Genomic DNA, 72,089 nt, shown 5'->3' with positions numbered 1-72,089 from the left:
GGGAAAGAGAACTGAATGGAAGATGCAGAGAATAAGGTAACAGTTTAATAATAAGGAAAAGTTTCTAACAATTAGACCTGACCAAAAATAGAATAAACAGCCTCCAGAACCTGAGGGACCCCTAGCTCTGCATCTCTGAGGTTGGATGACCACTTGTTAGGGATGTTGTAGAGGGCATTTCTATTGAGCTCCAACTTAAATCAGAAAGTCTTTGAGAGACTTCCCAAATCAAAGATTCTTTCTATGGCGGAGCAACTGCTTTGTCTTAAGGCATCAGGGTAGTGCCTTCCAATGGATTTAGACCTAGACCAGTTCAAATCCTGACTCTGCTACTTAGTACATGGATGACCTTGAACAAATTTAATTTTACTAGGCTTTTCTGTTTCATCATTTGCAAAATATGAGGGTTGGACTAGCTTGTCTCAAACATTTCTTCCAGTTCTAAATTTGTTTCTTTGATATTCTGAATCTTTTCTCAGTAAGACATATAGTAAAATTTCTGATAGATTTGTGGTCTTTGTGTCAGATTTAAGCAGTCAGTTAGGTTATCTTTTCCTCACATGTTCCTTTTAATTTGGAGCCCAGTCTCCTACCTTGTTAGACATTGTTCTCTTTTTCTGGATTCATTTCCTTCCTTCCTTCCTTCCTTCCTTCCTTCCTTCCTTCCTTCCTTCCTTCCTTCCTTCCTTCCTTCCTCTCTCTCTTTTTTCTGATTATCAGAGAATAAGATTCATTTGAGCAGCTGTCAGAGGGAAAAAAATGGCCTTATTGTGTACATCAGTGAAAATGTTAAAGGATAGTACTCTGATGACTAGACATCAAATTTGAGTGTGTTAACCCTGGCATTGTTGCTGTTTTTGATTTATCCTTTATTCTGGATATTATTTTTGGTTATAGTGAATGAAACAAGAATGAAACAAGCCTGTGCTTTCTAACGTTTGGGGCATTTACAAGTAACTTTGTTCCTGTTTCTGTGCTAAGAGACAGTATTGCATAATACACAGTGATGTGGTCTTGACATTTTGAAGTTGTAGGGATCAAGAAGTATCTGGTATCAAGTCCTACCTTTAATAATACTGGCCTCAAGACCCTTCAGGATAAATCACTTAGCTTCTCTCTACCCCAGGAACCTCCATAGTAGTGGAAATTATAAATAAGTCATGAGCTGTATAGGTAGAGAAAGTTTTGAACTTGAATTTCTTTTACCGTGATGAAATCATAGACTTGGAACTTCTATTTTTAAAGTTTTCTGAGAACTACTGCACATTCAGAACATAGCATATCAAAATGCCAAGGCAATGAGATGTTTAGATTCTAATAGCTAAGAAATTTACATTTCACAATGAAATATCAGGCATGTTATTGTTTTTTCCTTGCATGTAGAAAAGGCGTATCATATGATAGCTTTACTTTGAACCAAAAGGTATTTTCATCTTCATGCTTTTTGACGAAAGTAGGAAAAGGTGATAATTTCCAAAGAGGAAAGAAAATACTTTATTTGGGAAACAGGACTGAAGCAGACATTAGGGACAACATGAAGGAAAAGCAGTCTACAATGACGGAAGGAAGGAAGAAAGGAAGGAAGGAAGGAAGGAAGGAAGGAAGGAAGGAAGGAAGGAAGGAAGGAAGAAAGGAAGGAAGGAAGGAAGAAAGGAAAGAAGGAAGGAAACAAGGAAAGAAAAGGAGGCATTTACTAAGTACCTATTTTATACCAAGTCCTTGATAAATATTATCTCATTTGAACCTCACCACAACCCTACAAGGTAGGTGCTACCATTGTACAGATATGGAAATTGAGGCAAACGGAGGTTTAGTGATTTCAAATTGAGGTCTTCCTGACCCCCGGCCCAGCTCACTATCCCGTGCACCATTTAGCTGCCAAATCAAAGAAGGACATGAATTGATCAAAGTCTGAATTTCTTGACTGGTATAAATGCGGCAAATTGGGTAACTGAGGGAAGGGATGGACAAAGAATAGTATAAGACTGATAAATCAATTAAGAAGGCACCTAGTGTGGACAGCACAAGCAAAGTTCTCCCTTACTCTTCTTTTTAGAAATATTAAGAAAATAAATTATAAATTATCCTAGTCTGAAGCCTTTGTAATACTTTGAAAGAAAAAATAAATCCAGGCATTTGAAATGCTTAGATTTCGAATAATGGCAAAAAAATAAAAATAGTTTCTGATAGATTTTCTCGTGCCTACAAAGCACACAATAGTATAATATTAACCTATTATGGTATATACAATATATATATACAAAAATAATATACTAATAATATATTAATATTATAACATACTATATATTTTATGAAATAATATAAATATCATTAGTATATTATAAAATATAAACTACTTATTAAAACTATAATACTACTCTAGAATATAAAAACATCAATACTTTAACATAGTACAATAACATATATTACTATAATATAGTTATATTTTGCAATTATATATTCATGAAAATATAAAACAATGTAATAATATAGTATACAATACAAAATATGCTGACACTATATTATAGTATATATTCTATAAAATATATTAATACAGTAACATAGTATGCATATACTATAGAAATATAAAACATATTAATATGCTAATCAAGTGTATATGCTATGAAATATAAAACACATCAACACTGTAATGTAGAATATATTCTATAAAATACATATTAATTCAATAATATAATATATATACTACCAAATTAGACATGCACATATATACTGCAACTTGGTAAGTCTACTATAAAACATAGTATATAAACACTGTACATGAAATTATAACATGCAAAATGTTTTAGTACCATAATGTAGTAAATACGCTATTAAACATATGAATAATATATATGCTATGAAATAATACATAAATTAACAGTGTAATATAGTATATATTACAAAAACATATAATAAATACTATGACATAGTATATGTACTATAAAAATATGACACATGAATGCTATAAAAATGCAAACATAATAATACTATAATAAATGATATTTCCTATAGACATATTGATAAGATAATATGTATATATTACACAATAGAAAATATATTAATATATAGTATGTTTAATATAAAATTAAATGTCAGTACTATGATATTCTATTGCCTTAAATATAAAAGCATAAAACATTATAATATAGGTTATGTACTATGAAATACAGAAATTTTATACTATGGTTCATATATATGACAAAATATAATTCCATATTAATATTATAAAGTAGTATTTGTTCTATGAAATGTAAAACCTACGCTAATACTCTGATGTAATATGTTACAAAATTTAAAATACATATAAAATACTATAATGTGCTATATGTACTATAAAATGTAAATAATATACCAACACTATACATGAAATTATATTAAATTAAATTAGACTGAATATATTAATACTATAATATAGTAAATATGCTATTAATATATGTTAATACTATAATATATAGTATAAAGAATAAAGCACAGATATTAATAGTGTAATATAGTATATTCAGTTCAGTTGTGTTCAGACTCTTTCTGACCCCATTTGTAGTTTACTAGGCAAAGACACTGGAGAAATTTGCTATTTGCTTCTCCAGCTTGTTTTACAGATGAGGGAACTAAGGCAAATTGGGTTAAGTGACACGCTCGGGGTCACATAACTAATTCATGTTTGAGATCAGATTTGAATTCTGGAAGATTAATCTTCCTGACTCCAGGTCTGACATTTTGTCCACTGTGCCACCTTGCTGTAATAGTGTGTGTGTTTGTGTGTGTGTATGTACTATAAAAAATGTACAAAGTGTATTAATACTATGTTATAGTACATATAATATAAAACATAAGCTTTCTATTATTACTTTGATATTGTGCATGTATTATAAAATATAAAACCTATATTAACTCTATGATATAGTATATACACTATAAAATGTAAAACATAAATTAATTCATAGTGTATATACTGTAAAATAAAAGATGTTTATACTATGATATTATATGCGCCTTCACATATAAAAACATAAATGTTTGGCATTATGTGTGTGTTCACACACGTACTATAAAATATATAAATGTTATAATATGGTATATATTATATTATACTATAATATGGTATATATAAAATACATGATATATAAATGTGGTATATATAAATAAATTTAATATAATATGGTATATATATAATATGAATATATATGGTGTGTAAATATGATTAACATTAATACTATGAGTTAATATATGTAGTTTTTTATATGATATAGTATTGTAAATTCTATATATCATATATTATTACATAATAGCAATAGGTATTCTTCCCTTACTACACTTCATGCCCTTTGCCTTGTTTCCTGCAATTCTCTCTTCTCTTCCTTGACTGTTTTTTTCCTAGTTCTGCTGTTGAAATCCTACAAATTTCAGCTCCAAGGCTCCTCTTCCTTGCCAGATTCTCCTAGCCAGAAGCTATTATCTTCTCCCTCAAAAATCTGATAGCTCTCCCCTTACACCTCTTATTCATTTATCAATCAACCAATCAACAAGCAATTATTAAGGGCTTATTACTCACCACATACTGAGCCAGGTCCCTGGGTTAGAAAGATAAAAGCCAAACAGTTACTGTCCTCCAGGGACTCACATTCTGTCGGGGGATACTATCATGTACGTGCATACAAAATAGAAAATATAGGTCAGATGATTTTCTTTGTTGAAGGAGAGGCACCAGCAGCTGAGGGGATCAGAACTGTACAGTTCAGAGTAATCCCGGAGAATGTGTAGAAAGCCATGGAGGAAGTGTCTTCTAGACAGTGAATAAAGAAGAGAGATACTGTTGTAACAACAAGGATCCCAGTATACACAGGAGGTCCTGCTGTACAGGTTCTGAGATCTGCTTTTCTAAAAGGAAATCAGCTTTTGAGGGGTCAACAATCTACTTTAATTAAGCACATTTATCACTCACTTATTTCAAGGGAAAAAAGTCAACACCCTGAACTTCAAAGAAAATACAGAGAAATAAAGACCAACAGACAGAGCTAACAACTGTCTGACCATAAGCAATGCATACATCACAGATCAACAGTAAGATCCAATTGTGTGGCAGGATAAGGTACCAGACACTGAAGTCCTTGCTTGAGCTGAACTGTCAAGTATTCAAACTATACTTCAGAGAGCACAACTCTGATGGGCTGGCCATGTTGTTCAAATGCAAAATGTACGCTTGCCAAAAAGACTATTTTATGGAGAACATTACTGGGAGAACATTATTTGAATCTTACTCTCATTGGAGCTGTCTCAGAGGGAATAACATACATACTCATTTTGGTATAAAAATCTATGTTAGCCTACAAGAAAGTAGAAGGGGAAGGGGATAAGAGGGAAAGAGGGCAGTAGTGGATGAACAGGGAGAATATAAGAGAGAGGGAAATACAGAGTAATCCTAACGGTGAAAAAAATTTATAGCATGTTTCTCTGATAACGGGGTTACTTCTCAAATATATAGAGATCTGAGTAAAATTTATAAAAAATAAGTCATTCCTCATTTGATAAATAAATCATCAAAGAATGTGAATAGGCAGCTTTTAGATGACCTAGTCAAAGCTACTGGTAGTCATATGAAAAAATGCTCTAAATCACTGTTGATTGGAGAAAAGTAAATTAAAACAACTCTGAGGCACCACCCCATACATATCAAATAGGCTAATGTGACAGAAAAGGAAAATGACAAATGTTGAAGGGAATGTGGGAAAATTGAGACACTGATGTATTGTCCATGGAGTTATGAAATGATTCAACAATTAGAGTGATTTGAAATTATGTCCGAAGGGTTGTAGAATCATCTGACTTAGTAATACCATTGCTATGTCTGTTTACAAAAGATGCAAAAAATTAAATTGGAAGGACCTATATGTACACAAATATTTATAGCAGCTTTTTCAGTGGTGCCAAAGAATTCTAAATAGAGTAGATGCCCATCAATTGATGAATGGCTGAACAAGTTGTGGTTCAAGATTGTAAGAGAATACTATTGTATGACAAGAAACAATTAGCAAGATTCTCTCAGAGAAAAACTTAGAAAAACTTTCATGAACTTATGCAAAGTGAAGCAAGCAGAACCAGGCGAAAATTGTACACAGTAACAGCAATATTGCGCAATTATTAACTGTGAATGATTTAGCTTTTCTCAGCAATATAATTATCCAAGACAGTTACTAGGAACTTGAGATGAAAAATATTATCCATCTTCAGAGAAAGAACTTATAGAGCTTGAATGCAGATCAAAGCATACTTATTTAAAAAAAAAAAACACTTTTCTTTTTCTTTCTTTCCTTTTTCTGTGTTTTTTTTTCACAAAATGACTAACATGGATATATGTTTTGTGTGACTGCACATCTATAATGTATATCAAATTACTTGCCTTCTCTTGGAGGGGGAAGTGGAGGAAAAGAATTTTTAAAACTAAATGTTAAAAATGGATTTTATGTGTAATTGGAGGAAAATAGCAAATAAATATATTTTTAAAAAATAGAACTGAGAGCACAGACTTTCTTGTTTTTCTGCTTGTATCTCCAGTGCTCACCTTGGTGCTTTGCACATAGCAAATGATTAATATGTGCTTTTATGTTCATTTGCAGTTTGGGTGCTTTTAAATCATTCTGAGTTTTCATGCCTGATGAAATACCACATTTTTCACATATTCTTGCACACAGGCAAGGGATCAAGCAAAAGCAGCAGAAGCAAAGGGTTTTAAAACAGAGTTCCAGTACTATTTCTCTAAGTTTATGTTGATTTCCTTTTACCTATTTTGGAGCACTTAAATTATGAATGAGTGCTCTTTTTGAACAAAGATGGAAAACAAATTGGTAGGGAAACTCTTTTTATTGTTTATTTATTTATTTTTAGTTTTCAACATTCATTTCCACAAAATTTTGGGTTCCAAATTTTCTCCCCATCTCTTCCCATCCCCACCCCAAAACACCATGCATTCTGATTACCCCTTTCCCCAATCTGCCCTTCCTTCTATCACACCCCTCCCTTCCCTTATCCCCATCTTCCCTCTTTTCTTGTAGGGCAAGATAGATTTCTACACCCCATTATCTATATTTCATATTTCCCAGTTGCATGCAAAAACAATTCTCAACATTCGTTCCTAAAACTTTTAGTCCCAACTTCTCTTCCTTCCTTCCTCACCACCCATCCCCACTGAGAAGGCAAGTAATTCAATATAAGCTATATATGTGTAGCTTTGAAAAAGACTTCCATAATAGTCATGTTGTGTAAGACTAACTATATTTCCCTCCATCCTGTCCTGCCCCCCATTTATTCTGTTCTCTCTTTTGACCTTGTCCCTCCCCTAAAGGGTTTGCTTCTAATTACTCCCTCTTCCCATTTGCCCTCCCTTCTATCATCCCTTCTACTCCACTTATCCCCTTCTCCCCTACTTTCCTGTAGTGTAAGACAGATTTTCTTACCAAATTGAGTGTGCATGTTATTGCCTCCTTAAGCCAAATGTGATGAGAGTAAGCTTCACTTTTTCCCTCTCACCTACCCCCTTTTCCCCTCCATTGAAAAAGCTTTTTCTTGCCTCCTTTATGAGAGATAGTTTGCCCCATTCCATTTCTCCCTTTCTCCTCCCAAGATATTCCTCTCTCACAGCTTAATTTTATTTTTTTAGATATCATTCCTTCCTAGTCAACTCACCCTGTGCCTTCTGTCTATGTGTGTGTGTGTGTGTGTGTGTGTGTGTGTGTGTATAATCCCTCCAACTCCCCAAATACTGAGAAAAGTTTCAAGAGTTACAAATACGATCTTTCCATGTAGGAATGTAAACAGTTCGACTTTAGTAAGTCCATTAGGATTTCTCTTTCCTGTTTACCTTTTCATGCTTCTCTTGAATCATGTTTGAAAGTTAAATTTTCTATCCAACTCTGGTCTTTTCATCAAGAATGCTTGAAAGTCCTCTAATTCATTGAATGACAATTTTTTTTCCCCTGAAGTATTCCTCAGTTTTGTTGGGTAGGTGATTCTTGGTTGTAATCCTAATTCCTTTGACTTCCGGAATATCATATTCCAATTCCTTGATCCCTTAATGTAGAAGCTGTTAGATCTTGTGTTATCCTGATTGTATTTCCGCAATACTCAAATTGATTCTTTCTGGTTGCTTGCAATATTTTGTCCTTGACCTGGGAACTTGAGAATTTGGCTGCAATATGTCTAGGAGTTTTTCTTTTTGGAAACTTGTAAGGAGGTGATTGGTGAATTTTTTCAATACTTATTTTACCCTCTACTTCTAGAATATGAGGGCAATTTTCCTTGATAATTTCATGTAAGGTCATGTCTAGACTCTTGTTTTGATCATGGCTTTCAGGTAGTCGCCTAATTTTTAAAATTTCTCTCCTGGATCTATTTTCTAGGCCAGTTGTTTTTCCAATGAGATATTTCACATTATCTTCTATTTTTTCATTCTTTTGGTTTTGTTTTGTAATTTTTTGGTGTCTCATAAAGTAATTAGCTTCCATCTGCTCCATTCTAATTTTTAAAGAACTATTTTCTTCAGCGAGCTTTTGAACCTCATTTTCCATTTGACTAATTCTGCTTTTTAAAGTATTCTTCTCCTCATTGGCTTTTTGGACCCCTTTTGCCATTTGAGTTAGTCTATTTTTAAGGGTGTTATTTTCTTCAGCATTTTTTTGGGTCTCCTTTATCAAACTGTTCACATCTCTTTTCATGATTGTCTTGCATCACTCTCATTTATCTTCCCAATTTTTCCTCCACCTCTCTTACTTGTTTTATAAAATCCTTTTTGAGCTCTTCCATGGCCTGAGACCACTATGTATTTATTTGGAAGTTTTGAATGCAGAAGCCTTGACTTTTATGTTTTCCTTTAATGGTATGCATTTTTCTTCCTCATCTGAAATGATAGGAGAAAATACCTTTCGCCAAGAAAGTAATCTTCTATAGTCTTATTTTTTTCCCCTTTTTTGGTCATTTTCCCAGCTAGTTACTTGACTTTTGAATTCTTTGTCAAGAAGAGGGTATACTCTAGGGACCTGTAAGTTGTCAGTTCCTCCAAGGGAGCAAAATCAGGGAGAGGAGTTGCTCCTCTCCTGGTCTATGTACTGGTCTGGGAGCAACCAAAAACTTTTCTGCCCAGGATCTGACAGTAGGGTCTTTTCTCTACAACCATCTTCAGCTCCACCACACCAGCACTCTTCCTCACCCCAGGGCCACCAGTCAGGAATGAGATTCAGATGAGTGACTCAATTCCCCCAGGGTGTTTATGTGAACATCTCCAAAAATGAATGCTGCCACTGTAGTGGCTGCTTCTGGCAGGACCAGACCATATTCCCCTCTCACCCAGGTGAAAGAGCTTTCTCACTGACTTTTGAAGTTGTTTTTGTGGATTGAAGAATCTGGGGACTGCAGCTCCTACCTGGGATTCCACCCACTGAAGCCTGCTCTAGTCCTGTCCCTGTTGCACTGCACGACCAAGGCTGAATTGTGCTCTGTTCCAAGCCCGATGTGATAGACCTTTCCTGTTGCCCTTCCAGGCTGTCTTGGGCTGTTTTTCACTCTGTTGTTTTGTGGTTTCTGCTGCTCTAGAATTTGTTTAGAGTTATTTTTTACAGATTTTTTTGGGTTATGAGAAAACTTTTAAAAACAATATGTCATTCCTTTTGTATATGTGTGATTGCTTGACTGCTCAGATAAAGTGACATTTAATAAACTATTAGCCAATGAGGTAAATAAATGCACAAAATGATTTGGGTTCCATGCTTATTCCATGTTAAAAAATTCTGTAACCAGATTGCATGATTCCCATCTTCATGTTTTGCCACCAAGCTAGAGATGTATACTTCCTTTTTAATATTTTATTTCCAGCAGATGAATTGATTAGAATTGTTTTTCATTATTGTTTTTGTTTCTTTTTTTATACAGTTGATATTTCTTCGAAAGGGAAAAATATTTCACAAAACCTTTAAAATACTGATTTCTTAATTGTTTTTGTTGTCTTTTTTTCTGAAAGAATTTTCTCCTGCTTCCCCTTTTCCCAGTCTTTCTCTATCTCAACATGCATACTGAGAAGGAATAAACATTGACTGTAAAATCAGATGCCTCAGTAATAAAAACACAAGTTATGACTGGCAGTTCAAAGGCTTGCATATTGTCAAAGGGTAGATCATACAACTTTCTTCAAGCTGGAAGTATAAATTTTTTTTTCTTTTAATAGAACTCTGGGGGATTGAGGGAGCAACTTAGTTAAGGTCAGGAGTTTAAAAAAAAACAAAACTCTTCCCCAGTGGGCTAGATTTAGAGAGCAATTGGAAGTGCTCGAAATTCTTTCAGAAACATAGAACAAGAGAACTTAGCACCTACTTGGAAAGAATCACTAGTTGGAATAGGAAGCTGACATATAGTGGGATGAGTTGTGGTCCTTCCTTGACCTGGTCTGCATCCTCTCTCAAAGACATTCAGTGTCTCTGTTTCCTTCCTGTGGGAAGGCACCTTCCCTCCACTCAGCTGAGGTCATGTTTCATCCTATTTGGATAAAAGCAATTTCTAATTATCATTTTGGCAAGTAATGTTGTTTTAAAATATCTGTTTATATCAGATATAATTTTATACACTTAAGCCATTCGATCTCCTCCATATTAGGGCTCTTAACCTAGGATTCATGAAACTTTTAAATATATATATTTGACAAATTTATTCTGATACAATTAGTTTGTTTGCTATACTATTTTTTAGTTTTATGCATTTAAAAACAGGATTCTAAAAAGAGGTCCATGTGTTTCATCAGGATCCATGATACAAAAAAGTTAAGAACCTCTACTAAAGAGGAAAAAAAAAATTAAAAATTCCATGTATAACAAAGAAATCCTAGCTTGTTTATTTAAGGTGATTTTCATAGTACAAAACTCTCTCACAGTGAAATAACGTTTGGTTTAATATCAATGGCTCCTAAGGTTAGTTTTTTCATTTATTTAGATCAGTAAATGGCATGATGCTTGGCACTTATTTCTGTAATTGATACTCAGTAGTGAATAATACTGTTTAGCCTCTCTGAGTTCCACTCTGGCCAAATCCCCAAGTTTAACGTTTCCTGTGAATAGATATAAACGGCATTCCTATGAACGTATGATGGGGATATAATGAGAAGGGAATATTTGACAGATAAAACACGATGACTTAACGGTATCAAAAAGATATCAACACCATTTCAGGAAGAAAATCCTTCTAAAAACATACCTTACTAATTCTCTTAATAGCTAACATTTACATAAAGCTTTAACATTTGCATTATTTTACATATTATCATTTATTCCTCATACCTCTCCTGTGAGAGAAGTGCTATTATTATCTCATTTTACAGAGGAGGAAACCGAGGCAGAGAGAGACTAAGTGACTTCTCATGGTTCATGTAGATGGTCAATATCTAAGGTGGGAATCAAACTCAAATCTATGATACCCCAGATATAGCATTTTGTTTCCTGTGCCACCTAGTTAATCTATCTAAATTATGTATTTTCGTGCCCAGTTTTTTGAATATATTTCTTTCATTAACGTACCAGTTTCTGAGGTTGGAATAAGGAAGGACAGTGTTAATTATTTATTAATAATATCAATAATAATAATAATAATTTATTATTTCCCTTATTTCCACCATCCACAGTTATAAGAATCAGCTCCATTATTTAGAGCAACTCTCCCCTCTAATATATGTGGCTATCATTAATGCCCTCCTTGTACCTTTGTCTTTTCCTTCTCTAATCCCTTCCATGGATAAATCCCTATGTTCCTTCCTTTCTTCAAAAAATAAATAAAGCTACTTATTTTCTTAAAAAAATTAAGAAATAAAAATTTAAAGATAATTTAGAAATATTTTTCTTATCAATTGTATAAAGTACTGGGTTTTGCAGGAAGAATTCCACATTGATTGGCCTTGATCCTTTCAGTTAAAATTTTTTTAGTTGCTTCTGTAACTCTGTCTTCATGCATACTCAGACCAAACATCAAGTTCCTTTCTATGAGCACAGTAACATAGGATTTTCAGGCATACAGATTATGAATTTAATCTTTTTCTGTGACATTTTCTGTTCTCTTTCAATACCCACACATCATTTCTTTTTTAGATGCTTTTGAGTTAGTTAATTTAAACTGCAACTTTATGTTTCTGAGTCCATTTTTGTATTCACAAATTTTAGAATTCACTTTCCGGTGCTGAGATTTTTTACATCTATCAGAGAATGCATCAATATTCACAATCATTGTGGTTACCAAGTTTCTAGGAAATTTTCATTCCCAACTTAGACCTTGTGTGAAGGTAACATTGTGCTTTTCGTCATGTCTTACTACATTCTGATGTGAAACTCCTGAAATACTTCCTATTGAAGGGAGCATGATGTTAAAGGATGCTTTCCTGCTAGGTTTCCTAAGACAAGAAGATGTAATACTTCTTCATAGGGTGTGAATTATGTCACAGTTGCACTTACTCATTGTGGAACTGCTTTTCTGGGATCACACTGATGTATGTGTCAGTATGATGCAGCAAGAGGTACAATAGACTTTAAGTCAGAATATTTGGGTTTTATCTTGATACTATGTGTCTCTGCCCTTTAGAATTCCCATTCCATTATGAACACATTTCCCTAAATTCTGAGTCTCTTTTTCTTATACTCTTTTTATCTATAGGCTCTCACAGAAATCTGACTCCCTTTTGACAACATTGCATCCCCTCCTATCTTTTCCAGCACTAGTATCTTTTCTTATCCTCCTCCCGCCCCTCCCCAACCCTCACTCATATTGCTCCTGGAGAAGGATTAAGAATACTCCCTGCTCCCAACTGTTACTTCCTTTCCTCTTTTGAAATCTACTCAATTAAAATATTTCACCTAATCAAAATTATGTTGACTATAGTAGACTGAATCCTCAGGCCACCCCCTTTCCTTTCATGGGAAATTCAGCATCTCTTCTTTTCCTCCCTAACTCCAGCCCTATACCTACGGGACTTTAATATTGATTTAAATGCTTCTTTAAATTCTCTAACCTTCCATTTCCTCAGCCTTCTTATGCACTCCACTACCACAACCACCACACACAGTGAAGGTAATACAATATATCTTGCCATTACTCACACATATTCCACATACTTAATTCAAATTGTTGAAATTTTCCTAACTATATCCTCCCATCATTCACTCTCTCCATATTTTTCACTCCTCCTATACCTGCTCTTTTCCATCATTTAGAATTCCAATTTCCCCACCCCTCAGTACTTCTTCATATTCTGACATTACTTTCTTGCCTGTTCAACCCCAAAACAATAGTTACCTATATCAATTCTACGTTGTCCTCTACTCTCATACTCTCATTATCTCATTGTCCTATTACCACGCTGCTCTTCTCTTGTTAAACCACAGCACAATGTTACAATCAATATACATCTTCACCATTTCTACTCCTAAACTATTTAACAAAACCCTATTAATTGGGAAAATTACAAATTCATATTATCCAACCTCAAAAAAGTCTTCAATACAACAAGAATTTTCCATTTATTCTGTTCCAAACTTTTCCTTCCATCCTAAAGTAACCATCCCTTCCCCATTTCCATTTTCTCCCCTCTCCCAGATGAGGACATTGTCCTAATTTTACTGGAAAATGTGAGGCCATTTGACATGAGTTCACTCTTCAGGCATTATGTCTCACTCCTTTCTCTTTCTCTCACAAAAAGGGAACCTTTTTCCTTACCAAAATCTACTCTTCTACCCTCTCCTTAATGTCATCTCTTTCACTGCACCTCCCCTCTTTCTTGAATCTTTAAATTCTACCTACCAACTTGTACCTTCCTTGTTGCCTTCAAAATGCTCATCTCTCTTCTTAAAAAACTTTCACAAGACCCTGCCATGCCCTCAGCTATCATCTTTTATCTCTCCTCTTTTTCTCAAAATCCTTGGGGAAAAAAGTTTGTACTTGCTTTTTCTTCTCCTCTCACTCACTCTTCAATCCTTACAATTTGTCTTTAAACCTAATCACTAAATTGAAGGTGTTCTCTCCAAAGTTACTACTTCTTTTTAAATTGCTAAATCTTATGGTTTTTTCTCGGTTCTAATCTTAATTCTACCTAATTCCTACCTATATGCTACATTTGCCACTATTGATGATCCTGAAGATTCACCCCTCTCTTAGATTTTATGACATTACCTATTTCTTCTCTCACTTGCCTGACCACTCCTTGTGAGTCTTCTTTGTGGACTTATCATCTGCCTCACATTCCTTAATTGTGAGAATTCTCCAAGGTTCTGACCTGGATTCCCTTGTTTTGGTAAACTCATCAGTTCATATAGGTTTAACTATTATTTCTATACAAATGCCTTCAAGAGCTACATATTCAGTTCCATTCTCTCTTTTGAGTTTCTTTTCCATGTTACCGACTGTCTATTGACTATTTCAAACTGGATGTTCTGGGTACATCTTAAGATCTATCTGACCTAATACAGAGTGAAGTAAGCACTACAAAGAAAATATATGCAATGACCACATTCAAAAGTGAACACAGCAAATTTATAAAGATCAATCACAATGGAAAAAGTTATGGGAACATTACGAACTAACTCATTCTTTTATGGAAGAGGTCCACACGTGTTGCATATTACACATGTTTTCAGATTTTTTCAATGCATTTTTCTTCTTTTTTGTTTTTGAAAAATGCTATATTATATGGGATAACTCTGGGAATGGGAAGGGGATGCACAATGGGAAAAACTATAATTATGTAAAAACAATTGATAAAAAACTTTACTTAAAAGAAAATTCAACATCTAAAATAAAATTCATTGTTTCTACCCCAAGTCCTCATTTTTCCAAACTTTTCAATACAACATGATCCTTTTGTCTCACATTATTATCTTGGTATTATCTTCAATTTTTTTTCACCCTATATATCCAGTCTTGTTGTTTGTTCTTTAGAGACATTTCTTGCATTCTAACTCTTTTTCCACTGATATTGCTACTGATCTTAGTTCAAGATCCTATCACCTCTTACCTAGATTATTACAGAAGCCTCCCATTTGGTTTCTCTGTCTCAAAGATTCTCTCAACTTTAGTCCATTCTCTACATTGACACCAATGTAATTTTTCCTTAAGTAGTGATTTGACCTTGTAATTCTCTTTGTGATGTCCAGTTTCTTCTTATTGCCTCTAGAGTAAAATCTTAAAACTTCTTTTGAGATTTTGAAGCTCAAGACAACTTGGTTCCAACCTACATTTTTAGCCTCATTATACCTGTGCTCTTCAATCCAATCAAGCTAAAAGCAAATTCAGAACTTTTTCTACTAGTGGTAGCTCTCTCATCAACATCCTTTATGACCTTAAAAAAGCTGCTACCTTGATGCACTATCAGAGTTGTAAATTAGTTCAGTCATGCTGGCAAGAAATCTGGGACTATGCTCTGAAAGGCAGTCAATAATGTTTTGACCCAGTAATGCCCCATTCTAGGCCACATCTCAAAGAAATCAGGGTACACCTATATATACAAAGATATTTATAGCAGACCTTTTGCAGGCAAAGAATTGAAAACTAGCGGAAAACTCATGAATCTTAGGGGAGAGAACATGGTATATGAATGTAATAGAATACTATTGTACTGTAAGAAATGAATAGCAGTCTGGGAAGGATTACATGACCTGATGTCAAGTGATTAGAACAAGAAGAACAATGTACTATAATATGAACTTGGTAAGAAATAAACAATTTTGAAGACTTAAGAATTCCAATAAATGCAGTGACTGATGAGGAAGAAAACTGTCTGTCTCCTGGCAGAAAGATAATAGACTCATATGACAAATGAGTCATACAGTTTTGGATATGACCAATATGGGAATTTGTTTTGCTTGACTCTGATTATTTGTTTTAAAGATTTTGTTTTCCCTTTTTTCATTTGGGAGAGGGAGATGAAAGAGTGAAAAAGTAAAAGTTTAATCATTGAAAAAATTACAGTTGGAAAAAGAACAGTAAAAATAATCACCTTCACTATTTTGGGCTTTGGTATCCTCATTTGTAAATTAAGAAGGTTCAACTAGGAATTATTTAATTTTTCTCTCAAATCTAATTCTCTATTTCCGATCTAAAAAAAGATTGTTACTGGTCCTCTATCTTTCCATCCTTTGAAACTAAAATGGTAATTCCCTGTAACAAGAAATTAAACTTAGTTCATTTTCTGTAGATATTTTAAAATATAAATTACTTATGGAATAAAATTCATAACAGGGGAGGGAAATTGGGGGCAATAATTAGCATGAGTCATCCCATCATTATTTTTAAATTCAGAGGTGTTAGACACTTCCAAAATATGTAATGGGAAATAGGTGGTTAATGAAAATAATAGATAAGTGAAAGTATTAGTCTGACAGGAGTTCCCAAGAGCTATAACCAAGGTAGACTGGTTATTGGAATTCATTTTTTAAAGTACAGTAAGGCAATGGGCTCTGCCACTGATAGCCTAGCATAGTAATAGAGTTGAGTATGAAGTCTATCAATCCCACAGTGGGGGAAGAACCTGTGCTGTTTTTTTTTTCATTTTTTATTTAAAGTTATGTATGAATCTCCAATACAAGTCTACATATCGCTTCAGTGTTATCTTTTGAACTTTTCCATTAAATATAGATATTTGAGATTTGAGTGGAATCTTTTTGTGTGTACATGAACCAGTGCACCTTGCTACCCAAAACTTTTAAAAGAATCATCCGATGTTTCCTTGTTTGATCTCTCTTGTTTTCATGCTGGTAGTTGAGCAGCCTTAGAATCTTATGCTTAGATCATTGTTTCTCAATTTCTGATCCATAGAAGATTGTTAATGGTTCACAACACTTGTATTACTAAAATATCTTTACTACTAGAAACGTGTGCACACACACACACACAGTGACTCCTCATCTTCTTCTTTTCCCCTCATTTGACTCCTCCCATATTTGTCTGTATCTTTTTCTCCATTTTATAATCCTACCTTCCTAATCCCTCCAGAGCAATTTTACTGAAGTTCTGGAGAGAGATATGGTCTGATGTAATGAACTTATTACTGATCCAGAGAACATATTGGGCTAAGATTCATTGCTTTAGAACAACATAGAGATGGTTTATGACTTCACAGATGTAACCTCTCAAGCACTCTTGCTAATCTTTCTCAACTTTTCATCATTCCTCATTTATCTTCTTGACATGATATTCACACAATTTATGCCCAAGTCTGGAACTAGAAGCCCTTCTGAAGTGTTGACTTTCATGCATAATTTGTTTTTTTTCCAAAGAAGGATGTGATATGATATTATATGTGGGATCTGATATGTGTTTAACAATTCTGAGTTGGAAAAAAACCTGTCTAGAAAAGTGTTCATTCATCCTCTGGAAAATTCTAGTTATGAGAAACTCATTATCTCCTAAAAGTATTCCATTCTGTTTCTGAAAAGTTCTCATTCTAAGATATTTTTTTTTTAATGTGGCACTAACTCTGCAATATCGACCAGTTGTTTCTATAGTTTTACCTCCTAAGACCATACTGGAAAGTTGAATTCTTCTTCCACAGAACAATCTTTCAGATAACTGAAGAAGACTAATTTGTCTCCCATTCTAACTTTTCCTCTTCAGCCTAACCATACACATTTCTTATGGGACTCCAGCAGAATACACAAAGAGTAATCTGATCTATTCTCCTTTGGTTAATCTGTCCTGTTTCTTTAATGCTATTTTAAAATTTCTATTCTGGTTATTTGTGCATGTTTCACTCTAAATTTGATTGTATACTCCTGGAGGGTAGAGATTTTGTTCTTTAAAAGTCACTATGTTCCCAGTACCTTGTACAGTGATTTGTGCTTAGGAAGTGCTTCAAAAATAATTAATGAATTTAGGGTAGAAACTTGACAGATTTATACTTTCTATTTTGTCAGTTTTAAAAACTTTATTCTGGATGAATTATGCCTTCTTTCTCCAAATTTGGATGCTGCTAAATAAGTTAACCAAAATCCATTGTTTTGAACCAAATTCCTGTAATTTCAATTTTCTCAAGAAAATATTTATTCATAATCCTAGTTGTGATAGAATATTTAGAAAGCAATTTTTCTAGGTATTCATTTCACTTCAAAATCAGTGTGCTTTCTGAGAAAGAATATTGCCCTAGGCAATTAAGAGCTAACATTTAATTTCTTTTCCTAAAGAAAAGAAATTGTGTTAGGGTTGTATCACTTGTCCAGAGAGATGCTTTCTTCTCTTAGAAATAGGTATTCATCTGAAGCCCAAGAAGAATGTTGACATTCCACTGAAATGAAATATTTGCCTTTTTTAGGATGGTGGTCATGATATTATTATACAAATATTACTTTATCACTTTACAATGTCATTTTAAATAGAGCAGATTGCATGAAAATAAGAAATTATATTTCTCTTAATAAGTTTGTCAGATTATAAACTTAGACAATAAAATTTGCTGCCTTACCTTAGGCACTTAATAATTTATGCTGTGATTATTATATGGCTGAAATGTATCCATGTATTTTATAGATAGATAATTAGATAGATACACACACAGACACACACACACATAAATAGCTTTTTGGGTACATTCCTTGCTATCCACTCATGATAAATCCCTAGAAGAATCACTAAGGATATGAGTAAACTGAAAACATCATTATGTATCTAAAAATAAACTAGATCTTATGTGCATATAGAATATATTATTAAGGAAATGATTAGTGAACATCTATTTATTATTTTATTTTCCCCAGTTACATGTAAAAACAATTTTTGACATTTGTTTTCAAAACTTAGAGTTCCAAATTCTTTCCTTTCCTCCCTCTTCACTCAACCTCATTTAGAAGACAAGTAATTCAATATAGATCATACATGTGTAATCATGTAAAACATTCCCATAATAGTTATGTTGTAAAAGAAAACATAGACAAACAACAACAAAAACTCAAGAAAAATAAAGTAAAAAAGTATGCTTTAATCTGCATTCAGACACCATTACTTCTGTCTCTGGGGATGGATACCCATTTTCATCATATGTCCTTCTGAAATATTTTAGATTATTGTATTGCTGAGATTAGGGAAATCATTCTCAGCTAATCATCTTACTATAGTGCTGTTACTTTTGTACACACAGTACATTTCATTTTGCATCAGTCCATTCAAGTCTTTCCAGGTTTTTCTAAGGATATCCTGCTCATTATTTCTTATAGTATAGTAGCATTCCATCATAATCACATATTATCACTTGCTCAGCCATTCCCCAGTTGATGGGCATCCCCTTAATTTCTAATACTTTTCCCCCAGAAAAGAGCTGCTATGAATGTCTTTGTGTATATATAGGTCTTTTTTCTTTTTGTTTTGTTGTGTTTTTCTCTCTTTTGGGATACAGACCTAGTAGTAGTTGCTAGGTCAAAGGGTTTGCATGATTTTATCACCCTTTGGCTATAGTTCCAAATTGCTCTACAGAATGAATGATTGAATCACTTCACAACTTTACCAATGGTGCATTAATGTCTCATTTTCCCCACATCCCCTCCAACATTCGTCATTCACCTTTTCTGTGCTATTATCTAATCTAATAGGTATTAGGTAGTACCTTAGAGTTGTGTTAATTTGCATTTTTCAATCAATAGTGAGTTAGAGTATTTTTTTCATATGGCTATAGACTGCTTTGATTACTTCATTTGAAAACTGGTCATATCTTTTGATCATTTGCCAGTTGTGGAATGGCTCTTATTTTTATGAAATTGACTCCATTCTCAATATGTTTGAGAAATGAGACCTTTGTCAGAAAAACTTGCTTCAAAATGTTTTTCACAGTTTCTGTTGCTAACTCTATTTCCCTTCATCTGATCTCACACCATTTATTCTATTCTTTCTCTCTCTTCAGCCTGTCCCTCTTCAAAAGTGTTTTGCTTCTAACTGCTCCCTTTTCCAATCTTCCCTCCCTTCTATCACCACCCCTATTCTTATCCCCTTCCCCTCCTACTTTCTTATAGGCTAAGGCAGGTTATTTTATTCCCTCTTTGAGCCAATTCTGATGAGGGTAAGGTTCACTCACTCCCCTTCACCTCCTCTTTTATCCCCTCCACTGTAAAATCTTTTTCTTTCCTCTTTTATGTGAGATAATCAACCTCATTTTACCTCTCTCTTTCTCATTCTCCCAGTACATTCCTCTCTTTCCCCGCTTAATTTTAATTTTAGATGTCATTCCTTCATATTCAACTCACACCTCTGCCCTATGTCTGTATATACTTCTAACTGCCCTAATAATGAGAAAGGTCTCATGATTTACAAATATCATCTTCCCACATAGGAACATAAACAGTTTAACCTTATTAAATCCCTTAGGATTTCTCTTTCTTGTTTACCTTTTTTATGTCTCTCTTGAGTCTTATATTTTAAAGTCAAATTTTTTTATTCAGCTCTGGTCTTTTCACCCAGAATTCTTGAAAGTTCTCTCATTGAATATTAATTGTCCCTCCTCATGCATTATGCTGAGTTTTGTTGGGCACGTGAATCTTGATTGCGGTTTTAACTCCTTTGCCCTCTGGAATATCATGTTCTAAGCCCTCAGTCATTTAATGTAGAAGTTGCTAAATATCGTGTTATCCTGACTGTTGCTCCACCATACTTGAACTGTTTCTTTGCTTGTAATATTTTCTCCTTGACCTGGAAACTCTGTAATTTGGCTAAAATATCCTTGGAAATTTTCATAATGAGATCTCTTTCAGGAGGTGATCAGTGAATTATTTTGATGACTATTTTATCCTTATTTATTTAAATGGCATTAGGAACTCAGAGCAGTTTTCCTTCATAATTCCTTAAAAGATGATTCTAGGCTCTTTTCTAGTCATGGCTTTCAGGTAGTCCAGTCACCAACTACCAGAAACGAATCTGAATTTGAAGTGGAATCATCTTTCGACAAGAGCCCCATCATCTGTTGCTGACAGTTTACTTGAAGCCTTTCTAACCTGGAAGAATTCTAAGAGTGTTTTCTCTTTACTCTCATGAAATGTGAGAATGCCTTGGCTTCATCAGTTCCAGTATGGCAGGTAGATACTTTTTAGGGCTTTGCAGGATAATATGAACAAGACATATATAAAATGATAACATATAACCATAACAAGAACAACGATAGCTAATATAGTCCTTTACGTTTGAAAGTACTTTGCCAATATCATTTTGTACTCATCAACCCTGATAAATACCATTGTCATCCCCATTTTAGAGATGAAGAAACAGAGACAAACAGAGGGTAAGTGATCTGCCCAGGATCACAAAGCTATTAAGTGTCTGAGTGCAAGATTTGAGATCAGATGTTCCTAACTCCAGGTCAAGTGCTTCATTTCCTGAGCCAAATAGTTGCTGTACCCATACCAATGGCAAAATGCTTCCACCAACATTCGTGCTTCTTGGAATCTCCTTGTGATAGTGAGTAATGATAAAGTGAGGCACAACTACCAGCCCTTGATGCTATTCTTTAGCCCACACTTTGACACTGGTTTAAGAGGACATGTTGCATTACCTTTCTTCACAGACAGTTCTCATGAGAGAATTATTAGGGTATCCAGCTTTTGTTTAAAAATGAAAGCAGAAGTCTTTAACTGGGACTAGTAATTTAACCTTTACAATCTTTTTTATTATTGAAAATATTATTTCCTAGTGACATGTCTTATAATTGTCTTATGTCCTGGAACCTTTGTGTCTTAAAATCTGTAACCGTAGATAAGCTCCTTTCCAGAACAGGCAGGCAATTTATTACTGTATAAAATATTTCTATGTAGCAGGCACTTCCAGGAAGTTTCCTTCATTGCTTTTTCCCACTTCATTCACTATTAAAACAGTCCATAGCTCATCTGACTCTTTTTCCTCAATCTGTTCTTACAGTGTTTCTATTTCCCTGAAAAGACATACCTTAAAAAGTACACATATGCACACATGTCCAAATTACCATACAGATATAGAGAGGCATATACATATATATGTGTGTGTATCTCCACATAGATATGTACATATATACACATATATTCATAATCGAGTATACACACGTACAAAATCAAAGTTTAAGATGTTCTAAGTTGAGGTTGTGTCAGTTCATAGTGTCTGTCATTTTACATTTCAGCTTTTTGAATATACCTTCTTTTTGAATATAGCTTCTTTTAAAATATACCCAGACAACCATGAAATATTTAAGTGGTTAATAAAACCTCTATGACTGATAATCATTCAAATGCAATTACTGCAAAAGCTCATCATCTGTAGAAACCACTGTGTCAGTCCATAGAATTGATAAGGACTTCTCATATTTGATAGAAATTCCATGATTTTTTATTATTTTGATTATTGATACTCCCAAATCTTGATCAGGTAAAAGTCAAACTCACTAGAGAACATTACTACCATATGATTATTTACTGTATTATACAAGAATATTTCGTGGGTGTTAACAAGTCAAGGTGCTGACATTGAGGTAGTTTATTAGGAAGCAAGCTTTCTTACAGATTCCATCAGTAAAGCCAGGAAAGTCGTCTTTCTATCCTTGGAAAGGGGGAATTGGAATACTTAGTTGAATTAAGGTATAAAAAGTTACCTGCTCCTCTACCTGTCAGCCAACAATAGATGTTGCAAAATGCTTCCAAACTGATTGCAAACTTTTAATAGACAAGGCTGTTGTGTATGTCAGCTGAAAACTGTTTTACTACCCTTGTCTAGTTGTAGACTAGTTCATTTGTTGAGCTATTTCGGTGATTCTTTTCATGTTAAGTCTCGTTAAAAGGCATAGTACTTTTAGAAAGTAGTGGATTCAATTACTTTCAAGGATCGATCTCAAGTCTAGTTACACATCCAGTGGCTCTGTGATTTCCAGTAATTTGAGTTTAATAGATTTACTTCTGTGTTCATCTTTCATGGAAGGCATTTATATTTATTGATCTCTTTTTTCACTTGGTACGGAGCTTATTTTATTTCCTCTTTTTCTCCTTGGAACTGTGTTAGTACAAGGGTTTGGTTTGCTTATATGAATACCAAGGCAAATCATCAGAATCTATCTGATAAAAACTCTGTCAGGAGAATTTTGTTAAACTTTAATTGTCATGACTACTGAAATGTGTACTTGCTTCTTATTGAGGCTATCCTACCATGGCTAGATTGATAATAATAGATCAGTTTTTCAAAATCAATCCTGACTGTGTTCTAAGTTGTTTGTTTTTTAAGTACATTATGGGAATATCTTACTTGCCCAAGGGACTGTATTTAGGCAGTAAACTTGATGTCTTAGCATAGACTATTTCCTCATTACAGAAATGGTCTTTCTGATCATTTTCCAGGACCATTGCTTTCTGAAAATAGCCTTAACATCACTTTAAAGCTCCTAATGTGGCCATGCCCATGGGAATAATCAATTCAAACATTTAGATGGAATTGACCAATGGCTGTTTGGTTCTGCTGACTGGCCAGTCAAAGTGATCATGTATGTAGACAGTCCATGTGCAATCCCTAGAGCATTGCCATGTGAAGACTCCTAATCAACATTTGGTGAGGATGGTGTTCCTGTTTATTTTTACTCTTCCTTACATGCCTTTGAAATATATAGCACAATAATCCCCATCCCATGACTGAATTTAACAAATTTAATTTCACCAAAATTATTTAGAACATTATCGTAATAATTGGGTAGATACAAAGTTTACACAAGGCGCATCTCTGATTTCTGTAGTGCTTGGAGTTTTGTATATTTCAAGAATTCAAGAATATCATTTCATCACTCTATGACAGATCTCAACCTCAAATTGTCTTAAAAAAAAAAGGGAGATTCTAGACAGCCCTTGGAGAATAAATATCTTCAAACATAGCCAAGCTGACCCTTGACTGACAGATACATTATTAAAACCTTCAGAAAATGGTATGGACTTCATTGGCATGTAACCACATTTTGGTGAGCCTGGGTGCTTATTTGGGACAGGAAAAAGAAGGTAAAAAGGAAGCATAGGAAAAGTATAATTAAGTAAGTAGAGGTTTAGTGTGAGGAAGCATAGGAAAAGTATAATTAAGTAAGTAGAGGTTTAGTGTGAGATCGGGGAAAGGGAAGGATGTCTGAGCTGAAGGATGTGGTGATGGAGGATTACTTCAAGCAAAAATTTGAGGCAGAGACAGTGGATCACAAAAAGTGAAGCTAGAGATTGAGTCTTGAGTGGGAGAAAGAGGGAAAGGGAAGAAGTTAGGGACAGATTATTGCAAGAAGTACAAATGGCAGTGCTGATTTTAAAAATAAAGAACTATAAGGATATTTTTTTGTTAGAGAAAAAGAAACAGCAAGCAGTAATTGAGTGAGAGAGATGAACTTATACATAAAATAGAAAAGGGTGGCAGAATGAATCAGAAAACATAACAATAATTTGCCATGTACAGGAGATGTAAGAAATACCCTTAAAGGTAAAGATTCATACTGAGCTAAAATGGGAATTTGTGTGGTTTATTATTCTTCAACTGATAAAGCAGGAGAGGCAACCTTGAACTGATATAAAGCAACAGTAATAGATCAAGAAAAATTGATGTACTTTCTACATTTCCATTAAGGATGTAGTGTGGTATAGTGAAAACAACACCATATTTGGAATTACTTGACCAAGGTTTGTGATTAGGCCCTGAATTATGTGATAATGAGCAAATCACTTAATTTTTCTAAACCTCAGTCTTCTCATTTATAAAAATGAGATAATAATATTAACACTCTCAATATATGTGTCTATTTATACATGTATATGTATAGACAGAGTTGTGCTGATAAATGCATTCTTTACATGTGAACTATTATTATTATTATTATTATTATTATTATTATTATTACATTTCAACAATCAAAATAACAATTGATCACTTAGAACGATCAGTGCCAATAGTTACTTTGGGTGAATTACAGAGAGAACAAGTAAAGAGACTGATGGAAAGGAATCTGGATAACATTGAGAAATTTATAATCAGAGACCATTTGTCCATCTATATGTCATGGAAACAATCCAGTGGAGTCCTTTTCTGGAGTGGATAAAATATGTCAATTGTATAGCTGCATATTTATCAGAGCATGGGTTCTTATGTAAAAACTTAACAATTGTAAACAGAGTAAATCTGGAAAGGGAATTCTTGGCCATAATTCATTAATGATAATCTTTTTAGAACTGTTTTAGTTGTTCACCATCAACTAGATTCCATGTACCAATTCTTGAATATTTTTTTACATATCAATCATCCTATATAACTTATCAGCTCTAGTAATTCAAGAAGTATTCATTATATAATAGTCATGTGTGAAGCACTATAATATGTGCTGATGTCCTCAGCACATGAATAGACATGACAAAGCTACTTCTTTCAAGAACCTGACAGTCAAATGATAGGAAAGATAAATACACATGATGATAATACAACAGGGATCGATATAATAAAATTATAATGATAAACTGAATCAACTCTAATAGCCCTGTTCTTCCCCTCTGTTACCTTATTTTAACAAAGTTGTCAAGAGGGTTCATTTTTTGAGATATCCTGAACCTATTTTCTTTTATGCCTATATCTTCTTTTCATTAAATAGACCAATGCTTTTTTATCTGACTTAACAAAAAATATATATTGACCTCCTTGTAGACTATAGAGTTTGAATTGACCTTTGTCATACCTGTAATCTGAAACCATGAGCTCCTTTCTTGTGTACATAGAGAAACTGAGTCTCAGAAAGATAGCCAGTGATATAATAGCAAGTGGCAAAACTTAGACTTGAACCCAAGATGTTTTACTTTGTACTACCTATTTTGACGAAGTGAAGAAAAGGGATACCCAGAAAACTTCATAGTTCAACTCCATGCAATCAATTCAGTTCGACTATTGTCTAAATGATAGTGGTGAACATATTTGATCCTGTTTTGCACCTAACTTGATATTATTAACCAGACTCAACAAACTGAATTATCTCTGTTGTACACAGACACATACACATACACACACACACACACAACACACACACACACACATCCAGTTCTACTCAATAAGTTAATGCTGTTCTCAACACTGCAGTAGATTATTCTAATAAACTATTTTGCATAGTTAGAAAAGTAGACATGTAGTTAAGTATTTACTGAGATTTTCTTGGTGGTCATTTTAGATAGTAATAAAGACCAAAAACTTTTCCCCCACACTTTCCACTCTTTCTTATACCTTAAAAATCAGTCTCAAAATTGTGTCACTGCTAGTCTGAAATTCCATTTTATATATGTGACCCAGACCAGCTATTGTTTTCCATCTTTGTTATCTTCACTGTCATTCATACTTCCTCTAGAAATACATCCAGGGTGTCTTTGCTGTCCTTGATAGCAAAAGAAAAGTGTTATTTTTTTTTTTACATATAGATCTTTTCCATTTTTCATCTTTGTTGTCCTTCCCATTCTGTCCTTAAATGGCATTGAAATTGCATTGTTAGGTCTCTTGCCAAGACTCCTTTAAACTTTATTTTCCCTTCATTGCTTCTTTTTCTTTTTATGAAATTATAATTTCCAGTCATCTTTATCAGTTAGATTTTTACAAAACATTAGTATATAAAAAAGTCAATTTAACATTTTTAATTCCCAGAGAACCAGAAGGAAGCTCAGGTAAGCAGGAAAGTTTTCAAGTAATAAGTAGTATTCATGTAGAATCTTCTTTGTGGTCTGCTGTATATATGAAAAAGAACTTTTGATGTTTAAACTCAAAAAATTTTTTAAAAGATACATATGAGTTTATTTTGTAAGTCAGTGTTGCCTGTTGTTTTTTTAAAATCTCTACCTGTCAAGGTGTAATGGTAATTTAAATGGAAAGATCTTTCTCATTAATTAATAGGTCTATGTGACCTACTTAAATCACCTGGAAGCCCAAGTCACATGTGGTAGGAGGAGTTTGCTGAAGAGTCAGAGCAGGAAGAGCGGAGCTGAACCGGGAGGAAGTGAATGAGTGGGGTCAGATCAGAGGGGAAAGAACACAGGCCAACTGACACAAGCCAACTGACACATTGTGACAGTTGATAGTGAGAAGCCCCTGGCTGGGGGAGGGAAGGTTTGAGAATGGCTTTGCCCCTTGCTGCGATCATGTTTATTAACTTCTTGGTCACCATGATGGATTTTGCTTTCTGGTTCTGGGATTTGGCATTCTGATGTTTAAATAAATGTTTTTCTTCTGCCTTCTATATGGAGAGTCTTTTACACTTGGGGACTGAGAACTATACTGGCACATTCGTAGTCACCACCAGTGCTGTGAACATTGCCTTAACGATACACAAGAAAATGAAATTTTTTGCTGGTTAAGGTTCTTTCTAGGTTCTTTTGATATCTTGGCAATTTATTTATGACTGTTAAACTTTTTTTTAAATCACTATAATTAGTGTTGATGTCCTTTCTTCTCAACTTTTTCTATTTTTTGCCTTCAGCAACTTATTTAAATAAGTCAGGCTGGGGTTATTTTTATTTTGTTCTAATACATTTTTTTTAACCTTTGCTTTAACAGGTATAAATGCACAGCTGATTTAGAAAAGACTTTGAAAAGATTTTCATGTGAGTAACAAATTGTTTGCTGTAGAAGGTAGAATTAATCTTTTATGGTAGAATTGATCTTTTTTTGCCTGTTATTTGGTGCCTAGGATGTTCAGAGTCTCCTAATTCTTTTCTTATATAAAGTGATCATAATTGATAGAAGTGAAGTGTCTATGCATTTTATAAACCTCTGACCTCTCTCATTCCTTAACCTTAAGTGATTCACCACTTTCTTGAAGGAAGTCCAGTGCAAAATGTAAGTCCGAGAGAGATTCCCTATAGACAGGGTATTTAATTGCTTCTTTATATAGAAGACATCTTGCTAATTGTATCAACCACTGCAACATAGCAGAATCTAAATTAAATGCATAATCACTCAAAAAGAGCTTGGCCTTGTTATTCCCCTGAGGAAGCCAAATGGATATAGAATGCTTATTGAAAAGACTATGATAATCAGTGCAATAGCAGCTCGTAGAGTTGTCCATTTGTGTGTTCATCTGGGACAGATACTGTAAATGAAAATAAGCTAAGCTCAGAATTGAACAGGAAGAAGAGAGTGGATTGGATTGATTTTGAGTAATTGTGCAGCACTTTTAATGACCCCAACCTTCTTCCATAAATAAAGTTCTGTATTTTAAGACTAATATTTTATCATTGATGTTATATGGCTTAAAATCAAGGAATAACATCTTTTCTGAAGAACTGAAGTTGAAGGTCACCCAGAGGGCAATAGAGAGGCTCATGGTAGGCAGACATGAGTGGGTTGTAATGCAATACAAGGAAAGAATTATGCTGAATAAGAACTTTAAAGTATGTGATTAGAGAAATGTATGATCAAAAAATAATGACTCAGTGACATAACATATGGGAAAGAATAGAATTCTCAGTTGATATCCAAATACTATCAAGAGAATTCAAGGATGATCCCCATCACCTTGGGTAAACTCCTTGTGGCAAATTTAAAGGGACATGCAAATAACAATTACATAACACAGGCAGGCTTGGATGAGTCAGGGTTTGTATCATTGCAAAGGAGTGTTCATATCAGTAAGAGCACGGACAGATTGTAATATCTAAATAGACTACTATGTACTCAAATGTTTTCACAGATTTTCACCCCTTCGAAGCAAAGTGGTCAAATGACTCATTTGCAAACTATCCTACTTATTGAAGCCATAAATGCATTTTTGTCAATGAGGGTTTGATGCTCAATATATCAATAGAAAAATATTGACATCCTCATACTTGAATTCATGCTGCTAACTGCCCATATGGGCTTTCTGATCTTTTTGATTCTGTGATCTCTGATGACTTTGAGTTTCTTCATACAAGTCTATAAATTTGCAAACGAAGGCTTTCCTTTTACAATTCAGAAAACAAATTTGTTTCGGTCTTCTTCCCTAAGTATCCATATTAGGAAGGTGGCTATGCACATTAAGGTAAGATAGCCACCCACCATAAAATAGTATCGAGGTCTTCTTTAGCTCTAAACAGTGTTTCAGCCTCCCCAAAAGACATTAATAAAGATCCTTCTTTAGAACCATCCCATAATTATAATGGAAAGTTTTGCATCATCATTATCATTATTCATGTAAAACTGAGAAATAGTGAATCTCTGGGGATTTATTCAATTAAAAAAATTACAGGGCTTCTACTATGTGCAAGGCAATTTACTAGGCACTGTAGAGGATGCAAAGACATCTAGGAAGAAAGGAAGTATGCATTTTGTCTCATTTTGGAGAAGGAAATGACAAACCACTCCAGTATATTTACCAAGGAAACCTCAAATGGGTTCACAAAGAGTTATTGACTAAACAACAACAAATTGTCTCATTTGATTCTCATAACAACCCTGCAAAGTAGTTGATATTATTCTTCCCATTTTCCATTTGAAGAAACTGAGGCAGAGAGATGTTGTGATTTGATAAAGGTTGTATATCTATTAAGTGTCAGAAGCTGGGTTTGAATTCAAATCTTCCTGATGCCAAGGCCAGTACTCTAGCCTCTGCCTTTGCAGGTTACTTCGCTGACCACTGATGATTTATAATTTAAGAGAGAAGCCCTGTTTTAGGTTTAGTTGATAGAGAACCAAACTCAACAATGAAGAAAACCACCTGAGGTCAAATTCGGCCTCAGACACTTAGGAGCTGTGTGACCCTGGGGAAGTGAATTTGTCTTTTGGTTTACCAGGAAACTCTCTTAAGACTATAAATTGCACAGGAAATGGAAGAAGATCCTCACCCAGAGCTCTCTAGACTTCTAAGATCATAATTCTTATGCTTCTGCTCACCTCATCACCCCAGAAGGATAAAGAAAAGCACCTGCTGCTCACCTACCCCTTCTTGGCAGAGAGAGGAGGACAACGGGTATAGAATATGAGATCCTCTTGAATGTCTTTGATGCATCCCTAGTTTTGTTTTTCTTTTCTTTGCTTGTTTCTTCAGTGTCTGCTATTCCCGTCACTTCAGGGATCACCGTAAGAGATTTCTTTCTTTTTCACTTTTCTAATTTTTAAAAGTGTACTTATCACATTTCTAGCTCTTCTGAGGTGATAAGGAAACAGGGCTAACTGTAACTTCTTACCCAGACATTTTCCAAAAGTCAAGTCTATAAATTTTGCAGAGGTAACATGGGATTATAAATTATGTAAATCTCCCAGTGTATGGAAATGCTAACAGTTTGTGAGGTGATGTTGACAAAAAACATTGTTTTGATACTGGGGTTTTCGAGGACACGTTGAAATCACTTCATTTCATCTATAAACTACTATGTAAGAGGTATTATGGAATTTCAAATGGTGGGTCACCCCGAGAAACTTCCTGCAGTCATGAGAGATGATTTTTGCTTGAAATAAAATATCTTATTGTTGATAGGAAATCCTGCCAAAGTTTTATTCCTTCATGTCACTTTGCAGAATTGTTATTGTTTGCTAGGTAATAATTATAATAATAGTACTTTGCCGACTATTTTCAAAACTCCAAATATTTTTCAGGACATTTGATATACTGTATTCTATTTGTATATACTTCCCTTTAACAAACTTTTCTGAGTTCTTAATAATGGCAATTCCCCTAGAAAACAAAATTCTTACTTTACTCCTCTCATTAGAGATATTAGAGGTATTTGTTCTTGTAATTGCTATGAACTATATATGCTAATCTCTTGATTTGAAGTTTATAAGTGGCTTCTACCTATTTAAAAAAGAACTAAAACAATACAAACCCAAACCCAAAACGTACAGTATTCATTCATTTGTGGATTTCAAAGACTAGAATGCAATGGAATTTTGACCTAAGGCTCATGAACTTTAGTTGGCACAGTAAATGGAGTACCAGGCCTGGAGTCAGGAAAACTTGAGTTCATATTTGACCTCAGACACTTACAAGTTATGTGACCCTAACCAAGTCATGTAATGGTTTGCCTCAGTTTTCTCATCTGTAAAATGAACTTTAGAAGGAAATAGTAAACCACTCCATTATCTTTGCCAAGAAAACCCTAAATGGGGTCATGAAGATTTGGATATAACTGACCAACAATAGAAACGTGAGCTTTAAAAAAGAAAGAAAAAACACATAGATAATTAGATTTTAATATAATTGATTTCCTCTTTAATTCTATGTATTTAATTTTATGTATTTAAAAACCTTCTTCTAAGAAGGAATCTATAGGCTTTACCAGACTGCTGCAAGAATCTATGACACCAAAAAGGATAAGAACCACTGATATATGGAAATATTCAATACATTTCTCCTTCTAGTTAGCAATAGAAATGACACATTCTGGATATCTAGATTATATTATTGTAAAATCACATTTATGATATTAAATAATCATTTCTGGATCTAGACTATCCAACACTGTATTTCTGTGAATTATCCTTACAGAAAAAATAAGATGTTCACCACAGACCAAAGTAACATCAATAAAATTATTATTTGAATACAAAACTTTAAGTTCTTATCGCAGTGAGAAAATGACAGAAAATATTAAGTTGTATAATCTCTATCAAAGTCCTGTTCCAAACTTAATTATGAAGTGAAGAAAGTATCTGGAAGGTGTTTTTTTTAATGGCTTTTCCAGTGGAGCCAGAGCAGACGCAATAAATTCAGAAATGATTCAAATATGGACCAGATGATGGACTATTGTGTTAGCATGAAACTAGCTGAGCTTCTAGAGGCTCATCACCAAAAAGCTGACTGCTAGGTGATAAATATTTTGACCTAAAGCAAATCACGAAACCATCTGCCATACTTCAGTGGGATTGCTATCTGTACTTTTGGAGGAAATAACTACAACATTGAAATTATAAATCTTTTGAAGGATGACAGTCAGAATTGAGGATGCATCCTACACAAATTATCTACCAAGTGTTTTGCTGACTTTAGCTATGTGTAATATTTTGTTGAGTAGCAATGTGAATTGGAAGCTGGACTCAATGTCAATAAGACCTGGGATTAAGTTCCTTCTCAGATCCATATAATAGCTATTTTCCAAGAAAATAGAATCCTTACTTTGCCCTTGTGAGATTGGGTAAATATTTCACCTCTCAGTGTGTCCAGGCAGTTCTTTAAGAGTAGAAGTCATAGAGTATGTGGGGTTCTGCACCAGTGGGTGTCCAATGAATTAACAGATAGAAAAACACCAAAAAAATATATTAACCCTTCTTGGTAGTTATGGTTTCCATGGTATTTCAGTACTTTAAGGAGCTATAATTTCTTTGATGTGGGTACTTCATCAGAAGTGATAGCAACTGTGACAGGACATGAGTATAGGCAAGTTGCTGTGGTTGAAAAATTTGTTCTCCTGCCACCAACATGGTGATTTGCCACTCTTTATTCTCTAAATTGGTCTTCAGGCAGTAGATTTGCAGTCTCTCACTGGGTCTATACCTTCAGTTTGGAGTCCATTGGAATGGTTTTTGAAAACCCAGGGCTATCTTCATGCCACAATTGGGCATTAAGATGAAAGTACTAGAGCAACAAATTAACATTAAGATATTTAAATCATTCTCTTGTCAAATTGGTTAGTAAGAATTGATTTTCTGAGGCCTGATCATTTATAGGTGAATGGTGAAATTACAGATGTTAAACTGTAAGTCTTTGGGTCAGACCAGATCAGAGGTAGAAAATTGTGTAACTGTGAAGGCAAGCCTTAGGGTTGTTCACTTTCACCAGCAGACAGGTACTCAGCATCTCTTACTGCTGTAGTTTTTCAGTTATTCAGCCATGTCCAACTCTTTATGACCCCATGGACACCGAGCTCTTCTATCCTCTTTCATCTTCTATCTTCCATCTTCTATCCTCTATCATTTCTTGAAGTCTGTCCCAGTTCAGGTTCATTGTTTCCATATTATCTATCCATCTCATCCTCTGCTGTCCCCTTTTCCTGTTGCCTTCAATCTTTTACAGTATCAGGGTTTTTTCCAACAAGTCATATCTTCTCATTATGTGACCAAAATACTTAAGTATTTGATCTTTCAGTGAATAGTCTGAATCAATTTCCTTAAATATTGACTGATTTGATATCCTTGCTCTTTAAGGACTCTCAAAAATTTTCTCAGGCAACACAATTTGAAAGTGCCAATTCTATGGTGTTCAGTTTTACTAAAAGGCCAACTCTCAAATTGTGCATTGTTAGTAGAAAACCCATAGGTTTGACTCTGCAGACCTTTGTCAGCAAGGTGATCTCTGCTTTTTAGTATGTTGTCCAGATTGGCATAGCTCTTTCCAAGGAGCAAGTGTCTTTAATTTCATGGCTGCAGTCATCATTTGCAATGATATTTGAGCCCAAGAATATAAAATCTGACACTGCTCCTATTTCTTCTTTCTCTGTTTTCCAGGGAGCAATGGGACCAGTTGCCAACATCAAGCTTCAAGTCAGCTTTTATACTCTCCTCTTTTGTCTTCATCAATAGGCCTCTTAATTCGTCTTCACTTTCTGCCCTCAGAGTAATATCATTTGCATATGAGATTGTTGCTATATCTTCCTGCAATCTTGATTCCAGCTTTTGATTTATCCAACCTGGCATTTTGCATGATGTACTTTGCATATAAGTTAAATAAATAAGATATCAAAACTTGTCATACTTCTTTTCCAATCTTACACCAATCACTTGTTCCATGTTTGGATGACCAATATTTTTGGCTCACATATAGGTTCCTCAGGAGACAATTAAGGTGATTTGGTACTTTCATCTCTTTAAGAATTTGCCACTTTTTGTTGTGATCCATACAGTCAAAGGCTTTAGCGTAGTCATTGCAACAGAAGGAGATCTTTTCTTGGAACTCCCTTGATTTCTCCATAATCCAGCTAATGGTGTCAATTTGGTCCCTTTCTCTGCCCCTTGAAAATCAGTCTGCTCTTCTGATTGTTCTAGGTTCACATACTGCTGAAGTCTAACTTGTAGAATCATAAGTATGGCCTTGCTGGCATGGGAAATGAATGCAATTGTTTGGTAATTTTAACATTCCTTGGCATTGCCCTTCTTTAGGAGTGACATGTAAGCTGATTTTTTCCAAGTCAGTGGTCACTGTTGTGTCTCTCAAAATTGCTGGCATATTGGGTGCAGCATTTTAACAGCATCATCTTTTGGGGTTTTAAATAGTTCAGCTAGAATTCCATCACCTTTAGTGCCTTACTGTTAACAATGCTTCCTAAATTCTACTTTATTCTCCAGGATATGTGGCTCTAGGTCAGTAACCATACAATCATAGTCATCAGTGATATTATGATCTTTCTTGTGTAGTTCTTTTGCGTATTCTTGTTACCTCTTCTTAATCTCTTTTGCTTCTGTGAAATCCCTACCACTTTTGTCTTTAATCATGCTCATTTTTGCATGAAACTTTTCCTTGATAGTTTTAATTTTCTTGAAGAAGTCTCTTGTTTCTTCTGTTTATTTGCATTGTTCCTTTAAGAAAACCTTGTGTCTCCTCACTGTTCTCTGGAAATCTTCATTCTGATGGGTGTATTTTCTTTTTCTCTTTTCTCTTTCACTTTCTTTCATCAACTGTTTGTAAAACCTCATCAGATGCCATTTTACTTTCTTGCTCTATTTCTGTAGAATTTGTTGTTGTTGTTACTGTCTCCCCTACAATATTGTCCATAGTTCTTCAGGCACTGTATCTACCAGATCTCATCACTTACATCTATTCATCATCATACATCTATTCAGTAGTATTTCATAATAATAAGGAACGTTATTTAGGTACTGCCTAAATAAGACTACCTGGTCTGTTGTTTCCCCTACTTTCTTCAATTTATCTGAATTTTTCAATGAGAAATTCAAACCACAGTCAGCTTTAGGTCTTATTTTAACTGACTATTTTTGCTTGCAAAGTTTATAATTGATATAATTTTCTCAATTCACCATCTTGTGTTGTTCATATGTAGACATTTTTGGGTTGCTGAAAAGAGTGTTTGTTTCAATCAGCTAGTTATCCAATTATTAGTTTCTTCCTTGCTTCTTTTTGTACTCTAAGACCCAACTTGCCTGTCATTCCAATTCTCTTTTGATTTCAATCTCCTATGATGAATGTGACATCTTTTTTTTTTGGTGTTATTTGAAGAAGATGTAATGGTCTTCCAGTGCATCCTGGGTCATCTCCAGTCAAACTGAGGAATATCAGGTCACTGGATTCAGATGGATCTGGAGGAGAAGTGAGGTTGGTGACCTTGCACAACACTCCCTCACTCAAAACAAAGTCAAGTGCAAATCACGTCATCATTTCTCTGACAGCATGGTCATCTTCGGCAACGAAGGACAAACACAAAGTCTGCATAGAACTGATCAACTTTAGCTGCTTCAGCATGAGTGGTTGGAACATTGATTTGTATGACTGTGAGCTGAATGGTTTGCCTTGGATTTGAACAGATATCATTTGGCCATTTTTGAGATTATGCTTTAGTACCGATTTTCTCACCTTTTTACTAACTATGAGGGTTACTCAATTTCTTCTAAGGGATTTTTGCCCACAATGATATATGTAGTAATCATCTGAATTAAGTTTGCCTATTCCCATCAATTTGACTTTATCTCCTGTCTGACCACATCCAGCTTACCTTGGTTCATAGACCTTATGCTCCAGGTTTATATGCAGTATTATAGGATTCTTTTGATGAAAGGACTCATCCACTGTTGAGCTTCCTTTGACCTTTTTCCCAGCAGCTTCATTGCTGGGACTAATGGTAGTTGTTTTCTGCCCTTCCTCAGTAGCGTATTGGACACCTTCTGATCATCTCTTGTGTCGTTTTAGTACTATTAAGGGGTTTTCTTGGCAAAGATACTGGAGTGGTCTGCCATTTCCTTCTCCAGCAGATCACATTTTTGCAGAATTCTCCATCGTGGTCTATCCATCTTGGGTAACAGCAGAACTCATAGTTTTATTGAGCTATACAAACCCCTTCACCCTGATAGGGCAACCCAAGCCTAAATTGGCTTCTGAACAAATGGCACTCATTGTTCTTCGCTCTGTCCTCAAGAACCAAATAGAACAAGTATAATTTCTTTTCCATGTAACAACTTTTTAATTGAAGACACTATCAAATCCTCCTTCAGTCTTCTCTAGGCTAAATATTATTCTGTTAGGGGAGAAAGAATGGAGTAATGGGGTGACTTGGCTGCTGCTTCTATTAATACTAAAATTTTTCTAGTTTATAGCCCATTGAGAGTTCAGATTTTAGCTTTTCCTTATCAGCTGTTTTTGTTGAAGGCATTTTACATTATCTTTCGCTGCTACTGTCACACTCCATGAATTTTGTCTTAAAGAAAACATTTTAAGTTCGATACTGGTATAAGGTCTAGAAGACTGAAAGTACAAGACTACTGAAATCATCCTGAGGATTTAATGGATACTGTTTAGTGACTTGCCCAAGGTCCTGACAAAAGATTTGAAGTTAGGTCTTTCTGCTCCTGGTATTCTATCTGTTGTATTCCTTAGTTTCCTACTGTGTGCAACATACTGCTATATGTATTGGGAATGGCAAGATAAAACAAAGGTTCTGCCCTCAAGGATCTTTTGGCCCAGTAGACTTTTTAAGTCAGCTATACAATTAACCAGAAAAGTGAAAATCTGATATTGCTATGATTCAAGAAAACTAGGAGAAATTTCTTTTCAGGGGGAAATGAAGTATAGTCCTGGCAAGGTTTAATGAAGGAGGGAACATGAGCTCTGTTTTTTATTTTTGTCAATATCCAGTTTTATTGGTATCTAGTTCTCTGTGAATTTCAGAAGCATATAAAGCAAAGGATCCAATCACAAAAAGGTAACCTGGCCAGTGGAATCAGTTTGGGGGTTGTTGGTGGATTAGGAGCTTCTCTTGGAAGGGTGGATGGTGTCTATCTCATGGATGCCGTCTTTGTTGATAATCTGGAAAGCTGAAGGATGGTGGTTCAAGATGAAGCTTCTGGAATTCTTGCAGACATTTCTCCAGGAGCTCTACTGTCTCCTCACTTTGGTTTATAGTAATGATCTAGGACGGTGAGGGTCAAGAAGGCACCATAACTGTGGGCTGCTAATGGAGCTTTGACCAGGGCTTCCAGGTATTTCACATAGTACAGTGTGGGTGGGTCCTTCATGTTCATCATAGCTGGACAACAGGAGGTTGACATGGTATGGGGTCTAAATCCAGAGGTAATCAGCCAGATTTCAACATGTTAAATTTGCTATGGGAGACAATTCAGACCCATTGCATCTTGTACAGCTGTACATTTTTCTGAATGTATTTAGCAAACTGCATAGTGTCTCCAGTTTCTGAAACATACAGAAGTAAGATCTTGTCATTCATCTTGAATATCCTTCATCTGGAGGATGTTGCTGGTGGCCATGTGGTCTAAGGCTACCAAGATGTAATTGGGCTGATTCTCCTATTTAGAAATTACTCTTCCCTCTCTAAGCTCTCATTGTTTTGAGTTTGATATTTATTTTAGTTATAGCTTTCTCCTCAAATTTTCCTATAGCACTGTTTGAATATCTCTTTTACCCCTACCTTTCCCTAGTTTTATTCCTCTTACTCTCTCTAGATAGATACATAGATAGGTATAAATAGGGATATCTGCCTATATCTATTTCTCCCCAGTGACTAACACAGTTTTTCGCATAGTTTGCTAGATGAATATCGAGTAAATAAACTCTAGCTTTTTACACATATAATTCAAATTTCTATTAACTCCTTGAAGGCAAAGACTATGATGCTTTTTCAACTTTTTCTCCCTCTTGTAGATCATAGTGTCTTTTAGACACTAAATAAATATCCTTTGACTTGGATTGAACATGAAATAAACAAATTCTGCATATGTTACCTTCTATTTAGGTTCAGAAATATTTATACTTAGGCTCCAGAGCTTCTACCCACTGAACTGCCCTCTTCTAGATGAATGAATGAATGAGTGAAACATTTATCAAACACTTACTATGTGCAAATCACTGGAGATGCAAATAGAAAAGTAAGACAGTTCTTGTTCTAAAGGAGTTCACATTCTAATGGGGAGACAACATATATGAAAAGTTCCACCTTCCAGTCAGATGGAAAATTCCCATGGCTTTTAGAGTACATGGCAAAGAAGATAATGTTAATGCCTCTCATTTAATGTCATTATTTCATGTCACCATTTCTAGGGTTCTTGGGTTCACAGTGCTAGTCTCTCGCCACCAGGTTCTGAGAGGATATCAAGTAATGATTGTTTGACTTGTCTGGCATAGTCTGCCATCCCCTGTTTATCTGTCAGAGTGTCTCAACACTTTAGCTAGGCTGGCTTGCTTGCTGTGTATGTGGTCATTAGTTAATAGTTGGTAGGGATGAGCAACCTCTTATCCAAGAAAGTTCCTTCCTTGGATAATGGCTATCACTCCCACAGCTCTTGTAATCAATCATCTGCATTTGGTGGCTTGTAGTCAGCAGTTGTTTCAGATGGTAATAAGGAAGGTAGACTCTGTCTCCACAATGATTTCTCCTCTCATTGATGGTTGCAGGGGCTGGGCTGACAGCAAGTCTCATGTCTTGGGAGGTACTGCTGTTCCCACAGTTCTTGGATTCATATTCTTGGGCTGTCCATGGTCAAGGTGATGGTGGTAGTTTGACTTGCCTGGCACATGCTGCTGCTACCTTACTGCTACAACTGGGCTGGTTTACCTAGATTAATCAAGATTTATCACATTACCTCAAGTTATAAGGAGAATAAGAAAATTTTTTTTCAAAATTAATAAAAAAAAATAATAACAGTAATTTTCAAAATTCCTGAACCCAAGCAAACCATTGTATCTTTTGCCAGCTCCATAAGGAAGAAAAGTTGTAAATCCAGCTGGTTGCCATCCTTCTAGTCCAACTCTGGCACTGCAATCATCATATTAATAAGTGGTTCCTATGGAAAAAGGGCCAACCATTCCTCCCTCCCCAACTGCCAACTGCCAACTGCCACACACAAGGCAAGCAAGCAAGCCTAGCTAAGCAGCAATTTAACCTGAGATAGAAGCAGGAGGCAGCATGTTCCAGGCAAGGCAGAACACCATCACCACCTTGATCATCATCTCTCCTCAGACCCTGATGGGTCTGCATAGGAGGACCCAAAACACAAGACCCTTTAGAATAGCTAAGCTTTCCAGATCAGTGCTTTCAGACATCATTGTGTATGTAACCTTTTGAAATGCAGCCTGGCATCTGCTCCTGTCGGTGTTGCAGCCAAATCTCCTGAAGACCCAGAAAAGAAAGTTCTTGGCACCAAAGTCTTTGGCACTGTCAAATTATTCAGCACAAGAAAACAGTATCATTTTATCAGTGCAAATGACATTAAAGAAACATCATTAACACCTGTTTTTCTGCTGCACCCTAAGGACCATGAGAATTTTCAATTTGACTTCCAGCTTGCATCTTCCCATATGTATTATTTCTCCCATTAGAATGTAAGGTCCTTAAAAGCAGAGAATGTCTCACTTTTCTGCTTGTATCCCCAGAACTCAGTACAGTGCTTTGCACATAGTAAGTAATTAATAAATGCTTCATTCACTCATAGAAGTTGAGATAATAACTTGACCTTCAGATAATCATGACAGGTCTTGCATATTGATTTCCACATCACCAATATGGTTCAGCTTGTCAACAGATGAGACATTAGGAATTAATTGCTATTGCTCCCATGCTGGATGGATAGAGCTTGCCCATTGTCTAGAAACACAGAACCAAGCCAGACATGGGGACAACACTTATTTCTGGATACTGAGACCTCTGTTATTAAGTCTGTCTCAGGAGAAAGGTAAACACTGATTTCCTGACAGAAATGGAACATAGCATATCATGGGAAGGTCTCTCTGAGCATTACCAGCTGTTTTGTATATCCTACTCCTTTCTCCAAGTCTTCATTTTGGCATGTCTTTTATATTTTCTACTAAGTCCCACAGCAATGGTTACTGCAGCTGTGATGGAAACAGGCTTTAATGACAGCTTTTGGAAGATGTACTATATCTATTTGGACTTAGTAATTAGTATAGTATAAGGCATAGGTAACTAATGGAAATGTAAATTTATGCCCTAATAAAGGTATAAGTAACTAATGAGTAGAGAAAATATGAAGTGATACTATAGTAATATTTTGTAGTATTTCCTGTAGTATACTTATAACATTTAGAACTAAAGCTTTCTAAGTGACTTAGAGTCTGCTTTTTGTTTGATATGAGCTATTTGTAGAAGACAAATAGGTTTTGGAGGCATATTTTCTCTGTCAGACTACAAAGGTACCAAGAAGGGTACTGGGAGTGGGGAATAGTTAATATGACCCTTTTCTCATTGGCCAGATTTGAGTGCCTGAACAACTTTTCACATGATGTGGTTTTCATCTTTTGTGCTAAAAAATGTTATTATATTTACTTTTATTTCCCATGCTGATCTCCCTGGATTTCACCTGTCAGGACCAAGTAGTTTTGTTCTGAATCCTAAAAATGTTTTTATATGTGATGGGATATTTTTGGATATGAAACATTTGAAAACTATAAATCTAATCAATCAAGTTCAGTGAATTATTTAATGAACTACCTTTCAACAAGTGATGCAGTAAGTCATCCTGGAATAATCTTGGACCAATTAATCAGATCTCCTGAAAATGTATTTCAAAATGTCACATTGTTAATATATGCTATATTAGTTGCTTTCTTATTAATTAAAAAATGTGTAAAGTAGGTAATTAGAAGTGTTACCTTATTTCTTTACATGTATCATTAGTTTCACATGCTGACATAAAAGTCAATATTGAAAATAATATGTTTATATTATGACATTTGGGGAGCAGGAACAAAATTTTCCACAGATAAAGTGTTTTCTAACTTGTTTTCAGTTTAAAGGGGAAAAAAATTAAAAAGATGATTGGATTTGAAGGTTTGTAAGATACAACTCATCAGAGACTAGATAGAATACCTGATTGAGTATCAGGTTACTTGACCTCTATTTCTTTCCTGTAGCAGACATGTCATATGATGTCCAGTGAGCTGTTCATAATCTTTGATCCTATGGTTATCTCCAAATGATAGTAAAAATAATACTTGCTACTTCATTCTAGAAGCTGCTTTGAGATTCTTAGTTGGAACATGCTTTTTACAATGATTGCAAATTTAGTAATTAAAAAAAAGGATGTGTTAAACTCCCTTCACTTTATATTTGGATTGAAGGGAAAGGATTTTTATGTTCAATTTTATTTATTTTATTCTTAACTTAAGAAATAAAACAAGCATTTCCATAACATAGTGTAATAGGATAAAAAATGATTGTCAGTGAAATTGCAAATCTCTTAAAGGATTTTTAGAAAAATATCCAAAAATTACTTTTAATATAAAATAACTTTTGAATGAAGTAAGAGTAGCTGCACTGAAATAGGGTTCCATGGTCTATTGTATAAAATATATTTTGTATATATTTTGTATGTGAAGAAAAATTTTTATTGCAGTATTTAAATTCTAGATTATATTTATTTCTGAATAGCACGTTTTTGTGTGAAGAACCTTTCAAGGTTTTATTGCAGTATCTACCTGTCGATCTGTTTGTATGTTTGTTTGTTCTTTTGTCTTTCTACCTATTCCAGATCTGTTTTTCCCCCATTAGTGTTGGAAACTCCCAGTGTGGAAAACCTTTACACGGATCCAGTTCAGCAACTTGTCTACAATTTATAGTTTTAGAAAGTTGCCTAGGTGCACTGAGAGATTGTGCAATGTGCCCACCCTCTTTTAGTCAGTGTGCATCAGTGGCTATATTTGAACCCAGGTCTTCCTGACTCCAAGACTGTCCCTCTATCTACTCTGCTATTCTGATTTTACTTCAAGGAGAGAAGAGAAGAGGGAAGTGGGGGGAAGGGAAAGGAGGGGAGGGGAGGGGATAGGAGGAAAGGAGAGGATGGTTTAATATGTAGGCAGCTAGGAGGAACATTGGTAGAGTGCTGGATCTGGAGTTAGGAAGACCTGAGTTCAAACTGAGCCTTGTGTGCTTACTAGCTTGAAGATCCTGGGCAAGTCTTTTAACCTCCGTCTGCCTCAGTTTTCTTATCTATAAAATGAGGATGATAATAGGACCTATTTCCAGGGTTATTGTGAGGGTCAAAATGAGATAATAATTGTAAAGCACTCAGCATATTACATGACATATAGTAAGCATTTTATAAATATTAGCTATTATTATCATGGTATATCATATTGTATAATAGATAGCATAGAAAAATATAATGTATAGTATCAACAGCTTGGTGACACAGTGGATAGAGTACCAGGCCTGGAGTCAGGAAGACTCATTATTCTGAATTCAAATCTGGCCTCAGACTCTTACTAACTGAGTGACTTTGGGTAAGCCACTTAACCCTATTTGCCTCAGTTTCTCATCTGTAAAAATTAGCTGGAGAAGGAGATGGCAAACCACTCTAGTATCTTTGCCAAGAAAATCCCAAATGTGGTCACAAAGAATCAGACATGATTGAAATGACTGAAGAACAAATAGTATAGTATATAGGATGGAATTGGATGGTATGGTATGGAGTGGTATGATGTGGTGGCACATGGCATTGTATAATATGGTATAGTATAGCATAGTAGAGTCCCATATCGATTTAATGGCATTCTGAGATTATTCCAAATTCACTGAACTTTTGATGAAGAAACCTTTCCATTGCCTAGTTAAGAGTTTTAAAACTTGTATTTTGAGTATTTCCCACCTCCAAAATATTCTGTGCAAACCTTCAATATCACAGATTTCTATTCTAAAGAATTTTTTTACATAAGATGGAGAAAAGGTTATAATAACCACTATACTTAGCATTTGTTGTGTAGCAGATGAACTTATGAATTTTTAAGAATATGTTTGAAAACATGCTTTAGAGTGATTCATGAAATCAAAACACATTCTGTCTTTAAAAGGAAACATCGCTGTCTATATCATCCAAATTTATTTTATCTTGTAGACTTCCAGTTAGCATCTAAACCACATAAATGTTGCATGAGGTTTTTTGACATAACAAAAATGTTTCACATTTTAGAACTTTCAAATTAATTCCTAAGATCCACATTTAGCCATTTTTGCTGAATTTTATAACTACCTAAAAAGAATGTTTTTAAAAATACTGTAGAAACTTTTTTCTTCTCTTGTTTGTTTATTTTATGTCATATATCATAATTTATATTCTTATTCTATAATAGACATTCTTTTTTGCAATATATGAAGGCCGAATTTAATATCTAAGATCCATGTTTGCTCAAAATTCTATGATTCTAATAATATGAAGTATTTAAATTGAAAGAGAGTAGAGGATCAGTTAAGAGTTTTGGTTTCATCCCTGGAACTTATTGTGAATGAGTCACTTAATCACTCATCTTTAATCTGGATGATGTGACATTTCAGTAGATATGTACTTTCCTTGTTCACAACTCATCCACATAACCCACATTTTCACATACAAAATGATCTTTTATCCTCTTCTAAATGATCTACAAGTGGTGGGTTCCAACTGCTAGGTTCCTTATTCTACATTTCTGGTGCTCTGTCCTTTGCTTTCCTTTTACTTTCACTGCATGATTACATCATCTCCTCCTCCTCCTCCTCTCTCTCTGTCTCTGTCTCTCTCTTCTTCTTCTCTTTTGACTGTGCATCTCTTTGATCAAATCCTTCATGACATTTTGGCTAACAATTCTCTGTGGGTTGTACATTACAGTCTATGCATGCCTTCTATGCACCTGTCCTTTGATATTTGGATCACCTGCAACTTTAATTCTTCAGTCACTCTTGCATCTTGTAGCCATGCAGCATCACTGAAAGAATATTGATACAAAACAGCAGGGCATTTGTTTTAGGGCAAAGCTAGGGGCTCATTAAAAGAACCATGGAATTTCCCAAAGGCAATCTCTTCACAATTTTATGATGTGTAAAGTGATGATCATAATATATCACTTTCTCTACCAAAAGAAAGTTGGGAGAATTAGATAATATACTTGAAAGCAATTTATGTCCTTTGGAAGGACGCTGACAGAAATTCAAGGTATACAATTAAATTGTGGTCTGCTAGATAAGGGCCTTTTTGCTCTTCATGAAAGATGACTAAAATACTGAAAAGTTTATTTGTATTCCCATATCCTCTCATAGTATAAAAGCACTTTACGATAATTTTAATGTTTATCTCCCTAAGGATTTTCCAGTTATCCAGAAAAGGAAATAAAAAAGATGATGCTATTAACTAACATGAAGGTAGAATGTAAACTCCTTGAAGGCCAGAGCCATTTCAGTTTTGCCTAGGTGTCCAGCGTAGTGTCTGGCATATATAGAGAGCACTTAATAAATCAAGGGTTTTCAACCTGGGGTCCATGAACTTTTTAAAAAGTTTGGTAGTTATTTTGATGCAATAGTTTCCTTTGTAATCCCATGCATTTTACGTATGATTTTGAGTAAATTATTCTGAGCAGTCCAGTCCATATGCTTCATTAGACTGCCACACAGAGCAATCTTTAATAACTTGTTAAATATTCATTGCATTGATTAAATTGATATACCTAAGCCTCTGTAGAAATAATCCTCATGGAATTTTGATTAGGAGTTAAAAGATTTTAACACCAGTTACAGGCACTTCTGTGATTTCTGAGAAGTTATGGATTATAAGAGAGTTTAATGGAAATGTATAAATCTTTCCTTAATTATTGGAGACTCATCGGTTCTTTTAGGCCCTCATTAATGTGCCAGAATATGGTCCTTCAGTGGCCTGTTAGGTAAAAGTTTAGATTCAGTGTTGGGGACAATAAGAGACACTAACAAATTCTTTATTTATAAAACGTGAGACAACATCGGCTGTCATTTTGATGTATAATAGATGATGACCAAGAATTGTAGCTCCTGGGTTAAGGCATTACTTTTACTTTTGTCTTCAGATCTTCAGCACCAAATATAATGTTGTACAATGTAGACCTGTAACAAATATCTGTTGGATAGAGTTAAGGGAAAGAAGGTGGTTTGGAAAGGAGAGTAAGAAGATAAATTCAGTTTAGGGCATATCGAGCTTGTCAGTTCACTTGCCAGGTCTTCACTTTCCTCATCTATAAAACAAAGGGATTGTACTTTAGATGTAAAGAACATAAGATCCTCCTATTCTTATTGTGAATTGACCACAAAAAGTGACGATTCAGTAGAGCCAGATTTACCTCTGCTCACAAAGGAATCTCCCATGTAGATGTTGTATATGTAAAAATCATATAAGGTCACCTTCTCAAGACCAAGGACTGTTTTCATTTTTGTCCTTGTTCCTCAATGCTTAGCACAGTGCCTGGTATGTAGTAGGTACTTTTTGAGTTGAACTGTTGAGTATGGATAAGTAACAGAGAAGACTAATTTTCAGTTTTAAAAAGTTTCTTTCTTTTTGTCACACATTATGACGTTATTTCCAGATTGAAACAAATAAAGGAGAAAGGCAAAGCAAGAGGCTAAGTTCTATATTTCGAAGCATAAAAATTAAATCTTAGCTTGCCCATTTTCTAGTTCATCAATCTAGAGATAGAAGGGACCTGAGAGGCCATTTCTCATAGTGAAATTTCTGAAGAAAACTCTAACACTGATATCCAAAAAATGTGCAGCCTCCTACATGAGAGACTAACTTTTGTCCAGGGATCTACCTGTATAGAGGTTCAGGTGAATTTATTCTATGCCCTTATGTTTTTCCAGTCCAAAAATATAAAAAGAACTCTATAATGTGTTAGACCTATATTGCAATCAATTAGATGGTTTGTAGGAAGTTTTCAATCATTAGGAATTAGAAAAAAAGTCATGTATTGGAATCTAATATTTGTCATAAATATTGCCACTTCTTATAGCAAATATTTCTCAAAATTTACCATCTCTAGGAAACTCAAGACAGAATAGATTACTTATGGAATTATGGAAAAACTTTAGTTAGTATAAGTTCCTTCACATTGTCATCTCCTGAGCTTCAAAAGATTAATTTGCCAATGGAAATTTATACTGTGTTTCAGGATCAGCTTGGAAAAAATAAAGAAATTTATTTTGTTTGTGTAGAATATTAGAAAAGCAGAGCTATGATTTTCAAGTGTAATAATCACTGTAGTAATAACAGTGGTAATAATTCTCCAGATAATATATATAATGCATTAAAATGATGTGTGTGATGACTAAATAGAGGTATGAAAAGATCTACATGAGCTGATATTAAGTAAAGTAAGCAGAGCCAAGCAAACAATCTACATAGTGACTATAATAATATAAGTGGAGAAAACAATGACACAACAAGAAATAAAAAAATGAATGCAATAAATTTATTTATAATATAATATGCTATATTATATATTATATATAAATAATATAAAATGTTTTATATACATTATCTCAATTTTTCCTTACTATTACTATTTTGCATGAGGAAATTGAGACTGAGAAATCAGTAACTAAGGACACATAACTGATAAAAATCAGATACAGGTCACAAACCCCGATTTTATAAACTTCAAGTTCTCTCCAGAATGAATAAAAACCTGTATTAAGAGTACCTTAATAGCACAATAGATAAGAGTTCCAGGCCTAACATCAAGAATGCTTATCTTCTTTGAGTTTAAACCCATGCTCAGACACTTACTATCTATGTGACTCTTAGCAAATCACTTAACCTTGTTTGCCTCAGTTTCCTCATCTATAAAATGAGCTAGAGAAGGAAATAGCAAATCCAGTATCTCTGTCTAGAAAACCCCAAATGGCATCCAGAAGAGTCAGACGTGAATGAAAAAATTCATCAACAACAAAAATATGTGCTAATTGATAAGGATGCAAGAGCAACAAACATCCAACCTCGAGCATACATTCTTTTTTAAAAAATAGTATTTGGCGGGGAGGAGCCAAGATGGTGGAACACAAAGATACACAGATGCTTAGCTCTTACCCCACAGCCCATAAAATGCCTGTAAAGAAGAACTCTCAGCAAATTCTGGAGCAGCAGAAGCCACAGAACAATGGAACAGAGGAGATTTCTGTTCCAGAGAGCCCTGAAAAACCATTGGGAAAGGTCTGTCATGCACTGAGCTAAAGCAGAGCCCAGTCCTGCCTTGGCCACACTGCGCTGAGAGGAGCAGATCTGAGCAGCCTTCAGGGACAGAATCTCCTGTAGCAGCACAGATCCCTCAACCCACAGGCACCAAAGGTCAGTGAGAGGGTCTTTTTGGCTGTCCGAGAGGCTCCTTTTGGCTGTCTGAGAGGGTTCTTTTGGCTGGCCGAGAGGGGAGCGCAATGTCCCCATAACTCAGACCCCCTCGGGAGGCTGCAGTGGAGGCAGCAATGGACAGGGGCTCCCAAAGCAGGCAGTGGCCCAAGTTCATTATTGAAGGTCTCCTCGTAAACCCCCTGAGGGAACTGAACCAGTGTGGCAGCCCTGCCCCAACCTGAGCAGCTGAACTTAATCTCACACTGAATAGCAACCCCACCCCCGCTGAAAGCCCCAGAGGCTTGGGAGCAGCACTTGAAACTCAACCCCCAGGTTCTGGCTGGGTGGAACAGGAGGCAAGGTGGTTATGGAGAAGACACTCAGAAGTCAAGTAACTGGCTGGGAAAATGCCCAGAAAAGGGAAAAAAAAAATAAGACCAGAGAAGATTACTTTCTTGGGGAACAGGTGTCTTCCTCCATCCTTTTGGATGATGAATAAGGCATACTGTCAAAGGACTCAAGGGCCCTGCCTCCAAAGTGGACTTAACCTTGGCTCAGGCAATAGAAGACCTTACAAAGCAAGTTAGCAGCTTACTAAAGGAGAACCAAAAAAACACTGAAGAAAATAGCAGCTTTAAAAAGAAACTAACTCAGTTGGAAAAAGAGGTCCAAAAAGCCAACGAGGAGAAGGAGGTTTTAAAAAGCAGAATTAGCCAAATGGAGGTGAAGGTTTGAAAGCTCACTGAACAAAATAATTCGTTGAAAGAGAGAATTGCGTCCAGGGAAAAGAATGACTATGAGTTAAACCAAGAAGTTAGTAAACAAAACCAAAAATTTGAAAAAATAGAAGATAATGTGAAACAACTCATTGGAAAAACAACTGACCTGGAAAATAGATCCAGGAGAAATAATTTAAAAATTATGGGACTACCTGAAATCCATGATGAAAAAAAGAGCCTAGACACTATCTTCCATGAAATTATCAATGAAAACTGCCCTGATGTTATAGAATCAGAGGGCAAAATGGATATTGAAAAAATTCATCAATCACCTCCTGAAAGAAACCCGAACAGAGAAACTCCTAGAAATATTGTGGTCAAATTTCAGAGTTCCCAGATCAAGGAGAAAATACTACAAGCAGCTAGAAAGAAACAATTTGAGTACTGTGACAATACAATCAGGATAACACAGGATCTGGCAGCCTCAACATTAAGGTATCAAAGGGCTTGGAGTGGGATACTTCAGAAGTCAAAGGAACTGGGATTGATGCGAAGAATCACCTGCCCAGCAAATCTGAATATAATACTTCAAGGAAAAAAATGGTCATTCAGTGATACAGACAAATTTCAAGATTTCATGTTGAGGAAAAGACCAGATTTGTATTTTAAAATTTGACTTCCCAAGACAAGAATCAAGAGAAGCATGAAACGGTAAATAGAAAAGAAAAATCATAAAAGACTCTCTAAAGCTGAACTGTTTACATTACTACATGGAAAGAAATTATTTTTAACTCTTGAATATTTTCTCAATATTTGGGTAGTTGGAGAGATTGTACACACACACACACACATACACACACATACACACAGATAGAGAGTATAGGGTGTGTTATATCAGAAGAGACAATATCCACACACATACACACACACACAAATAAAATAAAATAAAAATTAAGGGGTGAAGGAGGGAAATTCTGGGAAGAGAAAGGGAGTAATGGAATGGGGTAAGCCATAAAAGAGATAAGAAAAATCTTATTCAATGGAGGAGATAAGGGAGAAGGTGAGGGGGAGGTAAAGCTACTCTTCCCACATGTGGCTGAAGGAGGGAATAACATGCTCACTAAATTTGATATGAAAATTTATATACATCACAGAAAAGTAGGAGAGGAGGTGACAAGTGGAGCAAGGAGAATGTTAGAAGGGAGGGCAAATGGGAGAAGGGAGTCACTAGAAATGAACACTTTTGAGAAGGGACAAGGTCAATTGTAGGGGGGGAAATAAGGAGGGATAGGGTAGGTCAGAGGGCAATATAATTAGTATTACACAACATGATTACTATGGAAGTCTTTTGCAAAACAACACATATTTAGTCTGTATTGAATTGCTTCCCTTCTCAGTGGGGCTGGGGGGGGGAGGGGAAGGGAGAGAAGTTGGAATTCAAAGTAGTTGAAACGAATATTGAGAATTTTTACTGCATATAATCGGGAAATAAGAATTACAAGGATAGGGGTATGGAAATTTATCTTGTCCTGCAAGAAAAGAAGGCAGATGGGGATAGGACAGGGGTGGGGTGTGTTGGAGGGGAGGGTACATTGAGGAAAGGAGTAATCAGAAGACAAGGTATTAGGAAACAGGGGTAGGGGAGTGATGGAGAGAAAAACTGGACTTGTTACATAGTGAGGCAAAAGCAATTAGTATTAAAACAATAGACTGAATTAATTACTGACAATAAATCAATGACATCTTTGGTTTGGAGAAAAGAATTTCAGTCTAAATTTCCTAGAGGAAGGTAACCTCGGGTAAAATTTGGCATTGGTGGAAAAGTCAAGGTTTTAATGGTAAATTTGATTTTATGATTGCCATTTAACCAGGAACTAAAACATGTATAGAAAGACATGTAAGCCGCTTAAGACTTAACATTTCAAAAAAAAAATCTCAAGAGATTTGCTTTAGCCAAGTGAAACTATAATCATATGTGAAACCTGGTTATTGGAACTTGCCAGTTTTAGATGCTATGGGACTATTAAGTGAATGTGCTTCTGAGTCTAACTCCAGGTATGGGTAGCAAGAAAGGTGATCTGAGCCTCCAATACATGATACCAGTAAGCTGATAAGCTGTTGGTATGAACTGCATAGGTGATCTCAAGGGAACGATGGGAGAGTGGCTGTTCAGCATGGGCTGAGGTAGGATTCTTCTGACTCAATTTCCCCATTGACACCTGGTAGACTTTAAGCCTGACTGAATGCAAGTAGATAATCTAATCCTGCCTGGAACTGACATGAAGTTGGGGAGATATTGTATCCCTGCAATGTCCTTACTATTGGTGACAATTTCCTATAGTCAAAAGGTTTGTAAGCTTAATACCAGATCTATTGAATTATAGATTATGGATACAGGAACATCCAAGGTTGTCTAAAATTAAGCCATTAGGCATAGGACTCTAGACCAACAACATTAAGTTAGGGTCTTTTAATTCTTAGTAATATTGTGGAGACAACTAGGTCAAGAGCTTGTGAAGTTAGCAACATAAATATTATCTGTGTCTCAGTTGGTTAATGTTTTAAAAAAAAATTCTTTTGTGGTCCATATTGTAAATGCTTTAAAAAGATGTATCACCTGACCAAAAGTCTGCATTGCTTTATCTGTTATAAACTGTGTTAAAAATAAGTTTAAAAAATCACTCAAGTTTAAGGAAACTAACACAGTAATGTTTTATATATTTATATGTTTTGGCTCTTAAAGACCTCCATTTTAATATACCTGAGTCATTCTGAACTAGAATAATGAAATACACATTTGCTTTAATATTTTATAGCCAGTCCTGAAGTTGGTGAAAAGTTCAGTTTCCATAAAAAACAAAACCAAATGCAATCAACTTTTCTAGTCTCTACTCTAGAAATTGAAAAAGAAAAAAAAAGTTCGGACACTTAGAATACTGAAACTAAGAGTACAGTAGCCTAGTGTTTAATAAATAAAATACAAAGATGCCAGCAAGAACAAAGAAATTCATTATTTGACAGAAACCATACAGGAAAACTCAGATCTAGGGATAATGGAAGAATTTATGACCAGTCAAGAGATAGAGATCACAGAAGGTAAAATGGACAATTTGATTACATAAAATTCAGAAGATTTTATACAAATAAAACTAATACAGCTAAAATTAGGAGGTAAGGAGGAAATTGGGGGAAAGTTTTTGCAGCAATTTTCTCTGACAAAAGTCTCATTTCAAGACATATAGTAAACTGATTCAAATTGACATTCCCTATTCGACAAATGGTCAAAGGAAATGGAGACGTAAGTTTTCAGAAGAAGAAATTCAAGCTATTTGAATTATAGAAATGCAAATTAAAACAATTCAGAGGTTTCACCTTACACCTGTATGTTTGGCAAAATTTGGCAAAAATTGATAAAAGAGTAAAATGGCTAATTGTAGAGGGGCTAGAGGAAAAGATATATGTTAATGTACTGTTGATCAACTGTGAACTGTATGGGCATTCTGGAAAGCAATTTGGAATTATGTCCAAAAAGCTACCAAACGATACATACTTTTGACCCAGCAATACTACTATAATATCTAAACCTCAAAGAGATTAAAAAAAATACAGGAAAAATGCCCATATATACAAAAATATTTATAGCAGCCTTTTCTTTGCTGGTTAAGTAAGAATTGGAAACTGAGTATGCCCATCACTTGATAAATCAATGATCAAAATGTAGTATATGAATATGATGGGATACTATTTTATTATAAGAAATCATGAATTGATAGTTTCAAAGAAACCTAAGAAGACCAGTATGAACTGATGCATTATGAAAGAAGTATTCCAAGGAAAACAATTTTTACATGAATAATGATATTTCAAAGACAACTTTGATGAACACAATAACCAATACAACTCTAGAAAACTCAAGATGATACATGTTACCCTCTTCCTGATTCAGAGGTGAGTGCAGACTAAGACATTTTTCTCTGGACGTAACCAAAGTGGGAACTTGTTTTACTTGATTATACATGCTAGTAACAGGGGATTTGTTTTCCTTGCTTTCTCAAAAGGGGAATGAAGGAAGTAGGGGAGAAGATGGATTTTCATTGACAGAAAAAGATAAAATTTTATTTTAAAAATGAAAAAAATAGTATTTCACTGCTATTTTCTGTTTCTCACATCATCTTAATATCACATGTATCCCTGTCCCTCCCACTCCTCAAGACCCATCCCATATGACAAATAGTATATTTGAGAGAGAGAGAGAGAGAGAGAGAGAGAGAGAGAGAGAGAGAGAGAGAGAGAGAATAATACAATTGACCAATACGTTGAAAATGTCTAAAGATGTGTTCAATTTGTAACAACCCCTACCTCCCAATGAGAACCTTCCACCTCCTCAAAGTGATAGGCTGGGACTGTCTCTTCTCATATCTCGTCATTTGAGTCTTGCTGGATTTTCATAATTTTATTGCATTAATTTTTAATTTTTTGGCATGTCAATGCTCTCTCAATTTACATTATTATAGTGGTATTACTATGTGTTGTATATTGTTTTCTTGGTTCTGCTTACTTTGCTCTGTATCAGTTCATGTATATCTTTCCATACCTCTGTTTAATCAACACATCATTTCTTACAGCACAATAATAAACAATTACATTCATGTAACACAATTTGTTTAAATATTCCCTAATTTGTGGGCATCTACTTGATTTCCAGGTTTTAGGCATAAAAAAATACTGCTTAAATATTTTGGAGTATATGGAAACTTTCTTCTTATCAATGGCATCCTTGGTTCAAAAATGACATTTTAGTCGTTTTAATTGCACAATTCCAAATTGCTTTTCAAAATGAACATACCATCTCCACCAATGGGATATTAGTGTGCCAATGTATTAGTGTGCCTATCTTTCCACAACTCAGTCAATTTTGAGTGTTGCTATTTTTGGCATCTTCACCAATTTGTAGAGTATGGGGTAAATCTCCTAGCTTGCTTTGATTTAAATTTCTCTTTAGTGATTTGAAGCATTTTTATGTCTCTGTGCATACTTTGTAGTTGAGAAATGTTCGTTCATATCCTCTGACTTTATCTGTTGAGAAATGAGTTATATATATTTAATAATTGTTCATACATCTTAGATACCAAGCCTTTATCAGAGAAATTTAATACAAAGTTTTTTTTTCCCATTTGACCACTTTACTTCTTATCCTAGACACATAAATATTATCTGTGCAAAAACATTTCAATTTCAAGTTCCCTTTTCAACTATAAACGTGGTATAATGTTTCATGAATTATTTTACTTTAATTTTTTAAGGTGATCTTGTTCCCAGTGGCTCTCTTCTCTTCATCCCTAAGTCCCCTCATCTCATTGAATATTCCCCTTTCCTCTCCTCCCCTTCAGTAGTCTTGTTCCTTAGTTTTTGTTTTTTAATTAATTTCTTTATTTCACTTTTAACATTCATTTTCACAGAATTTTTGGGCTCCAAATTTTCTCCCCCCTTGTCCCCTGCCCCCACCCCAAAATACCGAGCATTCCAATTGCCCCCATCACCACTCCGCTCTCTCCTCCATCATTCCTCTCTGACTTTGTCTCCATCCTCTCCTCTGTCCTGTTGGGCCAAATAACTTTCTATACCCCTGTACCTGTATTTCTTATTTCCTAGCGGCAAGAACAGCACTTGACAGTTATTCCTAAAACTTTGAGTTCCTACTTCTTTTCTTCCCTCCCTCCCCTCCCCCTCCCTTTGGAAGGCAAGCCATTCAATATAGGCCAAATCTGTGTAGTTTTGCAAATGACTTCCATAATAGTCGTGTTGTATAAGACTAACTATATTTCCCTCCATCCTATCCTGCTTCCAATTACTTCTATTCTCTCTTTTGATCCTGTCCCTCCCTATGAGTGTCGACCTCAAATTGTACTCTCCTCCCCATGTCCTCCCTTCCATCGTCCCCCCCACCCTGTTTATCCCCTTGTCTCCCACCTTCCTGTATTGTAAAATAGATTTTCATACCAAAATAAGTGTGCATTTTGTTCCTTCCTTTAGTGGAATGTGATGAAAGAAAACTTCATGTTTTTCTCTCACCTCCCCTCTTTTTCCCCAAACTAAAAAAATCTTTTGCTTGCCTCTTTTATGAGAGATAATTTGCCTCATTCCATTTCTCCCTTTCTCCTCCCATATATTTCTCTCTCACTGCTTGATTTCATTTTTTTTAAGATATGATCCCATCCTCTTCAATTCACTCTGTGCACTCTGTCTCTATGAGTGTGTGTGTGTGTGTATGTGTGTGTGTAATCCCACCCAGTACCCAGATACTGAAAAGTTTCAAGAGTTACAAATATTGTCTTTCCATGTAGGAATGTAAACAGTTCAACTTTAGTAAGTCCCTTATGACTTCCCCTTGTTGTTCACCTTTTCATGCTTCTCTTCATTCTTGTGTTTGAAAGTCAAATTTTCTTTTCAGCTCTGGTCTTTTCATCAAGAATGCTTGAAAGTCCTCAATTTCATTGAAAGACCAATTTTTCCCCTGAAGTATTTTACTCAGTTTTGGTGGGTAGGTGATTCTTGGTTTTAGTCCTAGTTCCTTTGACTTCTGGAATATCCTATTCCATGCCTTTCGATCCCTTAATGTAGAAGCTTCTAGATCTTGTGTTATCCTGATTGTATTTCCACAGTACTTGAATTGTTTCTTTCTAGCTGCTGCAATATTTTCTCCTTGACCTGAGAATTCTGGAATTTGGCCACAATATTCCTACGAGTTTCTCTTTTTGGATCTTTTTCAGGTGGTGATCGGTGGATTCTTTCAATATTTATTTTGCCCTCTGGTTCTAGAATCTCAGGGCAGTTTTCCTTGATAATTTCATGAAAGATGATGTCTAGGCTCTTTTTTTGATCAGGGCTTTCAGGTAGGCCCATAATTTTTAAATGGTCTCTCCTGGATTTTTTTTCCAGGTCAGTTGTTTTTCCAATGAGATATTTCACATTCTCTTCCATTTTTTCATTCTTTTGTTTTTGTTTTGTGATTTCTTGGTTTCTCATAAAGTCATTAGCCTCCATCTGTTCCATTCTAATTTTTAAAGAACTATTTTCTTCAGTGAGCTTTTGAACCTCCTTTTCCATTTGGCTAATTCTGCTTTTGAAAGCATTCTTCTCCTCATTGGCTTCTTGAACCTCCTTTGCCAATTGAGTTAGCCTATTTTTCAAGGTGTTATTTTCTTCCGCATTTTTTTGGGTCTCCTTTAGCAGGGTGCTGATCTGTTGTTCATACTTTGCTTGCAAGTCTTTTATTGTTCTTCCCAGTTTTTCCTCCACTTGTCTAACATAATTTTGAAATTCTTTTGAGCTCTTTATGACCTTTTCCCAGAACTGATCCCATTGAGTGGGCTGGGATGTAGAAGCACTGACTTCCGTGTCTTCCCCTGATGGTGAGCACCCGGTCTTCCTCATTAGAAGGGAGGGGAGGAGAAACCTGCTCACCAAGAAAGTAACCCTCTATAGTCTTGATTTTTTTTCCCTTTTCTGGGCATTTTCCCAGCCAGTGACTTGACCTCTGAATATTCTCCTCACACCCACCTCACCTCTGGATCCTCCCAGCCAGCACTTGTGGTCTGAGACTCAAATGCTGCTTCCCAGCCTCAGGGCTTTGGGCGGGGGCAGGGCTGCTGTTCAGTGTGAGATTAAGTTCAGGTGCTCAGGTGGGGGCAGGGCCGCTTCACGGGGCTCAGTTCCCTCAGGGGGTTTATGCAGAGACCTTCAACAATGGATCTGGGCTCCTGCCTGCTTGGGGAGCCCTGGTCTGCTCCTGCCTCCGCTGTTGCCTCCAGAGGGGGCCTGAGTATGGGGGCACCCCACTCCCCTCTCAACCCACCAAAGAGACCTTCTCACCGACCCCCGTCACCTGTGGGTGGAGGGACCCTCGTGGCCACTGGAGATCCCATCCCTGAAGTCTGCTCGGACCTGCTCCTCTCGGTGCGAGGGACAGGGCAGGGCTGGGCTGGGCTCTGCGTCCACAGTGCGATGGACCTTTTGTGAGAGGTTTGCAGGTCCCTCTGGAACAGAAATCTTATCCGCTCCGCTGTTATGTGGCTTCTCCTGCTCCCAAATTTATTGGCAGCTCTTTACTACAGATATTTCATGGGCTGTGGGTTCGGAGCTAGTGTATTTGTTTGTTTCTACTCTGCCATCTTGGCTCCGCCCCCTGTTCCTTAGTTTTTAAGTCTCATTTTAATGTCCCTCTCTCCAAAAATGATGTCTTTCACTCTTTTCATTATCTATCTTCTCTTCCATTTACTCTAGATTCTCATTATATGATTTGTGACTTCTATAATTATCTTGTCTCTTTCTCTTATCTGTATTCTTCATGTTACCAAAGCTTCCAAGGTTTCCATTCTAAGTTCTCCCTTCTAGGTACTTTATGCTACTGTTTTGTGTGGCTTACTCTATAGATTCTCCTTTTCTACTATACCTCATTTCCAGACAAATGCCAGTTAATTTATCTGAAAATAAGGTACAATGGAAAAGGATAGCCTATAGGGTAAGCCATACAAAACTACCCAAGCCTCACTTGGTCTTTGAGCTTTGATGGCTCAGAGTGAGAGTGAAAATAGCATTTGTTTCTGTTCTGTCCAGAAACTCTGTGGTCTTCACTTACCAGTTTGATTTTTTTTTTTTGAGTAGGGAAACTAAGTCATCTTTTCTCTTACCTAATTTTAAACTGCTGAAGAGGTGTTGCCTCAGACAACAGGGAAAGATCTTTGTTTAAAAAGGCCAAGGTCTCCAATTGCATCTGGGGTCATTCTGAGTAGTCCTGACCTATGTCTTCTCACTGGACTCAGATGACCCTGGAGGAGAGATTGAGGCTGGTGACTTTGCACAGCCCTGCCACACTCTAGCCCAATTCACTCGCAAGTGAAGACATCACCTTCTTGATTCACTAGTCCTCTAAGAATGAAGACAAACAACAATATTTCCAGAGAAATGCTGTTAATGATAATAATAGCTAACATTATTGTAGTACTTACTATGTGCCAGGTACTATATCAAGCACTTTATGCATACTGTTTCTATGATCCTCACAACAATCCTGGGAGGTAGGTTCTATTATTATCCCCCTTTTTGAGATTAGGAAATTGAGAGAAACAGAGGTTAAGTGACTTTCTACAGGTCATGCAGCAAGTAAGTATCTGAGGCTAAATTTGAACTGGGTTTTCCTTGACTCTAGGCCCACATTCAATTATCCACCTCAGACACTTGACACTCACTAGTTTTGTGACCTTGGGCAAGTCACTTAACCCCAGTTGTCTCATCCTGGGTCATCTCCAGTCATCCTCATGAATATCTGCTCACTAGATTCATATGACTCTGGAGGAGAAGTGAGGCTGGTGACCTGCACAGCCCTCCCTCACTCAAAACAAAGTCAAGTGCAAGTCATATCATTATTTCTCTGATGGCATGGTCTCCTTTGACAATGAAGGATGAACACAACAACTGTGCTACCCAGCACTGCCCCCCGTCACCATGTCCCTGATTATGCAGGTCACTGCTGATTCATATCCTTTCTTGCTGACCTTTTTTCTGACATTTGCCTGGAAATCTCCCAGTGCTTCAGAGGTCAATTGCCACCAGAAGTTCAAACTCTTCCTTCTTCTCAGGACAATTAAACTTTTCAGGCACCAAATTCCCCCTGACCTCTTTCAGTATAAGGTTCTAATCTCCTTTTAATACCAATCTTCTTTTAGGAACATTTGCCAATAGACCAACCTCCCACCTCTAATCCAAGACCTCTTTCCTTTCTTCTTTTTCAGTCTTTCTCCTTTCTTTCTCACTCCACTGTAGAGCTTTCTCTTTTAGACACCACAGAAGTCATCTTCCCCATATTGCCTGCCATGGATTTGACCCTGATTTGACTCACTTCTCTCTATCTCTCTATTCCCCTCCCTGCCTATATGTATCCTTTCATTTGTAATATAGATTTACAAAAGAAGTTTCATCTGTATGGAGAGTATTGCCAGGTTCTGTCCTTAATGTCCTCTATCTGCCTCCTTGATGTTACTTCTCTCAGATTTCCACCTTCACCCTTGTCTCTAAGTCTTTCACTGGTATCTCTGTTGTCACTGAGTTTCTGTTATTTGGGAGTTTGAGAAACAATCTCTTCAATCTCTATTTTCTTTAAAAAATGTTTCAAACCTTTATTATCTTTCCTTATTATCCTTTTTATCTTTCTTTATTATCTTTTGTCCTTTATGATTAAACTTAGATCTTCGGTGGCTCTGGGTTGCATTCTGAGCTCCATTGCTCTTTGGAGCACATTATTCCATTCCCTCCTACATCTTCTAGTGGAGACAGAATAGTCTTGCATTATTTAAATGTCCTCATCAGGACAGCAATGTTTTGTTTTGTTTTCCCTTCATTCCTTTTTGGACCATATTTCTGGAAATTTTTTTCTACTAGGCATTGTAACATCTTCCCCCCTTCCCACTGCTTTTCAGCTTACTGTTATACATTAAGTTCCCTTTGGAAAGGTAGGTTCATCCAGGGCAGAGATTAATATTACCTAATGAGCTCATAGGCATGCTAAGGTTAGTAAACTGACATCTGAAAAGTTCTTTGAACCAAAGCTTTTCCTTTAACACACACACACATATACACACACTACATATAGATAGATAGATAGATAGATAGATAGATAGATAGATAGATAGATAGATAGATATAGATGTAGCTATATAGATATAAATATTGTGAATATAATATCTATATACATATGGATATATGGATCTATCTCTATACAGTGTGTGTGTGTGTGTGTGTGTGTGTGTGTGTGTGTGTGTGTGTGTAAGCACCTGCTTCAAGGGAAAGTCTTCACATGCTTGGTGTAGACACCCCCCCTAACTCACCAGCGGGTTCAGGCCCTGTCACTTACCTTCAGCTTGGTTTAGCCCATCTACTGAGACAGTTTTACTGAGATGTGACCACTATAGCTTCTTAGAGTCAAAGGTGAGAGGTAGATGAGCAGCCCTGAAAAGGTCTTGGAAAGCTCTTACACCAGAGGTGTTAGTCCTTCTCAAGCTATACCCCTATGGCATAGAATAGATACTCATTAATTCAAAGATATTTTGAGTTGAGGTTGACTTGGTAGGTTTTTGTTGGGGGAAATGGGGAATAAAGGGAATGGTTTTTTTTTGAGTAAGGCCCTTTTTGTTGGTGGTTATCCTTCATTTTCTAAGAGGGCCATGACAACAGGTGGGTGATGCCATGACATGCAAGTAATTGGATTTATGTGAGGGAGGACTGTGCAAAGTCACCAGTCTCATTTTCTCCTCCAGAACCATCTGGATCCAGTGGCCAGATATCAGTCAGGATGACAAGATGGTGCTGGATATAATAGGAGATTTTGGTTTTGTAAAAAGCCAAAGTTTTTAACAGGTCTCAGTTTGACTGAGGCAATACCCATTCAATGATTAAGGCAAGTTAAGAACTGAGGAAAAAGATGGCCTAAATTGGCCTCATAAAAGCAGAAATAGGTGAGTCAGGATGGCTGAGTGGTCTAAGGTACTGTGTTCAAGTCATAGTCTCCCCTTGAGGTGTGGGTTCAAATCCCACTTCTGACATTTCCCTTTTTCACCTTCTGCTATGGTCCCTCCACTATCCGAGCACGACTTGAAGAGAACAGAACTACATGCCCAGGCTCCTAACTCCACTGACACAAATCCTTTCTTGACAACTTAACCCCTTGGCCTAACAGTGGAAGAAGCCCTCTCCAGAAACTCAACATATCTGTTTACAAGATCCAGGCAAGAGAGATCTTTGACTCTCATGGAAACCCTACTGTTGAAGTTGATTTCTACACTGAAAAAGGTCAATTCTGAGCCACTGTGCCCAGTGGTACTTCTACTGGTATCCATAAAGCCCTGGAGCTCTGAGACAATGATAAGATGCACTACATGCGAAAAGGTGTCTCAAAAGCAGTTAATCACATCAATAAAACTATTGCCCCAACACTGATTAGCAAGAAATTGAATGTTGTGGAGCAGGAGAAGATCAACAAATTAATGATAGAGATGGACGGTACTGAGCATAAATCTAAGTTTGGTGCAAATGCCATTTGGGGAACATCTCTGGCTATTTGTAAGGCTGGAGCAGTTGAGAAACATGTCTCCCTGTACTGTCATATTGCTGACCTTGCAGGCAACAATGAAGTTATCCTGCCAGTTCCAGACTTCAATGTAATCAATGGTGGCTCCCATGCTGGTAACAAGTTGGCCGTGCAAGAGTTCATGATCTTCCCTGTTGGAGCAGCAAACTTTAAGGGGGCTGAGAGCTTTGGAGCTGAGGTCAACCACAACCTGAAGAGTGTGATTAAGCAGATATATGGACAGGGCACCACCAACGGAGGGGATGAGCATGGCTTTTCTCCTAACATCCTGGAGAATAGAGAAGCTCTGGACCTGCTAAAGAATGCTATTGGTAAGGCTGGCTACACTGATAAGGTCGTAATTGGCATGGATGTTGCTGCCTCTGAATTCTTCTGATCTGGGAAATATGACTTGGACTTCAAGTCTCCTGATGATTCCCGCAGATATATCTCCCCTTCTGAGCTTGGGGACCTCTACAAGAGCTTCATTGAAGATCCCTTTGACCAGGATGATTGGGAGGCTTAGAAAAACTTTACTGCTACTGCTGGCATCCAGGTGGTAGGAGATGATCTCACAGTGACCAAGTGAATTGAAAAGGTTGTGAATGAGAAGGCCTGCAATTGCCTCCTACTCAAAATGAACCCATGACTGAATCTCTCCAGGAATGCAAGCTGGCCCAGTCCAGTGGGTGGGGAGTAATGGTTTCCCATCATTCTGGGGAGACTGAAGATACCTTCATTGCAGAGCTGGTGGTGGGTCCCTGTATTGGGCAGATCAAGACAGGTGCCCCCTGCTGGTCTGAGCATCTGGCCAAGTATAACCAGCTTCTCAGAATTGAGGAAGAGCTGGGCAGCAAAGCTAAATTTGCTTGGAGGAACTTCAGAAACCCTCAGGCCAAGTAAGCTTTGTGGCTAGGAGTCCTAAGAGTTTGAAGGTGCCAGTAACCTCTATAGAAGTCTGCTTCTGTCCTAAGAATGGGCAGCACCAAGCACTAGACCAGGCTTGTTTTGGGGGCAGGGGCCTCTGCTGCTTAATTTCCCTCTCCCTTCCACATTTCTGTGATGTTCTCACTGCTTCATTAGAATTGTCTTATACCGGAGACTACCTGATCATCTGGCTCTCTGTCAGAAGACCTTTTATCATCCTGTGACTGGGAGGGTGACCTGTTCTCACCCCCAACCCTGGAGTTGATGTGTGGAGCCATGTACTTGTGATGCAGCCCTGATGAGCCGACAGGCCAAACCCTTAGTGGCTTCTTTGTGCAGAATAAAAGTGTTCAGTAACCCACTGGGGAAAAAGGCAGAAACAACTATTGTTTATATTTACTCTGAACCAACCAAGGCCCAAATGGTGACCAAGTAGGGCTTGGTCTGGGACCTATTGTTGGCCAATCCATGAGAGCCATAGTGATTTTGGTTTAAGATACCACTTCTGATCTAGAGAAACCCTGAGTATTTCATTGGTTCCAGTCTCTCCCCTTTCCCAATCACATCTTGTAGTCCCATTGGATCATAGTTTTAGAACTTTAAGGGACCCTAGCAATCACCTGCCCAAGCCCCTCATTTTACAGATGAAGAAACTGAGGTTCAGCAAAGATTTGCCCATTACCAATTACATGGGAGGTAAGAATGAGAGGTTAGATTCAAACTCAGTTCCAAATCCAGCATTCCTTTCAATGTAACATACAGTTCTTCTATTTAAAAAAAAATCACGTAAAACAAACCAAAGAGGAGCCTTCATATAAATAACTTTTTCACCATATTCAATTGACATCATCTTAAAAGAACCCTTTAAAGCTAACTCTTGTTAGCTTTAAAATGTAGAATGCTATGTAGTATTGTGCCATTTATAATGGTGATTATTAGTCTTCAGGTTTATATTTGTCACATTTATTCTTCAAAACAGAGCAAGTTGACTATTATCAAAGGACCTATTCCTTCCTCAAATCAAAAGGATTCTTTTTTCTTCTCACCTCTTAATAGACATCCTCTTAAATGATTGAATATACATTTATTTATGCTAATTGTTTTCTGGGTGTTATTCAAAAGTCCCTGATATTTGCTATACTGAAGCCATCTAGCACATATGAAAGACAAACACATCAATCTTTCCTTGCTCTGAACCTCCCTCCCCATACTGTTGAGGGCCAGGGTGGAGTGCTGTTGACAAGATCAGGAAAGACCTTCGGGGAAACTGTTCTTTGAGACTGTGCTCATTATCATCTGGAATGGCTCTCCATGCCCCCTAGATGTTGCTGTCTCCGTGAGACAAATATGGGAACTACAGAAGACAAGGGATATGTAAAATAGATGTCCTCTAGACTAACAGTCTTTAAAGACAATAGGACTGGCCAAATGGCTTGCAGTTTCTGTCTATAAATACCTTGACCCTCAGATCAATAAATGGAACTGGTCTATCTTTTCCAGCCTCCCGAATCTCTTTTCTTCAACCACTTCACGGAGCCGTGTAGGGATGCGGGCAGTCCGCTACACCATACCCCACAACCCAACCTATATGATGTTCCTATGGCTGCATTTGATGGCCTTGCTGGTAGCATTGACAAAAAAGAGATTCATTACACCCCAAAAATTGTTTTATAAGGGAAAGGTTTATTCTTTTCTCTTGGCTTCATGTCACTACAAGAGACAATGAGGCTGATGAAGTATATTAAAGTTTGTTTGGTAGTATAAAGCCTTGAAGCAAAACCTTCAGGGAAAACAAACAAACAAAATAGATGAAGACCTTGTACTCTGTCAGTAACCCGCTGGCTAGAACAGATAAATCAGAACTTAGAGAATTAAAATGCAAGGGAGAAGTTGAATTTTTTGTGTTTATTTCAACAGATTTTTTTTTGAAGCTTCAGATTGAATTCAACAGATATTTCTGGTGAAAACTAAGATATTGGGCTTGAAAAAAAAGCCACAGAAAAACATGAGATGGATATATCAGGGTAAAAAAAAGCACATCACTATGTATTTCTAATAGACATCATTTTTCTTTTTCCCAGTCATATATTCTTCTTATTACTACTTGTCTTCTCATTGTTCTGTAAAGCATATCACTGTTATTGAGGCAAAAGATGCGTTTTCCCCAGTAAGCGTCTTCCCTCATCTCCCCACTGTTCTGTGTTCCTTTGATTTGTCTTTACAAATCTCATATTAATATGCTTTTTGTCCATTATTCTACCTATTCAGTACTCAGTCTTTTTGCTTTCCTTTTGTGAATATAAAAACATCAAGGTTCTGCTGGGACGTAGTGATAACACTGTCACCATAGAGCAAAATTCTGTATAAGGCAGGCATCTCTTAGATCCCCTTATAGGAGTGATAGCCACATAATAAAAAGGTTCATTTTCAGATGGTTTGATCAGAAATGTGGCAGGCATGCCCACTATGGTTTTAGAACAATTTTTATCGTATAATGGAAGAGCAATGATCCTGAATTAAGGGAACCTGAGTTAAAACTTTCCTCTGATTATGTTATTCCCCTCTGCAACAAACTGCAATTGTTTCCTATGACCTCACCCTTTGCCCCATTTGGTATTTCCACCCCTATAAAGGGTGTAGGATTTCCACCTACCTTTCCAGACTTATTTCACATTGCACCCTTTCAAGAAGGAAGGAGGAAACAAGTGTTTATTAAGCACCTACTATGTACTATCTACTGTTCTAAGGGTTTTAGAAGTATTATCTTATTTGATCTCCCAACAACTCTGGCAGATAGATGTTGTTATTATCCATTTTACAGTTGAGGAAGCAAACAGAGGTTTAAGTGATTTGCTTAAAGTAACATAGCAAGTGTCTGAGACTGGATTTGCATACTGATCTTCCTGACTTCAGACCCAGTGCTACACCTACTCTGCCACTTAGTTACCTTATCCTACATTCCTAGAATGCACTCCGTTCTTCACAGAATTTGAATTGCAGAATTCCAAGCATCCTTCAAAATTCAGTTCAAGAGTTCCTTCCTCATCCCTCCCAGTTGCTAGTGCCTTCCCAGAAAATAACTTATGCACATATTATTTGTACTTGAACATTTTCTCCTCCAAAAGAATGTAAGTTCCTTCACATTTGGAGCTCTTTCATTAATGTCTTTGCATTATTATCTTTGCATAGCACAGAACATGGCAGGTTCTTAATAAATGCTTTTTTGAATGATTGTGATTTTGGACAAAATACAACTTCCTCTAGTCTCAATTTCCTCATTTGTTAAATGAGGGAGTTAAACTAAACAGCTTCTGAGTTCCCTTCCATCTCCAAGCCTGTGATTGTATGATATATCCAAGAGAGGGAGAGATCACATTGCAGGAAATGACAAAGCCAGCTTCCTTGAGAGATTGTCCCTAAGCTAGGTCTTGAAGGAAGAGAAGGATTTCTATAGGCAGAGATATGTTTTTTGGAGTGTGAAGGACCATTCCAGTTATAGGAAATAAGAGAAGGCAGGACAAGATAAAGGAATAAATGGTAGTCTAGTTTGGCTCACTTTGTGGAGCATATGAAGATAGAGGATTAGGATGCAATAATGTTGGAAAAAAGTTGAGAGTCATAGGTCTGTGTTTAAGTCTCCAAAACATGCATGTGCTGAGTATGAAGGTAAAATTTACCAGTTCTTGGTCCCATCAATAAAATCTCCAACTCAGACAAACTTCCCAATCATAAAGGAAGTCATATTCATAAGAGAGAGAATGTGGGATAGTTTTACATATATATATATATATATATATATATATATATATATATATAGTTATATATAATATAACTATATATATAGTTATATTATATATATATGTATGTATATATATATACATATATATGTGTGTGTGTGTATATATATGTATATATACACACACACACACATATATATATATATATATATATATATATATATATATATATCACAATGGATAGAGTGACAGGCCCCTGGAGTCTGGAGGACCTGAGTTCAAATTTGACCTCAGACATCTATAAGATCTATACATCTATAAGATCCTGGACTATTCACTTAATCCCAATTGCCTCCCAAAAAAACCCCCACACCCACATAACTAAATAAAAAACCAAGATAAACCCAAAATAAATTATAGTGCTGAGAAGCAATATGTGCAGAAGAAATTTCCAGTAGAAGTCAGTAGATATTAAGGGATATGGAGTGTATATTTGTGAGACTTTGGATTTTTATTCTGGAAGGAAGGAAATTACATAAAGAAGCAGGGGAAGAGAGCCAAGTCTTAATGCAAGTCACTTAGCATTTTGTCTTTCAAACAGATCTTTCTCTGGAGGATATTGGGTAGGAAAGAAGCTTAGGTGGAGCTTTTCTCAGCTCAGTACCTTTCTTCTCCTGAAGCATGTCACCAACAATGAAAAATGTGGGCCAGAAATTGTTGCACAATTAAATGCCAGATCTTGTCAATTCCATATCCTTAACATCTTTTTCATTCTTCCCTTTCTCTCCATTCAACCAGTACCACACCCCACACTACCCCATCTCCCTGGCTTCCATATCCAAGTCTCATCACCTCTTGCCTGGCCTAATGCAACTAATAAGGCTTCCCCAGCAACAGCTCTTCTCCCCTCCATCCATCTTTCACATACCTGCGAAAGTGAAATACATTGAGCACAGATCTGACCAACTTGCTCCCCTGCTCTCAAAGTTCCATTTCGGTTTCCTATTTCATCTAGAATAAAATAAAAACCCTTCAAATAGGCTTCCTTTTAGCCTTATTGTGCTTTACATCCCTTCACATACTCTGTGTTCTCCCAAACTGGCATACTTAAAGCTCCCCATGAGCAGAATATCATCTCTTATGTTCATGTGTTTCCACAGGTCTCTCCTTAGGCCTAAAATGCCCTCTCTTCTCATCTCTTCTTTTTGACAATCCTAGTTCCCTTCAAGGTTTATTCTGATTTTCCCAGTTATTAGTCTTCACCTCCACTCCAATTATATTTATTTTACCTATAACTAATTGTTTGCACTTACCTGCTGGTGCATGGTTTCCTTCAAGTAGAATATAAACTTCTTGTGAATGAGCCCTCTCTTATTCTACCTCTTATAGCCCTTCCTCTAGCACAGTGCCTGGTACCACACCAGCTGCTTGATAATTATTTGTTGAATCAAATGTTAGAACTGAAAAGATCTTTGCAGCTTGTTTATCCACTGGTCGCATTTAGAAATCATTACTCTACCATCTCTTGCAAATAGTCATCTGCCCTCTTCCAGAGCCCTTGCAGTGATAGGAGGGAGGAGGGGGCTCTCTGCATACTAAGACAATCTTGTATTATAAGAAAGTTCAAAAATAACAACAATGACAATAACTTTCCTATTTTGATCCCAAACTTAGTTATAGAGAATTACTTCCTATCTTATACTTTCTTCAACATTAGTCCTAATTGTAATCTCTGAATTGACATAGAGAGATCTACAAATATTTGAAAACAAGTATGAACCCCTTCTCCTTCCTTTCAGGAAAAAAAAAAAACACCTAAAGAAAGAAAATACATTTTCCGAGCTAGTTATCCCCAATTTCTTCAACTCTTCTAGACCAGTCATTTCCCAATTTCTTTCCTCTGGATGCATTCTAATTTGTGCTTCCATACACATGGATATCAGAAAAGATTCTGTTAAATGCCTTGCAGAAATCAAATTCAACTATATCTATAGCATACCCTTGATTTAATAATCCGGGAACTATATAAAAGGTGAAATGAAGTTAGTTGGGTATGATTTGTTTTTTATTGAGTCTATAGTAGCTCCCAATAACTATTGGCCCACTATGGGCACACTACCTGGGGAACAAATGTAAATCATTGTTATAGCAGGGAAATTTAAGAGTATTTAGGTCAACTTCATAATCTTACAGATGAGGACACTATTAGTGGGGGAGCTCAGGATTCAAACCAAGGTCTCCTTGACCCAAGTTCAGACTTCTTTCTGCTCTACCACATGACCTTCCTTTAGAGATAGCTATGATCACATTGATCATTGATTAAGATAAGAAAAATGCTGCCTTCTCTCTTTAAAACAGGTACTCAAGAGTACCATATAGGCAAGAAAAGCTCCATTTCTATAAGACAGTAATAATATTCAGATAACAAGAATTCTACATGGCTGTCAAAAAAACTTTCATTGGTATGAAATCAATATTAAGACCTGACAAGTTGCTAAGGATCCTGAAGAACTGGAAGGCAAAGAACATGAGAGACAATATTTTCTTTCTTTTTTTTTACCTACAAAGTTTCAAGAGATAGTTTATTTTAGCATCATGGCCTACTTAAGATGTCATAGATTCATCACTGAAAATTTTGATAGGCTCATGATTTAGGTGGACAACTGGAGCCCATGAATATGATACATTTTGAAATTTTGTCAAAACACCTACTTTAGCTTGAGGCATATTTGAATTACACATTACATGCTATTTTCTAACAGAGAAATCTGAACTATGTGTAACCCAGAAGAAAAAATTCAAGACTTCAAGTATTACCTAACTATAATAATCTTAAACTATCATTAGGATAATTTCTAATAAAGTACCTTTTTTGGGCATGATGCTTTAACTTGTTTTCTAATTTGTGTTCTCCCAAAGGGTCAATTTCATAATAAAATCACAGAGTTATATAATGAAAGAAAGTCTCGTTTCCATTTATGTAACAAAGACTTATTAAATTACAACTATGTGTAAGAAAATATGTTTGGTATTAGGGATACAAAGACAATATAATACAATATCAATAAACATATTATAAGTATATTATAATGTCAATTTAAATTTATTATTTTTCTAGTATAATAAGAGAAACAGTTCTGACACTAAAGGGCAGAGGACTAGAAGGTCCATTCTACTGGTGTAAGTATGTTTTATTGGGGAAAAACAACATGTATACAGAGCAATTAGACATAAAATATGCTTGAATTGATCCGCAGTCTCATCAATGTAGGTATTCCTTCCAAAGACAAATTTAAACCCATATATGCCTGCAACTCTATATGACTATTGTCCATGTTTATCTACTAGTTCATTAAGGGATATCCTCCCATCATGCTCAGGAACTTCTTTGCTTTCTTTTGATAGCATGAGGATAACAGTGAACAAGTTAGGCTGGACTTTAGTGATCACTCAATCTGACCAGGGGATTTTACCATAATTTTTGATTACACATTTCTTCAAGATATTAGCTTTCTGGGTAGTTAATTGATTTTTGACTTCTAATTCTTTATTTCTGATCCATAGTTTCCAAAGTATTTTTAGTAGCTTCCCTTAATTTTGCCTTCACATTAGAGTCATTGAGTAGCAAAGTACATATTGATTTACTTGGGTCGGTTTCATCAGACTCATATGATTTCTCTTACATCTTCATCCTCTGCAACAGATATTGATGAGCATGTGGGAATTATTGTAGTAGTGAATTTTTTTCAAATACTTAATAATAACAGTGTTACATGGGATGACCAAATATTCTATGAAATAATGTTTTTTGTTGCCTTTGATCAAAAGATAAAACCTCTGCTGCTAATTCCTTTCTTTGACTCCACTAGGAGAACATCTGAGCTACCTTTCCATTTTGCTACAACTTACTTCTGGCTTTATTTTATAATGAAGATTTCAAGAAGGAAGAAAGGAAAGAAAGGAGGAAGGGAGGGAGAAGGGAAGGAAAAAGGGAAGGAAGGAAGGAAAGAGAGAAGGAAAGAACAAAGAAATGAAGGAAAGCATTTATTAACATTTATTACGTGGCAGGTGTTGTGCTTATAAGTGGTGATACAAATATAAAAAGTAGATATCTGCTCTTGAGGAACCTACATTCAGAGACTATATACATAGAGGTTCTGTGGACATGAAAGGGAGCTTTGACTTAGAGTCACAAGAATGGCGAGTTAGTTGTCAGGTTAATCAGTTAATGTACCATTTTCAAAAGTAATAGTAACATTAATTTTTTTTTTAACTCTACTCAGAGAAAAAGTAGAAAGTGGTATCTGTGCTAGCAGTAGGGTATGGGGTGGGGAGGAGGAGGCTGGTTAAAGTATAGGGGTCAGCTAGATATAGGTAATTTGGACTCAGTCACCAATAAAGATGGCTCAATCTCAGTTCCTCATCATCTGTAAAACAGATCAATTGAACTAAATGATATCTGTAGTCCCTTACAAATCTAAAGCTAGGATGCTGTTAAATATGTATTTATGTACACAAATAGCCTATTTCTATACGTATATATATATAATACATATAAAGTATAAATACAATGTATACATATACAAATATATATATGCATATATATATATATATATATATATATATATATATACATACACAAATGCATACATCAAATTTCCTCATTTGTTAAAATGATGGTTTTGGATGAGCTTAATCCTTAGATTCCTTCAAAGTTTAGTTCAAGTGCTTACACAAGACCTTTCCTGACTCCTCTATGTCTTCCCTTCACATGTAATATTTTTACATATATGTGTGTGTCTGTGTGTATACACACATGTATTTTGTATACTCCACAAATTTCTATTTAAATTCTCCAGCATGACATGGAGATGACCTTGGGTTCTTGACTGTCTACCTTCAGGGCAGAAACTCTGGTAAATTTATCATGATAGAAAGATTTTGATTATAATCCTAGGCACAGTCTGAGTTTTCCTTCTGCGGACCAATCTGGCTAAGTACAGAAAAGTTCATGACCAGTAGGCTCGCTAGTTAGGGATAAATTCTTTGGCCATGACAGCTCATGAAATGAAGTAAAATACAAAATGTCCCATAGTCCTATGCAAGCTCCTTCTGTCTCTATAGTGATGGTGGCAGAATGGTGGAAATGTGGGCATACAGGATAAGAATCATACAGTTTTAAAAATGATTGTGAACTTTAACTTATTTTTTTTTTTAGTTTTATTAAGCTCCCCAGGAAAAATAAAGTAAAATGACAGTATGTTTTAATCTTCATTCAGATTCCATCAGTTCTTTGTCTGGAACTGGAAAGCATTTTTCTTCACTAGTCCTTTAGAATTGCCTTAGATTTTTCTATTTCTGAGAGTAGCTAAGTCATTCACAGTTGATCATCATTTATTACTGTTACTGTGTACCTTGTTTTCCTGGTTCTACTCACTTCACTTTGCTTCAATTCATGTTAAATCTTTCCAGGTTTTTCTGAAAGCATCTTGCTCATAATTTATTATAGGACAAGGGTATTCCATCATGATCATATATAACAACTTGTTCAATCATTCCCCACTTGATAATAATCCTCTCAGTCTCTAATTCTTTGCCACCACAAAAAAAATGCTGCTATAAATATGTTTCTACACATAGGTCCTTTTCCTTTTTTCAAAAATCTCTTTGGGATACAGTGTTATTGCTCGGTCAAGGAGTATGCAGTTTGATGGCCCTTTGGGATTTTGTTGCTGGCTCACCAAACTCATTGTGCACTGAACTATATACCATTTTTACCACAGTGAGACAGACCTTTCCTACTGGCCTCCTAAGCTGTATTGGGCTAGAATATTGTTTCACTCCACCCATAATTCATTTTGAGTTGTTATTTTATAGTTGTTTGGAGAGGAATTTGGAAGAGATCAGCTGAATCCCTACCTTTAATCCACTGTCTTTCTGTTCATACTTTTAATCCCTTTCCAAAAGAAATGGGTCATAGAATAAATAATAATCAGAAGTAAGATTTGAATACAGGTCTGCTGACTCTAGCGATTATCCTCTTTCTACTGTGCCATCTTATTTCCCTAACACTTTAGATTGTTTTGTTTTATAGTAATATCATATTATAATTCTATATTTCCAGTTTGATTTGTAAAATTATGGTTATAAACATTTGTTTATTAACCATTCCCTGACAAATAGAGACAGTGTGGTCTACTGGATAGAATGCTGGGCTTAAGTAGATCAAGAAGACCTGGATTCGAATTCGTCACTGACTTTGTGATGATGTCATATAATGTTCCCAGATTCAGTTTCTTTGTCTAGTAAATGAGGACAGTGAATGATATCTGTGATTCTTATGTCACAAGGCTGTTGTTAAAATCAAATGACATGTCAAAGTAAAGTGATTTATGAAGTTTAATATGTTATAAAAATGCCACCTAAAACCTGTTTGCCTTTTTATCAAGAATCTAGGAATACAGATAGTTTGCCATCTTTCTCTGCAGTCATTTCTAAATCACTGTAATTCCTGAGAAAGAAAAAAAGAAAGAAAAAAGAAAGAAGGAAGGAAGGAAAGAAAGAAAGAAGGAAAGAAAAAATAAATCTATTACTTGAGGAGGCATATTTGATTGGAAACGAGATGTACATGGATATGTGTGCATGTATATACATATATATGTACATATATACACACAGATGAGCCTATATGTAAATATGTATATACTAATGTATATACCTATATGTAGAAGCATACATATTTAGATACTTTTATACACATGTACATATGTGTATGTATATATGCACACACATAATATGTACATACATAATATACATATTGGTGATTCAAAGGAAGCACAACTACTTATATTGGCATTTTTCATGTTACATGGTCAAGACTTGTATTGCCAAGGCAATATTCACAGCACTGTTGGTGACTATGAGTATGCCAGCATAGTTCTCAATTGCAAAGTATAACAGATTCTCCACATAGAAGGCAGAAAAAAAATACGTTTTTAGACACCTGAAAGCCAAATTCCAGAACCAGAAATCCATCACAGTGACCAAGAAGTCAATAAACATAAACACTGCAGGGGACAAAGGTATTCCCAAGCCTCCCCCCCACTCCCTACCAGGCCTTTCTCACATGCAAACACTCATGAGCCTGAGCCTTGTCATGCCTGCCTGCCTGCATCCTCTCTCCTCTGCCCTGACACTGATCGCTCACATCCTCCCAGTTCTGCTCTGCCTTTCCTGTTCTGCCTGTTCAGCAAGCTTGTCCCACCACATGTGACTTAAGCCTCCAAGTTATTCAAGCAGGTCACATGAGTCTAATAAAGAATGAGCAAGATCTTTTCATTTAAATGCCTATTACATTTGACCCCAAGATTATTCATATTCATTACA

General features: G+C 35.9%; 2 pseudogenes; one reads left to right on the top strand and one right to left on the bottom strand.

Annotated features, from left to right (window-relative positions):
* Nucleotides 1-36,859: 36,859 nt before the first annotated feature.
* On the bottom strand, nucleotides 36,860-38,646 carry LOC140512173 (proteasome subunit beta type-2 pseudogene; annotated as a pseudogene).
* Nucleotides 38,647-59,304: 20,658 nt separating this feature from the next.
* On the top strand, nucleotides 59,305-61,917 carry LOC140510814 (alpha-enolase pseudogene; annotated as a pseudogene).
* Nucleotides 61,918-72,089: the final 10,172 nt, after the last annotated feature.

Source organism: Notamacropus eugenii, chromosome 6 (assembly GCF_028372415.1).
Source record: "Notamacropus eugenii isolate mMacEug1 chromosome 6, mMacEug1.pri_v2, whole genome shotgun sequence".
Classification (NCBI taxonomy): domain Eukaryota; kingdom Metazoa; phylum Chordata; class Mammalia; order Diprotodontia; family Macropodidae; genus Notamacropus; species Notamacropus eugenii.
This window is presented reverse-complemented; position numbering and strand designations above follow the sequence as displayed.